General features: G+C 46.5%; 1 protein-coding gene across 1 annotated transcript; it reads left to right on the top strand.

Moving 5' to 3' along the window:
* The first annotated feature begins 39,391 nt into the window (after nt 1-39,391).
* LOC144168325 (uncharacterized) lies at nt 39,392-46,486 on the top strand. Its single transcript, XM_077697332.1, has 2 exons — nt 39,392-40,088; nt 46,389-46,486. Exons 1-2 carry the CDS (start codon nt 39,392-39,394, stop codon nt 46,484-46,486), a joined length of 795 nt encoding a protein of 264 aa, XP_077553458.1.
* Nucleotides 46,487-72,089: the final 25,603 nt, after the last annotated feature.

Here is a 72,089-nt window from a genome sequence, read left to right as displayed (position 1 = left end):
GGTTGAGGAAATACAGTAAGATAGGGCAGCAGTCTACAACGCCAAAGGAGGCATAGGGGTGTGGTTAGGCTCTTTTCTTTTTCACTACGGTTAATGAAGTAAACATTTTTTTAATATACAGAAGAAAGAAAGAAAGAAAAACACGCGCCCAGAGTGGGGACCGAACCTTCTTCTGTATATTAAAAAAAATGTTTACTTCATTAACCGTAGTGAAAAAGAAAAGAGCCTAAACACACCCCTATGCCTCCTTTGGCGTTGCAGACTGCTGCCGTATCTTTCTGTATATATTTATATATATATATATATATATATATATGGGAAATGAGGGGCTTGTTGAATTAAGAGACAGAAATAAGGGTTGGCAGTCAAGAATAACTCGTAAACAAAAGAAGAGATTCTGGGATCTTATTGAAAAAGATCAAGAATTTTGGAAGACTGAAAGAAAGTGGAGAAAAAAAGGCATGTAGGGTGGGATACGATCCCACGACCTCCAGAATATGCCCTTGGTACGATGATCACTACGCTACCAGCGGGACTGTTTCCCCTCCACTTTCGCGGGTATTTATTTATTTTTGCTGCCCGCACTTGGGGAGGGTAGGCGGAGTGGTAGCCAGCGCCACTCAGACTACTCGGGGTGAGCGACCTTCTTTTGAACCCCCGTGCCGTTACTCGAGTGTCTACGACATGTAGAGAGTGGTCGACCAGCGTTGAACCCTCTTAAGGTACCTATGGAACCAAGACTGCCAGAACAGAGGCCCTCGATCGCTATATATCCAGCGAATGAAAATGGGAAATCATAGGCTCGTTGAATAAAGACAGAAATAAGGGTTGGCAGTCAAGAATGCCTCGGAAAGCAAACGGGAGAATGTCGTATTTTATTGAAACAGAAGAAATATTTTGGAAAACAGAATGGAAGAGGACAAAAACCACCTGCCGGGTCGGATCCGAACCCACGACCTCCAGAATACGCGACTGGTGCGATGACCACTACGCTACCGGCGGGCTGTTTCCCCTCCACTTTCTGCGGGTAGCTATGTTAAGATATTTTTGTTTTCTGTGCTTTCCAGCGCCACTCGGACTACTCGGGGTGAAGGGAACCTTTCTTTGAACCTCCGGGCCGTGACTCGAGTGTTTACGACATGTCGAGAGTGGTCGACAAGCGTTGAACTCCCTTAAGCTACCTATGGCACAAAGGCAGCCAGAACAGAGGCTTTCGCTACGCATGTAGCGAATCATAATGGGAATGAGGGGTTCGTTGAAATAAGACAGAATTAAGGGTTGGCAGTCAAGTAAGCCAAGAAAAGCAAAGGGGAAAATGGGGTAGGTAAGATATATTTTTAAAAATAAAGAAAGTGGGGAAAAAATGTCCACCGGGTGGGATAAGAACCAACGCTGTGCTATCACCCTCAAGCACAGGAAAAAATTACCTCGATATAATTACCTTTTTGTTTAAACAAATATATGGAAAACTGATCTCATGTGCAGAATCGAAAAAGAATCGTTCTATAAACGGTTTTTCTCCTTTTGAATACCCGAACCTTTACTGCATAAAGCTGCAACAGGACAAGTCTGGCGAAGAAAATAACAGTGGAGTTTCCCGGGTGGCTTGTCACTGGTCGGTTCTGCATTTTTTGATTGAGTAAGCAGAAAGGGAGGATTCGTATCAAACATTTCCCTATACCCACACGAATAGATGGCCGGGTAAATACAGTTTTCAACCGGCCTCTTGTCATTCGGGTGAAGATTCTAGCGTAAGCTTATCTGCATGCCCTAAGCCCTACAATAGTTTCTTTATCTTTATCTTAAGCCTGGTTATGTCCACTGCTGGACAAAGGCCACTCCCAAAGATACGCAGCCAAGCCCATGGAGTGCCAGAAGGCCGATAGTGTGATTGTATAATCATTGTGGAGGCTTTTCGCTAATGTACTCAACCAGGGTTGTTAAATCTTTGTCTGATGAGGAAAGGCAGCGTGTGTCCTAGGGAGCCTTACCTAGCCTGGTTGAACGTGTCTAGTGCAGCCTCCCGTGGTACGTGGGGGCGTTATATGCCGGAGCAGGCAGCATTTCGAACCTGGTACAATGCTGCAGAGTCCTAGAAGCGATGGAACTTCTTTATTTGAACAAACTTACACACAGGACCGCCGTCTGAGCCTCAATTTTCGTTCCTTGTTTTCGCGGTCGATCCGGGTTCCAGCATTTGTAGCGTTCTCATGTATGACGCTATACGTACCGAACAAAGAAGAACGTCCTGCTTGCTGGTATTTATTCGACGCTGGTCGTTGTGTTATCTCCGTACGGTGGGTCACAGAGTTGTTGCATAGTTCAAAGGCCATTTTCTCCAGACACGAAAATTATATAATTTAGCGAAAATACTGACCACGATGGCGGGAAACCGAAAATCCAACTGCTCATATTTCGGGTAGGACTTCTGAACAAAGCGCAGCTTGGTGTGTTGTATTAAGCTTCATTGCCTAGACCCAGGTTTTTGTCCGCTTCTGAGCAATAATATTGGTGATACGAAACTCTGAACGAGACTGTGGGTCTATTATACATGAAAAACCCCAACAAAATACGCACAATGAACTGAGAAATCAAATGAACAATGCAAATTGGTGTTAAGCGGTAGATAGAATGACAAATAGCTCCAATAAAAAAATACATATTTCACATTTGTCACTTGCACACTGCAGGCCCAGACCCACCTCAAGTGTGAGGGGTGCTGTCGCAGAAAGCGGCGTTGGGAGTTCTGGGGCCAAATTTTCTGAAAGGAGAGGCTGTCCTTTTGAAATGACGCGGTAGCGCTACGCAAATGCACGCGTTCTCGGGTTGGGGCGCCGCTTCGAGGGCCGGAGGCAGAGCGAAAAGGTGAAGCCGTTCCACTCAATGTGAAAGCTCTAAGAAGTGCAGAGCAGTGATTCCCCATAACGGGCTGTAGCGCCGTCGTCAGCTCACTGCAACCACCAAATGCTATTAAAATATCTCGCCTTAGCAATGGTCACACGCCCCCTGCCTGAAACTTCTGCAGCAGGAGTTCTGTTCGTTTTGTGCTTGCTTTCTTCCGCACGTGCTGGCGTTTTACTGCCACTTTCAGATGCGACTTCATCTCATTCACTTGCTTTGTCCCTCCATACGGCGTTGTTGTTGTCCGTCCACACCCCTCCCCCATTCTCTCCCGCGCGAGCTGCGCTCTCCGCCCGTCACCCCCTCTCCTCTCCCGTAGCGAATACTCTCTCGCGAGGGGCATTGGATTGGATTCGATTGGGTTGGCTTGGCTTGGATTGGCTTGGATTGGATTGGATTTGGATTGGGTTGGATTAAAGTGGATTGTGTTGGATCGTGTTGCGTGATAGCCGCGGAACGTTTCGTCATAGCCGCGGTCGTTCCAGCACCGGCGTTCCAATTTCGGGCACGTGCACAGACTTGATCTTCGCTGCAAATTGCACGGTGGTCCCGTTACTTCACCATCCACTACCCGTACACTTCAGCGAACACAAGGCCGTCATCGTTAACGGTACGCCGCGTGTTAAATAAAGAATACATCATACTCGTTCCTCACACGTTTCACGCAATTAGAGAATCAACCCAACAGAAACCAACTGAACCCCCAAGATGCGTCGCATCTCCACAGGGTTCCCCTCGCGGGAAGATGGGGTAATTTTTTCGCTTAAAGCCCCTGACGAGAGCAGCGTGGCAAGGACGCCAGCCGACCTGTGGCACTGTGAGAGCGACACGCAGTATTGCGTGTAGCTTTGCGCTACTTCCACTGTGTACCCCTCATGGGTTTCTCTCCAACCCGAAGAACTAATTCATTTGCATAGCGCTACCGCATGGTTTCAAAACGACGGCCTCTCGTTTTTGAGAATTGTGCGTCTTCTGGTACGCGTGGGGGCCCTCGGCGATACAGCTTGTTCCGAGTTCTCTCTCGTGTCAAGAGCACAGCTCACTTTTATGCGCCGCTAAACTCTCCCGAGAACCGGCGACGGAACAACTTGCTTGCATATGAAAGGGCGTTGGGTTTCCTGTCGTTCAGGGTCTCTGGGACGAGGCACGGGTGCGGATGCTCGACCGCCAAGCGTCACGGCCACGCTCCACGAGCGCTTCTCTTCTCCCTTCTCGGAATGATTGTCTCAAACGCTACGCTGCTGTCAGCTCGTAATTTGCCGGCGCCCGGCGGGAGGTCGTGTTCTTAGCGCGAGCGCTGGCGCGAGGGCTGGTGTGTATTAACGTCCAACGCATCTCGCTCATGTCGACTTGTGGGTTTCCTTTTCGTTGTTTCGAATTGTGTTTAGTCTTTTAATGCTCAGCATTCTTGGCCGAGCCAGGACCCACATTCAGGACCCATTCTTGACCCATATCCAGAACCATGTGACGCCCTGTATTTTCCTAAAAATGCAGATTTGGCGGAAATAACTGCTTTAATTGTTATATTAGCGTAATAGATGGTCGGACACAATATAAAAAAACAAAAAATACCCAAATACAAGAATAAATATCTCATAATAATGATACGACAAATTAAAAAAACAGGCATCTTGTACATCTCCCCTTAGAACTGAAGAATAAACAAAAAAAATCAGTACAAGAACAATAAAAATACTAATAAATATATCGAAAATGTCGAACCATGTCGACAAAAACGGAGATTTGGACGAAGTAAAACTTTTCATCGTTATAACAGAATAAATGGAGGTAATTGGTGGGATGAAATTTTGTAAGACCAAAATATAAGAAAAATAGACAAATGAAATTTTGCGAAAAGGAACACACAAAATCAAAAACATGCATTTTGTAAACCTCCCACAGAACAGAAGGCTAAATAAAGAAGTGTACAAAAAGACGTTGTAAGTACGTGTAAAAAGCAGCGTAAACGGACCAACACTGCAGTTCATCTAACGCGATCGCAAAAAAAAACAGATAGGCAAGTAAAGGCACTTCGTCGCTGTAAATGGTGCAAAGTTAAATCACTGGCGTCAAGAAACAAAAGAAAACTTAAAAATCATAAAATAATCCAAAGTCTTTGGCTACTCATAGCAATAGATGGCTCTAAAGAACTCACACTCTAGAGGAGCAGCCAAAGAATTCTGAGCATTAGCAACAACCCTCAAAATTTCTGCAAACTTTCCAGTTCCTCGCGTGACGCTTTATCGTGTATTGTGGTGGATGGGCGCGGGTGCACGTTCAAAATATCGCTACAAAACAGCTTAACTTCACTTTGGTTCTTATTTGCGTTAAATTGTGACGGCCTAACGTCTTGGAAACATAACACGGTTGCAAATGATTGATTTTTAATAAGAGTATCTATTTGGAATCGTCTGAGTGTTCAAAGCAGACGCTACGCGGCTAGCGCAACTCTGATTTGGATACACTATTTTTTAGGCTTATTACAAGCAATCCCGTCTCACCGACCCAGTGATGTGGTGTCGTTAATGGTGTGTTGTGGTGAACGTGTGCCGTGGGGTCAGAATCAAACGCCAACGCAAGCTTAAGGAGCGTGACCTTTTATTCCTTCAGCTACACGTTGGAATCATATGTCCTTCCCCTCTAAACCGAGCAATGGTGTAAGAGCGGCCCTACAATGAAGTAGGCATTCGTAAAAGTGGCATTCCTCAGTAAAACAGGTATCCGTATTCTGTCCACACAAAGTACTCGGGCAAAATAAGGTAGCGAAAATGTTTGCTTGTAAACTGTTATTTTATTTTAGCTATTATTTGGAGACTAGGCTCCTCTTTGTGCCCTTGAAGCATGGCTGCCGGGAAACAGCTTAATATTGGTTTGCGTTTTGATGGTGACCATTGATGCTCCAAAATTTATCCCAGTGGGCGGATGGGTTTACCTTAGAGCAATGAAATGAATTCACATCGGTATTTGTTTCAGATCGGCACACCTATATGTTGAGAAAAAACAGTAAGGAGGATGTAACGTGCATTACTTTTGGTAAAGGCAGCGGTAATCCTTTACTTTTATGGGGTGGTTACTTCCAGCCGTATCACGCTTCATGCTGTTGAAGCCAAACACTCACGTTTAGGTCACATTTTCAGGCAACTACAACACAGTATGCTATGGGCCGATTCAGGCTTTGAAACACGGCAACAAAAAACAGAACATAGCTGTAAATTCTTTCGATACAACCTCCTTTGCTAAGAATACGGGGCGCTGACTACAGCACTCAGCAAGGTAGGATGTAACGCATGTTGACCATTTTAAAACTTTTGCCGTTGTTTCCCGCCTGCGTGGGAGTACGGGGCACACCTCGTGGATTTTCGCGTGCCACGATTGCAATATTTCTTGCTCCGCAAGTAGTTTATTGTCTTGGGCGTTCTGTCAGTCTCGGGCTAGTCCGACGTGCGTCGGGTTGACCCACGTCTGCGCTTTGACGGCGGGCGCCCTTAAATGCAAGCAGAAGAGCACCAATGCCACCCCCTTAAGCTGTCGCTTGGTTCGTGGTGCCGTTTGTGACTCCCCAACTTTCTCACCTTAGCTTGCGTCGCGACCGCTTATGCAGGCGTGTGCTAACAGCCACCCGATGTAGGCCTGGGAAGACAGTGGCGTTGCCAGAAGTATTTGTGGGGAGGTGTACTGCATAATCAGTAAAAAATAAAAAAATAGTCTGCGGCCACACAATATGATTTTTGTTTTCTTATCTTATTGGACTTTTTCCATTTGAAATTATAAGGTGTGTAAAAAGCTTGTAGAATTCGGCACTTCAAAAGGCCACTTTTAAACTCACCTGCGCGACTTTTTAACACCCCCCTCCCCTGGATACGCTCTTCGTAGACACTCATGGCTGTTTGATCCAGGGGCTGGGTGTACAGTTTAGTGTTGTTTCGTACCGTGGTTGTCCACGTAATGATCATGTGTGCCATGAAAGTTACCGCTTTCCCTTTGAGTGATTGGCGTACTCGAGGCGGAAGCTGACCATGTCAAGCGGCTTGCCTCGCTTGAAACTGTACTGGGCAAACCATCCGCAGTTGGTGCCGTACGGTAGTTGTAAGAGTAGGAATACCACCACCATTATATTGTAAAGCTACTATTCTAATGGTATTCGAGTGGGCCTACAATGTTGCCCAACGTCAGACCGCTCTTGCCCGGGAATTTGCGGCCGCTTCGTAGAGGGCTGAAAGAATGTGCATTTGGTTAGCCGACGTTTGCTCACGAGTTTTGCGCATTGTAGGTCTCGCTGCAAGTTGGTTTGGCTGGCGAGAATTTGTTGGGTGTATAGAATACACCGCAAACTTCGCGCTCTATCCTGTCTAGCCACATGGGGCTTGCTGGTGTAATAAGCACTTTCATTTGCAAAGAATGCCACGGACAATACCTACTTTTTTCATTTGTTCAGCAAGCAGAGGCGCAACTGAAATATTTATCACCAATGTTTTGTAGTAACGGTTGCCAAATATTACCTTCTGTAAAGTTGTTTCACGAAACCCCCTCGTAATGCGATGAAAAACGTGTTTTAACTGCGTGGAATTGTTTCAACGCACCCATTGCGCAAAGTTGCCGGGGACGTGACAAAACATATGCGGTGTGGATAAAAAATAAAAATAACAAATAAATTGATTCAGGTCTTTTGGTTGAACGAAAAACAACAAATGAAATATTGATTTTCACTTTGCTAGGCGCGAATACATGCCATAGCGCACGCAGGAACTGTTTCTCTCTGAAGGACAGACGGAGTATCTCACGCTAGCCATCCGTTGCAAGTTTGTAAATACCCTCCTATATGGCGTGCGTTAACGCTTTATCAGTAGGTGCATCGCATAAAAGCTTAGCTCCACCTTTGATAAAGGGAGGCCCACGGTTTTGATTGCCTTTGAGCAAATGCAACAACTTTGCGCGTGCACCTAGCTATGTTGTTAGGCATAGAGGTATTTTCTGCTCCCCGCGTTCTCCTGCTTCTGGCTCTTCAAAGGAAGCTAGTTACCGAGGGAAAAGGTGGACACAGCTTGGAAAGCGACTAGATAGCGCGAAGATTCATCATCCGTTAAACACCCCTGAGAACTTTTTTACGACATCCCGGGGAATACTTTGGCGTAGCTGTTGCTCACAGTTAGCTTTTAAAGATGATAATCGTTCTCCCGCTACTGAGACGCGAGTACATTCGTCTGTATGTCTGTCCCTATCCTCCCAGCCAAAAGTTAACAAATTGATGAACAAGAGCTTTCTTTAGGAAAATCATTTCTAAACTTTTAAATCTGGAGGCAATGTTTATACTTGTCAACATTGTTAAGAAAAAAAAAACATTAGGCATATTTGCAGCAAGAAATCAACACACGCGAGAATGTTGCGCTGGGGTTTTGAATAAAAATACAGGCTTCTTGATTTTTGTGGTAACAAAAAATAGGCGTTGAGACAAACTGTTTCGACGGCATAATAAAAAACGAGCTTGCTCCGCTACATCGCGGCAGTGTTCTAAACTCAAATGTAGGAAAACATAGCTGCCTATCTGCTCCTTTCGTTGCAAATGTGGACGAAAGACGATAGCCGACTGGCGCCCCTGCCAAGTAAATGACTCCCTTCCTTTCCCGCTCACCTCTCGTGCTGTTCTTTTCCCGTCTTGTTCCTCCCAAGATAACACCATAGATAGAGGTTTGTTAAAGATAATTTAAATTTACCGAGTTCCAGTGCTCCAAGTCGGGCGTTTCGATGCCACCCTGCCGTAAGGCGGAGACGCGCGTCAATCGAGGGACCCTACTACAACGTTTATCGAACCCCGTTGCCCTACTCCCCGAGCGTTTTAAGCGGAACGTGTAACCTACCTAGTGGAACTTCTCGTTGCTGTTGCCGTTTGATTTTTTAAATACCGCGAAGAGCTGTACGAGTGCGGATAACCGCAGGCGACGGTTTTCTTCAGTTGATCTAGTATTCCATTTGCTATCGCAAGACCTAAGCATCCATAATTTTTTTATAAAGGAACACTGCAAATATCACTTTACATTTCTTTTATGCCTTATATTTGCATAACGTCTTGTTTTTGTTCAACAATGTTGACAACTATAAACACTGACACCGGACTCAGACGTTTAGAATTTCCTGTGGGTATATAAGACTATTGCGCAGCTTCTGTTTCGCTTTGGGTGAGGGGCTGAATCGAGTCACAGACAGACGTACATACAGACAGACATAATGGCCGACCAAAACTTCTTCGTTTCAGTAGCCTAAGCAAAACTATCCTCCTGAAACGTTGTGGTACATGACGGAAGCTGTGGAATGCGGCAATTTTTAATTGCTTTGAGCAACCCTCCACTGTGTTTATCATGGCAGGAGCCAAACGGGAGGGAACGAGATGAAGGCGTGAGCGGCAAAGAGACCATAGCATACGTTGGCATGGGCGACTGAGGATTATTATCTTTTGACGGAATTTGGAGAGCAGTGGGCAGATATGAGGACAGTTTTTTGTCTGCTCCAGAAGTTCTAGCGCCAGGTTTTGGCCTAAGTTCCAGCGTTCGAAGCGCTGTAATAATGTTAATTTGCCTGACAGCAATGCTAGTTGTTGCATGTTTGATAATAGATTGGGACCAAGGTAGGAACAAATACGCCAGTAAACAGTGTATTTGTTTCTTTGGAAGCTGAAGCACTTTTGTAGGTACGAAACACACTTTAGTACTTTCTTTCGGGTAGAAGGCTTTAGCAAAGCGAAGATTCAGGGTTCTCGCTGATGGAGCCTGTAACGAGAAAACGCACTGCAGGAACACCACCTTTCTCTCACGATGATGGCGAATGATTGGGTCTGAAGTGAAAGAAAAAAAAGAAAAAAATTGCAGCATCTTCCCGTGGGGAACCCTGATGAGGATGCGAAGCGTCATGGCGGTTCCGTGTGGTTCCATTGTGTTTCCGTTATGTTGAGTGATCTGGTTTTTACTAGCGCCAGAGGGAATTCCGCGTCCGGATTCACACCGGTGGCAAAGGCACACAAGTGTTGTTGTGTTACGGTTAGTAGGCGGTGGTTCTCGAGGCGCCGAAACTCGTCCATCATGTTGTTGTCGATGTTGTCTTTGTGGTAGAATCGGTAGTCTCCGTCAGCTTTGGTGAGGTAAAGGTTGTTGACATTGGTGCACCGGCTGAGAGCAATGTACACGCCCTCCTCTTCGCAACTTTGTCTTCTCGTTCTTCTTCTTCTTCGGCGGTTCCCCTACGGGAAGATGACGACGGTGGTTGAACGCGAACCTATCTCGTGATGGATTCTTTGGTTGGCCAATCCCTAGGGTCATCCTGCCACAATCAGCATCAGAGGCGCTGCAGACGGGGCTGGTTGAGCCGCAAGGTGCGTGGCGCTTCCCGCCACAGCTTTCCCACGGGAAATTCAGCATCCCCCTCTAAAGTTTTCAGTTCGTCGTTTCCGTTGACGTTCAGCTTCGCGTGCCTTCGTTGTATCAGTAGCTTCTTGACGTAGTTTGAATGAGTCAAGGACATAAGGCGCGTTCGTAGCACTCGCTCCTGTCCCGGATATGTAGCTTAGTGGGAAGAGCACCGCGTACCTGCCGTTGCGGCGAGAGAGTCGTGGGATCGAAACCGGGCGCCGCTAACTATTTCTTTTTTTATAGTGTAGTATCGCGGAGCTGTGGGTGTAAGAAGGAGAGTTGCGCATGCGCAGTGAGCGTGTGGACGGCGCCGCCATCAACGACGCAGGACTAGGCGAGCCTAAGAAATGCTCCGCATTTAAAACGCTTCAGTGGTTGGAATTGAAACTGGGCCTCTCCCGTAATGTAGCCGGCGTCTATGCGATTTCTACCTTTCGACATGGTTGAAAGTCAGTCCAACCTCCGACGCCAACCAAAGAATCCGCCAGGAGAAAGCCTTGCGTTAAACCATCGCTTCGTTGAACGGAGGGATGCATGCTTTCATTAGTGAAGTAGGAAGCTAGGCATCTCATAACTTTGTAAGTCACATGGCAAAACATCACAAGTCTGCCTTTTCAAACGTATGCGAAGGGAAACTGGCAGTTGCTCAACGTAATAGTGATAGAGGTCTAATGCCATGCGGACCATGCTTTTTGACCTCATGTTCCCCACTTATTTCGCAGGAACATTTTCACGCAGTGCAGAACAAGGCGACGCCCTTGTAGAAAGTAGCGTTTGTCGAAGCGAGCTTGTGCTCGCAGAGAATTTAAAGAGAATAAAAGACGTCAGAGCGAATAATGATGTGCAATGCACAGACGAACGTTGGCGAATAAAGTGACGTGGCGTTTCCACGGCGGGCAGATATTTCTCGCCGTTATTCTTTCAGCAAACACTGCAGAAGGTCGAGACCACTAGCGATCTACGAAGAACACACCAGTCTAGCGACGTCAGGGCGAACCACTGTTCCCAGCAGATAAGATAGTCTTTGCGGGTTACAAAAGAAAGGAACGGAAAGAAGCGCTTCGCTTTGAATAGAGATAAGGCAGCTGGGCGACACCAGACGCTGGCAACAAAACATATAAGTGAACAGAACAGAAGGCATAACAAAAGGCATAAGCTTCGTTTGAAAAGCCTCGGAGAATTCTTGCATCGTGAGGACCAACACACGGCATGGTCTGGCTACGGCCCACGCGAAGTAGTGGCATGCTGTCACGTTATCTATGGGCCCTGGTCCAAAAAAGCGATTTGGCCCGTCTTGCGGTTTCACATTAAAGGTGGCCTGGGTGCCCGGGCACGAAGGATTGCCCCGAGAGCATCATCTATGCCACGTGTCCCGCATAGGGCAATGCCAACGCTGACCGATGGGATAGTAAACGTGATTTACACAATCGTGAAGCCGTTCCCCTGGCTCAGTAGATTTTTTAAATGCAGAGCATTTCAGTAACTCACGATGTCACCCGCGTTGACGTCCGTAGTCCGCACCGTCGTTGTCCGCACCCCCTGCAAGGGGCACCTTGAGCAATCTTGGTGACGGTGTTGGCGACACCGCGGACCCCGAGCCCCCATACATAAGCTGGATCCAACCGTGGTGATGTGTTTTAAGGTGAAGTGTAGAAACCTCAAACGGTGGCCGTCGGAGCCCAGGTCAACCTCCGGCGGATGGGCTCCCTGTCTGTCTACCAGGCAGGGAGCTCCAGGACCTCTTTGGCTACCAGGGTAAGGTCAAAGAAGAAAGTACCCCCGTCTCCCTGCTTTTATACTATGCCATATGGTATCTTCAAACCCCCCCCCCAACCGTGATCGGCCCCCTAAAAGGGGCCGCACCGAAGTATCTTTTCCTTCTTTGCCTTCTATCTGGCTCCCAAAGCCAGATGACTACCCTCGTTTTTTGATCATTGAATCTGTGGACAAATCGAAGCCGGTTTCATCTCAATCTGTATTTCTTGTTTCTAAATACCTTGAAGGTATCATCGGCAAAACATATGACGCCAAAAAGCTCAGAACTGGTGAAGTGCTAGTTAAAGTTAAAACTTAGCAGCAATCCACAATCCTCCTGAAACAAACCCGCATGGCAGATCTGGAGATCAGGGTCACACCCCACCGCGGCCTCAACAGTTGTCAAGGTGTGATCTCTGAGGCAGATCTCCTAACCGAGACAGAGACTGATCTGCTCGAAGGCCTAAAAGACCAAGGCGTGACAGCAGTAAGGCGCATCGTCATCAGGAGAGACAACAAAGAAATAGCCACCAAACATCTGATCCTGACTTTCGACCACTGCACACTGCCCGAGCATGTTAACGCAGGTTTCATCCATTGTTCTGTCTGGCCGTACATCCCGAACCCGCGGCGCTGTTTCAAGTGCCAGAGGTTCGGGCATGGTACCAACTCCTGTCGAGGCAGAACAACATGTGCCAGATGCGCCCAGCACGATCATCTCTCCAACAACTGCACTGCAACCAACTTCACCTGCCCGAATTGCCAGGGTCCACACGCAGCATACTCTCGCGCTTGTGAAAAGTTTCATGTTGAAAAAAAAATCATTAACCTTAAGATAACCGAAAACATCGCCTTCCCAGAGGCGCGAAAGAGGTTCGCCTCCTCCCCTCTGGGCAGGTACGTCGACGCAGCTCGCCGGGGGGCGGAGCGGCGTTTGGTTTCGGCGGGGACCCAGTACCGCGAGTCGTACTTGGTCCCGCCCCCGCCCCCCCCTAGGTTGCCTATGGCAGCCCAACCCGCCTCCGCACCGCTCGCTCACCCAGCAGCGGCTGTGGTGGCAACAACGTATGTTGGGGATGCCGATGCATCCACTGCTTCCTCTCCACCGGCCCAAAGCACACGCAAGGGCACGGGGGAGATGGACACGGAGGAAGTCGCAGCGACCCCCTCCCCCACCTCACTGCCTGTGCATTCTGGGGTGCTCCCCACGCCTTCGGCACTGGCAGCGCAGGCAAAGAACACCCGGAAGGGTACCACGTCAAGGGGGCCCAGTCCGCTGGGCACCCCCTTGCCTTCAGATGACGACATGGACGTCGAGCCCTTCCGGCTTTCATCGCAACGAAAGGAACGGGCTGCGACGTCCAGGTCGGTGAAGGCCAGAAAACAAATTCCAAGAGTCCAAGCCCCGAAAGACCCTACATAAATAATCACACTCCAGTTGCTCTGAACATATAATAATGGGAAGAGAAAATATTGTTCAATAGAACTGCAGAGGCCTTCTGAATAATCTTGACGACGTGTATGAGATTCTACATGCCAATCAGCCAAATGTAATGTGTGTTCAGGAAACACACCTAAATTCCAAGAACACAAATTTCTTGAATAGTTACCTGGTCTACAGAAAGGACAGGGTTGGCTGCACACACTCTTCTGGCGGTGTGGCCATAATCGCCCGCAAATCTTTAGCATTGCACCCTCTCACCTTGAACACTATCCTTGAGGCTGTAGCCATCCGCACAATAATATTTAATAGGTTGATAACGGTATGCTCCATTTACATCCCTCCTGATCTGGCACTTTCGAGCTCTGACTTTGAGGCGCTGGTCGACCAGCTGCCCGAACCATACATCCTTACGGGCGACCTTAATGCTCACAACTCTCTTTGGGGCTCTTCTCGCACGGTTGCCCGAGGTCGCCTGATAGAGAAATTCCTTACATCTTCAGGAGCATGCCTTTTCAACAATAAACAGCCTACATACCATAACATAGGCCACAACACATACTGCACATAATTGGTTCTGCAATTCTCTTTCCATGTCTTGAGTGGGGTGTGGGCACGGACCCATACGGTAGTGACCATTTCCCCACTTCATTAACGTATATAGGTAATGGCCCGAGCAGTCCATCTTCCCATAAAAGGTTTAATGAAGCAAGAGCTAACTGGAATACATTTACAGAGACATCTAAACTACACTACACATCCATAGGACACCTACACGTCGAAGAAGCTACCCAACTGCTCACGGCGCACATCCTCGACGCCGCCGAAAAGTCCATTCCCCACGCCTCTGTTGCCCCGCGCAACCAGCGGAGTCCGGGGTTGAATAAGGACTGTAGGCGGGCGCGAGAGGCCCAGAACAAGGCGTGGGGTATCCTTCGTGGGTACCCCACGTCGGGTAACCTCATTTTGTTCAAACGGGCCAAGGCGTTAGGAAAACGTGTGCGCCGTGAGGCAAAACGAGAGAGTTGGGGTTCCTTCATAACATCAATAAACTCATACACAGACACACGGAAAGTATGGACGAGAATACGCAAACTGAAAGGACAACGAGCACACAGCCTGCCTCTGGTCAGTACAACAGGGGACACACTGGAAGACCAGGCTGACACACTCGCACAACACATCCAACACGTGTCCAGTTCAGCACACTACACGAACACTTTCCTGAAACATAAAGCCTCTTGTGAAAAGAAGTCCCTACACGACAACAAGAAATCCCAGACTTCTTACAACTCCCTGTTTTCACTACATGAGCTGAGGGCTGCTCTGAGCACGTGTAAACCCTCAGCTCCAGGCCCAGACAACATTACATATACAATGATACAACACCTACCCGCAGACACACTTGAAACACTTCTACATCTATATAATAAAATATGGCTTTCGGGGCACATTCCACACTCTTGGAGGGAGGCCATTGTAGTGGCTTTTTTGAAGGAGGGAAAGGACCCGTCGTCCCCTTCAAGTTACCGTCCAATAGCCCTGACGAGCTGCCTTTGCAAGCTCTTCGAGAAGATGATCAATCGCAGGCTCGTGTACTTCCTCGAGTACAATGGTCTTCTCGAGAGCTGTCAGGCAGTCTTTAGGGTGGGACGATCGACAAACGATCAACTGGTTGCACTTGACTCATACATCAAGGATGCCTTCGTGCATAAGCAGTACTGTTTAACTGTCTTTTTCGACCTCGAGAAGGCCTACGACACCGCTTGGCGTTATGGGATCCTTAGTGACCTGCGGTCATTCGGTGTTTCGGGTAATATGTTGAACACCCTTGTTAGTTATTTGTCAGAGAGAACGTTCAGAGTAGGATTTGGTTGTGCACTTTCAAAGATTCACGTCCAAGAAAATGGCGTGCCGCAAGGTGGCGTGTTGAGTTGCACTCTCTTCATAGTAAAGATGAACTCTCTTGGAAAGGCACTGCCACCAACAATCTCTTATTCTATGTATGTAGACGTGCAAATATCTTTTAAATCATGTAATATGTCAATATGCGAACGTCAAGTCCAGCTTGGTGTCAAGAAGCTTGCCGGCTGGGCAGACAAGAATGGGTTTAAATTGAATCCTGAAAAAAGCTCCTGCGTAGTGTTCTCCAGGAAGCGCGGGGTCCGTCCGGACCCAGACATTACTCTTAATGGCGTGTCGCTTCCTGTGAACAAGGAGCACAAGTTCTTAGGTGTTGTGTTTGACCAAAAACTCACATTCATTCCACACATCAAGGAACTTAAACATAAATGTCTGAAAACAATGAATATACTTAAGGTTCTCTCCCATCAATCGTATGGTTCCGACAAAGAACTCCTGCTACGGCTCTATACTGCTTTGGTTGGGTCTCGTTTAGACTATGGCAGTGTGGTATATGGGTCGGCGTCTAAAACAGCGTTGCGAATGCTTGACCCAGTGCTACACGTGGGGCTACGGCTTGCGTCGGGTGCTTTTCGCACTAGCCCTGTTGAGAGTCTGTATGCCGAGTGTAATAAGTGGAGCCTTGAGAACCAACGGAAGTACTTGGACTTACTTTATGCTTTTAATTTTCATCCCTGAATAACCATCCTTTTTATCCTGTCTTTAACGACACATCCACATCTGTGCTTTTTGTAAATCGCCCATCCGTTCCTCTGCCCGTTTCACTTAGAGTGAGAGAGCGAGCCTCGGATCTGAGCGCTTCGTTTTTAGATGTGTACAGATGATCCTTTTCAGACATTTTACCTCCATGGAAAGTTCGTCCAGTGTCCTCCGACCTTTCTTTTATGAAACTTGACAAAAATCGGGTACCGCGAGCTGCAATACTGCAGCACTTTCTGTCTCTGCAGTTTAAATACCCACTTGCAGAATTTTACAGTGACGCGTCTAAAACCTCCACTATGGTCTCCTGCGCTGCTCATGGTCCGAATTTTAGTGCAGCCAGAACCATGAGCGTCCACACAACAATTTTTTCAGCAGAAGCATATGGAATTTTATTGATTGTACGACACATACTTGACAATCAAATTCCGAAGTCTATCATCTACACAGATTCCTTGAGTGTTGTTCGCGCACAGTCATCGCATACACCCCCCCAAAAACCACATAGTTAATCTTGTATTTAACACTATCATGTCTGTGTATGTGCAGAAGCATCAGCTGCTCCCTACTGGGTCCCGGGACACGTTGGGATCGCTGGGAACGAGTTGGCAGACGAGAGGGCCGCTGCTGCTGCACTCAGGAACACTGTAGACATAACAACCGTACCATATACAGACCTCCTCAAGCCCTACATAAGACAACACCTGCGCAGAACATGGCAAACACACTGGGACGAACAGACAGACAACAAACTACATGTAATAAAGCCACACTTGGGACGGTACACAGCTGACTCACACAACAGACACACGGAAGCCGCCTTGGGTAGTCTGCGGATAGGGCACACCCATACGACGCACTCGTATCTGCTGACGGGATCTTCTAGACCCCAGTGCAGCAGTTGCGGAGAGGCCGTATTCGTAGTGCACATACTAATCACATGCAAGGCACTTCACACAACACGACACAAACACATCATAGAACTCTACAGACGACATATTCCCCTACATCCATCATTGTTTCTAGGTGACGATGCCATGGTTTCCATGAAACGTGTGTTTCATGGTCAAGTTTTTAAACCTCATTTCATTTCACGCATAATCAAATCTGGCCGTATAAACCAGCCATCAGCATTTTCTTTAATTGATTTTACTGTGTTCGGTTTACACTTTTTTATACCTACCTTTGTATGGTAATCACTTCTCTTCATTAAATAACGTCTTCTCTGGCGCTCTTTGCCATCGTTGGCCTTGCGCCATTAAACACTAAACATCATCATCATCGTTGTCCGCACCCCTCCCTACAATATAAAAAAATACTATCCGGCGCCCGGTTTCGATCCCTCGACCCTGTGGGCGGAACGCAATGTACATGGTGCTCTACCCACTGCGCCACAACGCCGACACAGAATGGGACGCTACGAACACGCCTTATATCGTTGACTCATTCAAATTACTGCTGACGAGCGCTCTCTCGTCAGCAGTTGCCACAAGTGCAACAACATTAACGTAACGCAAACAACTTAACGTCGTGCGCCCCCAGAAATGCTCTGCATTTGATCGTGCCCCTCGCGAGGGGGATGTTTCACTGCGTCTTCTCTGGGTCGCGGGACCCGTGGCGCCATCTGGCGGAGGCGCGGCACAATTAGTAGCACTTTGAAAAGATGAAGCGCCAGCCAGCTGTGTGTGTGCGTGCCGCACTTGTACAAATGGCGAGTGCATTGGCTGTCCACAGAGCAAAGCATTCGTGCAAGTAAGCCGTTGCAGTCAGTCATTTCTTCCTCAATTTTTTTTGTTTCGATGCCAAAATCAACAAAATTTTTAAATATCACAGGCATTGAAAGAGTATTAAAACAAAACAACGCATTTGCTTAGCACCCATGCACACCAATTCACTCTGTATTACTGATATTTGCTTTGCGAAGCTCTTACTACAGTAGCCTCGCAAAAATTCAAACTCGAACGGACCACATGATTTGGTTTCAATTATCACAAGTTCTCATAAATATGACTCTGAGGAACATAACAGATTGTGTAGTAAAAAAACATAACATATAGTTAATAATAAAATATTCAAGCACATGCTGAAGTGCTATTTTCATTTTGAAAAACGTTCCGAGTTCGCGTGTACTTTTCGCACATGCCCTGCCTTCGTTCCCTATTTCTTTCTTTTTAAATCCAAACAGGGTTATAGGCACGCAATGTTTCGTTATGCCCTATGCATGCAGATAATCGGCTTTATTCATGACTGTTGGTATTATAAGGGTGGAAATGTATAGCCAGAAGCGCCAAATTCAGCAGATATTTTGCGGCAAGGAGGAGCAAAAAGTACGGCATAAACAAACTTACTTATTCGAGCAGTTTGAGTTAAGCGGCTTTGAAGTACGCTTAAAACATAGCGGGCCAATCATAATTTCTGAATTTGTTTGAATTACCCGAACGTTTGAACAATCGGAGTTTGAATTATTGCGAGTGTACTGTATATGTGTGTTGTTCTTTAAATTTCTGCCTTTAAGGCTTCGTGCCGTCCATACAATAAAATAGGCGATCTTGTTTTGTGTAGCAGCAACCCGGTATGACCGTTTGTCAAAGTGCTTGCACCGTCCTATTAAATTGGTGTGATTTAGTTTTGTACATTTACACGCACGTTGCATTCAGGTCGTAGCCTTCCACAGTTTTAAGGTTTTTCGGCTGACGGAATGGACGGCCGGAGCAAGGGATACGTCTGAACTTTGGTGAGGTTGAACTGTGGCGTCAAGAAACTGCGACGTGGAAGAGATTGAGAACAAAGTGTACCACGATTCTTACTGTGCAGGCGTCTCGGTAACTTGCATCGCAAAAAGCATGCTTTTCACTCACATGTGGCACATTTTCCCAACCAATCCGCTTTGATTCTTCTTTAACGAGCTCAGAGTGGGTTTCGCAGCGAAAAGGCTGCCTTCAACGGGATCCACAGTGCGGGAAATCCCATTGGAGTTGAGTGTAAAAGGATTACCAGCGTAACCTCTACAGAAAATTCTATCTCAGTTTAAGGTAAACTGGGCTCACAACGACGGCTAGAATTTTATTCTTTGCAAGTTGCGTCTTCTGCGATTTCATATTTTAGGCATAAAAGGTTCATAGTAGAGTTTTACCTACCCTTAGTGCCTGTTTTGAACATCGTAGGTTGTGTTGTTTTATTTAAGACAAATGTCGGTGAGAGAGTAGGTTTGATGGTTTTGAGCTTTGTTTTTCCTTCATTCGAATATTGGGAGGGGAAAGGTGAGTTGTTTTGATGCCACTTGCTGGCTTCGCTAGACGGCTACCTGGATGTCGAGAAATGCTTTTGTCCTGGTGCAGCCTTTCTTCCCAGTCCGTTTACGTCGGGAACATGGTTTTAGTGAAGGTGTGGGTGGTGTTGGTACTTATATTGAGAGCGCAGTAGAGGCAATCGCAGTTGCAAGAACACACAAGAGATTGTACATTAGAAGAACAAAAGAACAGGGATGGGCGATAGCAGTGAAAAAAATGACGGAACGCTATTGCGGAACGAGCAATGAATATGAAAATTACCCTACCTTCCCGCGAGGGGAACCCTGTGGAGATGAGACGCATCCTGGGGGTTCACTTGGTGTTTCCGTTGGGTTGATTCTCTAATTCCGTGAAACGTGTGAGGAACGCGTATGATGTATTCTTTGTTTCATTGGCCGGTGTTGGAACGACCGCGGCTATGACGCAACACAACCCAACACAATCCACTTTAATCCAATCCAATCCAAATCCAATCCAAGCCCCAAGCCAAGCCAACCCAATCGAATACAATCCAATGCCCCTCGAGAGAGTCTGTTCGCTATCGGAGAGGAGAGGGGGTGGGCGGCGGAGAGCGCAGCTCGCGCGGCGAAGACAATGGGGGAGGGGTATGGACGGACAACAACAACGCCGTATGGAGGGACAAGGCGAGTAAATGAGATGCAGTCGCATCTAAAACCGTAGGACTCTATTGCAAGGGAACAGAACATCCTACGGTGTGGGTCGCGATAGGCTACCTGTTACGCTCGTTGAAGTGCCCCTGTATTCCTCTTGGCAGTGCCTTCCAAGAGGATGCGCACCCGCAGATCTACCCAGCGAGAGCAGTCAGGAAGCGGTACCCAGGTTACCATAACCCTGTAACAGCGATAGCAGCTTGGCGCATGGGAACTCCGTCCGCACCTCGTGCACCCACGGGAGGAGCGCCGGGCGAGATGCCTGGCCTAGATTTCCGTCCTTGAGCCAACCCACAAAGGTCCCATGTTCCGGCGCCTACTTGAACTGTTGCCCGCTTTGAGGGTTCACCTTTTCTTGGCGCTGGCGTCAGTATATGCTGCCTTGCAGCTATACAAACCTTCGGGTCATGGTTCATGCGGTACATGCATGCTCCCGAACCTATTTTGTTCGCGCTCTCTGGAGCGCATACCGCGTTGTGGATTTTCCCATCCTCTCTGGCGCATTCCTCGCCATTAGTCGTCGTCAAATTTTTGCCACATCGGCTGCATCATTACAGTTATAAAGTGGTTCATTTCTTTCACATCCGCATCAATCCCACCTCACCTGAGTGTTTTCTTGTAAGATAGGATTGAAGAAATTCTTGTGCGCAGGTAACTAAACATTCTAAGTAGTCCTTCTCCGAACATGTGTTATTGTTAAGACAGCGGCAGGTCGGAAGATGCACAGATTGCACCACAGGCTTAAGGGAATCCTAGTAACAATGACAGGCATAGTCACCCAATGATCCAAAGGTCCACCTGCCTTCGAAAACTTGAAGGCAAAAGATAACAGTTCGGTGCATTCAGCGGGTTTGTTACCTAGACATCACTCAAGAGGAAATTTGGACGCGTTGAGTCTTGCGCAAATGCACGAGTTTGTTTTTTGAAAGCAAGAAAGGCTCTATAGTGTGTGTAAAAATTCTGTACAACAATTGAACGTACGATCGCACAGCCATACGAATATTTATGTATAATCACACTTTCTCTCATCAAGTGAGCCAATAAATTTTATTGCTTTTTCCCTTTCATGAGCTGGGATTTCCTTCCCCTGGATTTTTTCACTTGTCCTTGTCTAAGCCCAAGTCGCGTTATTCGCTTAGAGGCGGTAGACGCGCCGTAAAGACGTGCAATGGTACTTTTGGGCGCTGAATTGTGACCCGTGCTTTTAGTATGCCACAACATTTCACTGCACGAAATCTCTCCACACTCTGAAATATCTACAGACTTTGCCCTTGTTCTCGATATTACACCCCTTGTTGCTTAAACTATACGTGGGTAAGAACAACTCGTTCTGTAAAAGTATTCAGTAGCTCGGGCACGTGCCTACGGCGAAGTACGCACAATATCCCACCCGCTCACGCACGCAAAAAGGGGCGTGCTGCTCGGGCGCGTAATTGAATTCTGGTCTTTGAATCTCCTGGCGGGCTCCTCTTAATTTAATTACCGAGTCCTTCCAACTGCGTGGTTCTTTTGTGACCAGCCATTTCCCCGTTCGCGTCAGCGGTGCCCCCTCCAATCAGTCAACCTTGGTTCAGACTAAGGGGCGCCTGCACGCTTGGAATTTGGAGCGGTGAACGACAGCGGACTCAAATAGAAAAGCACGATTGAGACACCTTTGAAACATTCCATTCATCGTATTTTGTTGAACTGGTCTCAGCCTGCCGAGTAAATTCGATTCACTCTTAGTTTTTTCCGCAATTTCTCAAACTCCTTGTTATGGAGAGTCGGTGGTCGGACGAAAAGAAAAATAAGGTTCGCGGGAGTGCATACCACATCGTCGACACGGTCTATCAAGAATAAAAATGGGACTTTGTTAGCGCCGCATGACACCCATCTGTGGATAGTTATTTCGCTCAGCGAAGGGAGGGGGGTTCCTTAAGGCCTGCAACTAGCTCTAATCCGAAAACTTCATTTGGCCCAAGTTTGATAGTGCGAGTTTTGGAGAAATGCATTAAGCGAAAACTTTTAGCCCGCTTGTTGCTAGGCCGCGGAGATTTTTAATTTGGTGCAACGAGAAAGATATCACCAAATGGGCCTTTTATTGAATGGCGTAAACATCACATTGTTATAGACGATGGGCTCACACCAATTAACATTAAACAATGGGAATTTTATCTTGTTGCAGTAAAGAAATAAAAGGAAGGAAAGAAAACCCAACTACACTGCTTGGTTTAACACTTCACTTGTTAGACTTTTTTCGGTGTTCATCGGCTCAATCATCTCGTGTTTCTATTTATACCGGGAAGTGGTGGCCACTTCAATGGGGCAACAGATCATTTTGATTATATCTGCAATTTGCGAAGCTCTGTACGCAAGCGCGAGAACCACAGTAAAAACGACAGGACAGGGCTCTTACCCCAAGGCTAAATTACGGCTTGACTCGCACACGGCGGGACGTGCGTACGGCAAATGTACCGTCAGTATGCAACTGGAGCATGACTGGTACCTTGCGGTATTATTTATAAGCACCGGAATGAAGAGTTGGCGGTGTCGTTTACACAATAATTCATAAAAAATGTCCCAACAGTGTGTACAAATAAATTGTATTAGGTGATATAGCTAGTAGCACAATTGTCAACAGCAGCGAAACATCTAACTCAAGTAAAACATTTACAAGATATATACGGATAAAAAAACGAAGCAAACCTTTCTCAATTATCAGCGTATTCTGTAATATGCGGATTTATATATGCCCAGCTCAGGCAACCTTGCCGAGTATTACGCACATACAGCCAGCGTGCCAACTAATGTAATGTCTTGTAGAATGTCGTGTAGAGTGAAGTGGAATGATTGAAAATGTCGTGTAACCGACTTCAGCGGTGGAATTCTCAATAACACCTGCGGTAATTATAAAATAGCCCATTTTGGGCTTGCAGATGCCTGTTTTTTAAGTACGGAGTTCTGTGGGCGGGCGAGCAATAGTAACAGTGACAGAAAGGGTCCCATGAGTGAGATCCGGGGCGGAGGTGATGGTCCTAGCTTACTGTGATTTCTGCGCAGTTCCGCCCGCTCACCGTACTCTCGACAACCGGAAAACCAGACGTTGCACGCTCCAGGCCCGCAATTTTTCAATTACACCAGCTGTTTTAGAGTATTCGGCTCGTCGGAGGAATTCATACACTAAATAAATCACTGCTTCTTGAACACGTGAGTCAGCGCCATTACATTGCAAACCGAACACCAAGGAAGGCATTTTTGCAAAATAATGCGATCCTTGAAATCGTGGCCTGTCCCTTTGACACATTGGGCATTTTCCTGAATAGTAAAGGATTAGTCATCGCCCGAAGTTGTATAATAATTGGAGGGAGGCTGCAGCGGATTAGGTAAAATTATGTGGGGTTAACTGTTTACAGAAATCCCCTGTAAAATTTTAATAACGATCTCCCTCTTCACTCCGAACGGAGTAACTAGAGTTAACTTCGGTTTGTTTAAATCTGTACCACCCACAATTCGGGACCTGAGGTCATTGACATCAAGCAGCCCAATGAAAAGTGGTCGTCCCCTCCTCCAAGATATAGTTTGTATTTCCTTATATACGTCATTATTTACAGAGAAAACCACTGAAGGCTCCCAACAGCGCCATGGTTACGTCACAAATTATCTATGTTAAAGTAGAACACGCACAAAGCGTTTTTTCCTGACATGTAGAATGGAAATTTTAATTCACGGCACCACGTGAATTTAATCGTAAGCACAACTCCGGAAAAAAAGCCATTGCAATGGCTGGGACACTCCGCATACGCAGTGAATTACCACGGCGGACTGACATCGAATAGAGGGGTAAAGTAGTAATTTTCTGCAATAGACTTAGCAAGGAGTACTGTTGGGCTAGTTGGTAGGGCATCATTAAAATACTATAGCGCAAAGAACGGGAACGAAGACAAGAAAGATGACGGGACGAGCGCTCGTCCCGTCGTCTTTATTGTCTTCGTTCCCGTTCTTTGCGCTATAGTATTCTAATGCAATAGACGCCGTGCGTCGCTACCTAGGCCCCTCGGGTAATTACCAGAACCCTGAATTCACCCACAAAACGCAATCCTTGGTGAACAATCGCAAGCCTCAGTAGATGCTTTTGGTCGCAAAACACTAGCATCCTCCTACGCAATAAATCAACGTATGCCTCTTGGAACCCTTCCTTGCAAGGAATGTTTAAAGTATATTTGCTGGCAACTCGGCCATTTCATATACCACAAAGCTAGAAGAAAATAAAATCAGATTTCCTCCGTCCAACGCCGAGAATGGCTAAAAAGTGAAGCTTTCTTCCTTGCGAAAATCAAACAGCGAAGTGCCAAAGTCAAGACGCGGCAATCAGACGTCGCCAAGGATCAAAATTTAAAACACGTGACATTCAAAGTACGAGCGTCAACAATAAATATGCAAATTGCTTGTTAGCGGAAGTCCGAACGCCGACGACAGCAAATGAATCCGTCGCGGTAAAGCTGCAAAGTTCTGCAAAGTTAACAAACTCGCCATCCATTTCGGAGAGAATTCAAGAAACACTCATAGTAGCGCGGTTATTACTATCAGTCAACACGTTTGTTTCGTTTGTGTGATAATGCTGATAATGCTACAGTTGTTCTGCTCCACACTTTTTCCTGGCGGTTTAATGTGGCACTCACGGCTCCATTGCTTTTTTTTACTGACAGATCAGGTTATAGTTTATTTGAGCAATTTGGTACTTCTATCATAGAATCCAGATTTAAATAACGCTTTCAATTATTCAAAACTCTGCGACGAGATGTTTAATAAACTTGTTGGTGGGCTAGTTGGTTCATAATTCTAAAATATGTTTACCACAAATACCAAAGACGGTATAGAAGAAAAGAGGCAGGACAGGAGCGGGTTGTTTGTATGGGGGACCACAACTACAACAACTGTACAAACATGCTTAGAAAAAGTCTGCAGAAATTAAGATAATTAGCTACCAATGCGTAGCATTCCCATGCCACCTGTCTGCAGTGCGACGTCTTTACAGCCACATGTGGCTATGTGAAGCGAAAGACCTTGAAATGTTTTATTCTTTTTAGCTATTGTTTTATTTCTTTACACAGTGGTGTAAATGTATACATTATAGCGATAAAGTGATTAGTTCACTAAAATTATCTTTTTTAACCAAGATGCAAAGCCTACCGCAGAGTTGGACCGTTTGCACAATTTTGATTTGTGTTACCAGTGCTCTGTTTCGGGCCTTCCTTGTTTACACTTAGTTTCGGGAGGAGATGTATACTATGAATATTTTAAATTTTGGCAGATCGTTTTTGGGGAAATTTTATTTTTGACATTTTCTTATTTTTCGGGACTTCAGAATTCAGTTTGTCCAATTATCTGCCTTGACGCTGTTACAACGTTCTAAGGTGTTACGTCTGCCAAATCTGCAGCACTTCTTGCGGAAATGCAGGGCGTTACACAGTTGATCATTTTTGCACATTTTTAGTCGTATTCTGAACGTCTTTTTGGGGTGTTTTTTTCCCTTTATTCACCGGTTCTTGGGGGAGATGTAAGAGATGCAAATGGTTATTATTTTTTCGCCTCATTTTTAGTATATTTTTACTTGTTTTTGGTTTTTAAAAAATTTGGCCTGAAAATTATGTCAATTTAGGTCATTATAACGACTAAAGGTGTTGCTTTCACGAAATCTGCATTTTTGTGCAATTGCAGGACGTCACATGGTCCTTGCTGTGGGAACATTCGGCAAAGAATACTAGGTACTAAAAAATTGCGCATATATTTAGGTAAGCAAATATAGTACACTAATTTGAAGACAAGTACATTATTTGGCAAATATTCCATTCTTTGTGCTGACCAAATCTACCACATGAAGGTTCTGGACACCGTGTATAAACAGAAGAACCACAATCATGTAAACAATAATTTGTACATCTCTTATCTCACAAATATAATGCGAGGAGCTCCAAATGTAAGAACGAATTATGGCTAGCAATCTCTTCCGGGCCAGTCAATAAACTATCAAATAAAACGGAAGAGAACCTATACTTCAACGCGAATGGACCTGCGTTGAAAAAGCAAGTAAAAAAATATTAATAAAAGATAATATCTGAATTACTGATTTGTAATTAAAAATTCTGAAGTATCTGTGGATACGTTCCTCTGAAAGAACAGATTAAAATAACACTCAGAAAATAAATTACACTACACAATTGTGATGCAGTTTGCAATCGATCTTGCTGAAAATGTGTCAATGACAATGTTTGTGTGCGCACTTCCATTCTTGCCTGCATTTGGGGACGAATGCTTTCTATAATACATAGGAAATATGAAATATCTATACTGTTTTTATTCTGCTCAAGTTTGTGGGAATCACTTTGTTGCTGACACTGTGAATCGGGTAGCTGAAATCTCTGTGACGTGATATGCGGCTATGGCGGCAGCGTCTCCTTTGGCAAAAAAAATGAAATTGCAATAAAAATACTACAGATTTGGCTTCAGTTCAATAAAATTCGGTAGTTGCTTTAGGAAGACCGTTTGAAGCTGTGATTTATCTCTTTTTTCTCATTTATTGTGGCGCCACACAAGAGGCATCAACAACAATTGTCGAACGACGTCACTTGAATTCACACTCGCGGCTCTACAAAGAGTGAAACGAGAGATTCTGCAAGCCGTTACTTGGAATTCGCGGGGGCGGCGTCCCAAACGCAGCAGCAGCGTCAGCCACGGCCGCTCGAGAGCGGTGGACGCCGCCGCTGTAGCCCTGCCGTGCGTCGGCAGAAAGAAAACGTAAAGGAGCTGCTTTTGGAGGGTGAGACAGCGGAACCTACCCATCCTGCAGTGCTAGCTCGGGGCTGCACCACCGCGCGACAGAACCGCAGACACCGAATCTATTCGGCATGCGAGCTTAGTGATTCCCTATTATACCGATTTAAACTGGTGAATTTAGTAAGTTTGAGGATTGCGAGAAAGCTCATGGAGCATTTATAATCGCTATTTATCAGGACAAGTGGCTCCTTCAGCTTTTTGTAATACCTCTTGAAACACAACCGAATGGGTTTTCCTCAATTTAGAAAACGGAGTCCCATTCATGCAAAGCAGTGCGGAAAGGTAGCGTTTCTGTAGCGGCCAGATGTCTGCATGTGGTATCTACATTTTGTTTTTTTTTCACCCTTCAAACCAATCCTTCAGGTCTTTTTTACTGTACGACCACTTAATTCTGTCGGGTCCGGGTTACCCCGGAGTTGCTGTCGAACACGTTAATCAAGCCGTGAGAAGGAAGCTTGCAATGAACGCGAAGCTGCGCCAAAACAGTTCCTAAACAACTGCCGCTAAAGCAGACGACAAAGCCGTACCGTCGCCGCGCTCGCCGACCAGCAGGCACCTCCGCGCGGGTAACGCTGGGCAAATTCCCCGCGCCATCTACAGTGTGCTCCATGAGTGAAGTCCTCCGCACCCCCCCTAAACAAACAAACAAACAACAGCTGAATATACCCGAATATAACTGCACCCCCTCTTCTCCCCCCTTCTCCCCCCCCCCGCACCCCGCCGCCTCCGCCGCGTTGAGATTGTATCGTCCCGCTCGCCGATTAAAAGAACCGTTGGCTGGTAGAGGTCGGAAGCTTTGATTTGAAATGTAACGCGGCGAAATGGTAGGGGTGGCGGGACCTAGCTGTGTACATGCTTTTCGAATTTTTATGTATTGGTTTTATTTAGTGCATACTACTGGGTAATATTAAACCTAAGTAGGGGGCACAAAAAGATAGAAGGAAAGGAAAAACATAAACAATTCACCTATACAATGGGTAATTAATATCTTTTTGGAAGCGTACGTGAAAAGATATAATATTTGCATGCGTCAGTAGCAGCAAAATATAGGGGAAGGCATTCGGATATTGGTGTCTAATATACCGGGCTGATAACCGGAACGCAAACGCAGATGGGGCTATGGACAGTTTGCCATGGCTGAGCGGCGAAAGGAAATCAATGCAAAAACACTTCCTCCTGGTTTGACGGCTAGGATATTTCTAGCCAACGCTTATTGTGAGGGATAACTTGGGCGTGAGTATTTGGAATAAATGAGCGTGACAGGTTATCTTTGAACTCTTTCAAGTTTACTGATGTTATTAGTGTGCAGGTCCAAATCTCTGTAGCCACATTCAAGCTTTGGCGTAACGATAGTCAAGTAAATTGAGAGTTTACTTGAGCATGTTTCCCGCCGATTTTCAGCATTGCTAAGTAACTGCTGCTTCTACGGGTGGTTATTAGTATCCACAACACACTCACTAGTGTCACAAGGGAGCCTGATTTTACACTTTAGAGTCACTTTAGGCCTTCTGTTATACCTAAAAGATATCACAACGGTAAGGAAATTTTGAGGGTGACAGAGAAATGAAATTTGTTTTTATAAACTAAAAATATTGCTGGAGCTGAATTTTTCTAGCAAGAATATCATAGGGAACTGCTACCTCAGACACGCAAAAGTTGGGGAAGTATAATCTTGGAAAAGTGACACATTTGGATATAGCAAGGATGTATTGTTTGTGGCTATATTACTGTTTACGGAGGTGTCATTATACTTTTGGTTATTAAAAGATTTTCTTGGCAAACCAAGATCGATGTTGAATGGTTTTTATCTTCAGCATCAGTGATAAAAGTTTCCGATGTTTCACATCATTCTGCTCGTACTTGAATAATAAAAAAAAAGAATGGCGGGATCTTTTCATGTTTATGTATTCATTTTTTGGTTGTTCGTTCTCCCGTAGTGTAATAGATAGCTGTTTCCGTAAAAAAAGCTTTGAGTGAGGCAGGCGTCAGTGCCGTTCAAAATAACGCTACGGGTACGTAACTAGTTTTCAAATAGAGGTCGGGTGGAGAAGACTGGGAATACAAGACTTCCCCACGCAAAAACTCCTTCTGAAGCCGGTTCTTTCAGCAGTGTATGCGCTGGCATTGTTCCATCCTACGCAGGCTGTCGCATCTTGACTAGAACAATGCCCTTCTACCTGTTGAACCGTAAAATAAATCACACCGACCTGCTCATGCCAACACGAAGGCTTTGTTCCCTTAGCCTTTCGCACTGCCCACCCACGCGGCTACCACTCACATTACACACAATGCGGTAAACGAGTAAAGCACCATTCTTCTGCACCATTGGGACACAGGGGCACCGAACACTAGACCCACGCCTGGGCGTCCGCCTGAGGGCTTCTCATGAAAGGCTGTTTGCCACACGTTGGAATATAACCTAGCAGAAGCACACAAAGGTTCAAACAGTACGGTATATGCCTCTGCATTGTTTGGCTTTCTCCTTACGTCTTCTGGAAAGTGAAGGCACCCCGAATAGCTTGCGTGCCAGACATTCTGACCATGCCGGGGAGAAAAAAAAAGGTTTGTAGAGTCACCGGATTTTACGTTAGAGTAACAATAAGATGTTTTAGGCCCACAGAAGTTGCCGGAGCAGTGGGCTATTTTGCGAGAGCGCCGCTATCTTTAGAGAAAAGTTCTTGGGTCAGTAGCAGATGCACGGACGCCGAGCGTGGCTTCCTTCGAGACATTACAAAAACGGATGTGGTTCTCAACAGTCAACAAAAACCAGCATTTATTTTGTTAGGCATTGTGGTACGCCTAATGCCAACATAGAAAATGAGGTGCATACGTTTTGAACTTTTTAATCCGGTTACGCAATTCGCCTTTTTTTGCATCGACTCTTCCACCGGAAATGGAATGTGCATAAAGTTGTTGGAAAGAGGGCATATAATAAACAAAGGCCAATATCGTTGCCCTTCTTGCTTTACGTAACCGCCGACCTAGCTACAAAGCCACGCGCGGAAGTATTACGACAACGCTAGCAAAAACACGAACCTGAACTTTTTTAGGAACTCGAAATAGAACTGCCTTGATTTCAGCAATCTAGCTGCGAAATTGAATACTTGCTAATCAGCGTTTGTGGCGTAAGCCCTCTCCTCGCCCACGCCGCTCATTAATAATAACAGCATTAGTATGCAGCCTATGCGTAAATCCCACAAATGTATGTACGGCTACTCCAAGAAAAGTGGTTTTCGGTCGCTAGTTTTATGCTTGTAGAAACAAGCTTTTGATAATTACAACTTAGGCTGAGATTCACTAATTTGGTTTCCTGTTCACACTACCTAGAGTGCCCTTAGATTTCCAGCAGGTGTACGAGCCCAGGGAAAATTACGCCGCCATTCAGCGCCCAACCTATGTCCTAGTTTGCAAGTAATCAGAAGCACTTTGTTAGCCCATTTATGTATGTTTTACTCAGTAACGTTTCTCTTTCTGCAAACCCCACCCTTGTGAGTTTGCAGTGAGAGAACTATCAGTTGCATGGCGAAGTGAGTACTTATTAATACAGCTGCTTTACTAAAATCATGAGCAGGAGTGCAGCAGGGCTCAGCCAGCGCTTCATTAAAACAATTACCTCGTATCGTACAAACAATGAATGCGCGTACTTATCGACGTGGTCTGTAGTAGGAATTATGGGCATGCGCAGCAAAAAGCAGTTATGAGAACATTAGTGGTTAGAACTTTAGAACATTAGTAGGTTTAGTTGTGCTTTGTGATCACGCGGACATGTGAAAAGTGTGCAATGTGTTGTGCAATGTGTATGTGTACGTGTATGTTGTTGCTGTATGTCCGTGTACGTGTATGTCCGGTGCTGTTGTCTATTGCGTGTATTGTGCGTTGGCGTAGCATTCAATGAAGTGTATGTCGCTGTGTTGTCTTATGTTTCTTCTTCATCTGTGCCCGCCAACGTGCGGCGTCTGTAATGTTGCCTATATTCAGGGTGATCAAAGTTGAGGCGACAGGTTTTTTTTTTAATTACTCGGTTGGCTGCACGGGAACACTACAGCTACAATGAGGTTGTGCGCCAAGGAGGACACAGAATGAGGTGCTAACTTGATATCGGAGGCGTAATTAACTGAAATTGAATGAATAACTTTTTATTGGCTGTAGTAGGCAGGCATGTTTGTAGTGAAAAGTTAGACGCAGTGGTGTGTCTGCGCAGTTTCATTTGGCAGAATTCTTCTAGCGCATACGTACTCCGAGATATCAAACTTCGAAGTTTAATTGCCGTTCGCATGATTACGCATACTTGACAGTGAAGGCCGGCGCAAAGCTCCTCCCTTTTGTATGGTGTACGGTGTTTAGTTTGACAACGAGGTGCAGGCATAGGCAACAGTGATAACTGGCACCCTTTCAGTCTTGGCTCGCCTTATTGCAATCTGCACTACTCGGAACCGCTATCAAACCACAGACCCAAGGGGAGGAACTTTGCGCCGGTCCTCACTGTCTTGCATGAGTAATCATTCGAACGGCAATTAAAGTTTGCAGTTCGATATGTCGGAATGCAGATGCGTTAGAAGAATTCTTCGAAGTGGAACTGCGTAGAGGCACGATTGCGTCTAACTTCTCAATACAAATATGCCTTTAGTGTTAATTTTCAGTTTTGGTTAACTGCGCCACCGACATCAATAGTTACCGCCTGATTTTGTGTCCCCCTGGGCGCATAACCTCAATGTAGAGAGGGTCTTCATGTAAAGCCCAGCGCCTAATTTAAAAAAAAAAAACCTGCTGCCCTAACTTTTATCACCCTGTAAATGTGAGCCACAAAGAAAACGAGTTGATGTAAGCTCCCAGTAATAGTGATGCTTAGTAGCCGCCCCTCGATCTCCCCGCTTTTTTTTCGTCATCTATCAGTATTTTTAAGCGTTTACGGTTTGCTTTACTTCGAGAACGCTAGAGGGCGAGCCGTGTCTTCTCCTAGCTCAAACGGATGCGACAGATCCGTTTTTCGTGCCGCCTGCACCGCCTTTGCGCTGAGATTCACGATTGCAGACTATCTGCGTTTTGATGCATCGGTTGTAGCAAAGTAAAGCGACTAACATCAACTAATTGTTCTCAAGTGGCCGCATTGGATACTTGTGATATCGTGTGTCGGTGAGCGGCTGGGTTACAAGCCTTCGGGAAATAAAGGCGGCATTTCGAATGCAATCGTTTCTCCTCTGTTTACAGGGGTGCGTTCGCGCTAAACGCGAAGGCGGCGCGCCTAGCCGTACGAATGCAAGAAGTCGTGCATATACGATTGGCACCAGGGCTTGCTAACCGCAGTTATGGTGCTAGGTAGGTTGTGTCTTTGTTATTTTAACGCATTTTAAGCGCACACAACTACAGTTGCCTACCTATTTGTACTGCCTTGATTCTCAAACCGATCAGCTCGCAAGTCCTTTCTCGCAAACATGCCTTGCTCGGGTAGCGCTGCCAGGGGAGGAATGCTCCTCCATTAACTCTAGAGATAGGGAAATCTTTCCCCCAGGGGTTGAAACGTGGTCTTCCCTCTCAAAGGGAGAATCTTTCTATATCGAAGGGGGTGATATATGATACATTACTCTTTCACCCTTAAGGGAGAAACTACCACACCCTTTTTCCTGTAGTGTACAATCGCCCCACCACCCACTTGAGAATAACATACGAGAAAAACGACGTAATGCTTTCTTTCTAGTTACCCGTAGAAAAACTCGTACGGACTCAGGTAAGAGCTTATGACAATCCGGCAACTCCAAACGGGTTTTCCATTATGTCATGACAGTATTGTTCCACATGGGAATGCTGCTTAATCTTATCGGTATGCTGCACCATGTTCCACAACAACAATACACGAATAAAGAGGGACAAAAACTCAGGGAAATCTCGAATACACAGTAACTGTTACACCGCCCACGAAAAAAAATTAACCATGACAGCTTCGTGACACGAAAAGGCCTAAAATTCATTGGTAAAGATGGCATACATAGACAACAGTTTAAAACAACACTAATGCTCCCGATTTTACCTTCCGCCAACCTCAACGTTTGCGTAAGTATCCCCATAATCCAAGCCGTGACGAGCTCAGAATATCCTGTCGCGAGAAGGCTATTTTCACCAAAAACACCGCCACCCCCAGCACTGCATCGGAACACCGGGCAAAGGAGGAATTTCTTTCTTCTTCAGAAAATTCTTCCTCGGCTTATTGTCGTTTTAGAAAGACGGCCCTACGCTGGGAGGTACGAGTTAGCCAGAACTATTATTACCTCCGAAGAACTCGATATACCTGCCAGCAAAAAGCACACCCTGAACAAACAGGGTAACACGTCACAAATTAACAAAAGTGGCAGTGCAGCTTCTGAACGGAACGGTATAAGAAACTTTCTTCTCTCTTGCAACATACCTCTCAGATCTTACAGTCGGGCCCACACAGCTCCGTATGCTACACTGGTAGCGACGGAAGGCCGAGCGTCACGTCCCCTCTACGCAAAGGTGGAACACCCCTCCTGCTTCAGAAACAGGAAAAAATAGGGCTTCATTTCTCAACAGCGAGGGTAGGTGGGTTAGCTCGTGTTTGTTTTAGAAAGAGATAGAACGGCAGCGTTGAGAGGGAGTGTTCTGGTCTTCGCCGTTTGTTTTTCTTACTGTGCATGTTTTACGCACTCGGCAATAGCCGAGTGTACCGCACTCAGCCAACGGGAAGGAAAATAAAAATGCACACACAAGCTTTCGTCGCCGCGAAAGCTGAACAAGCGTCAATTCGGCGATGCTGCCTGTGATCTTGTAGTCTGTTGGCGCCAATCCCTCGCACGATCCGCACACGCGCAAGAAAAAGCGCCGCTAGTAATTGGTGAGGTATCAATCGCCAGCCCAGAACTTTAATTTTACACCGCTAGGATGCATGATCTGGCTCTACTGTAGTTCCGCAAACGCCTGGTTCTGGCCTGTATAGGTTTTCAAAAAGGACAGCGCGTATTGGCGCTCGTCAGTGAGCGACTGTTTATTTAGGCGCACGCCTACTCCACGCTGATGAAAAGTAAATCTGAGTCTTTTGTATTAGAGTTTTTCGATGTTCTTTGAGTCCTAGGAGCCACAAGTCGAATTCTATGGCTTGTACCTTCCGACGCAGTAAAGCAATGATAAAACGAATTAGGTAACCAGGCAAGAGCATACAGGCAACATGGCACGTACGCAGGGGTTATCAAGAAAAAATGGAACGCCGGGTTACATGTATATCTCGACAGTCCTGGGCCCCAGGCCAATCCCCAAGTATGCCCACATGAAACCGCCAACCCTACGGTTTTGCAACAAAGCTGTGTATGGCTACAGGTTGGAGTGTTTTCCTGCAGTGTCCACAAAAGCTTAGTGGGCACTCTGTCTACGCACTAATCATGTGCATGTAATCATCCACGCTAAACCACAATCATGAGAACCCGTGTGTCTTTGAAGAGCAAACCGTTTCATAGCGCGAGGCGTTCGAGTGGGATTGTTTGTTTGTTTGTTTGTTTACTTGCTTGCTTTCTTGTTTGTTATAGGTGGCTGCATCCGAAGAAGGCCGTCCAAAGTTAGCTAAATGGCGTCCGCCGGAGCGCAAATGGCAACTGTGCCGATCCAGCACGCTGTAACGGCGCCACACCGTTGGCGTGGCTGTCACCCCTTGTTGCGCAATAGTACAGCCACGTGCAAAGTTAAAGGCTGTGATCACTTCCTGACTGCAATTTCAGTAGCCGGGAAAATATCTATTCTCGTCCCGAGTTTGCACTTGTCTTCAAAATTCTATGTCATCTCAACTTTGCTGACCATCCAACGTCACAAAAAAGGTTTTGCCAAGCCTTCGCCGTTCGATCCAGCTGAACATTGGTGCCCTTCGAGTCAACAGAGCGAGAAAGCTTCATGTGATTTATTAGGAGCAGCCTATATGGTGGACCATGGTGGCAAGTTGGGCGAGTCGGTCAGCATTCACTGGCAGTAATGAAAAAAAACAGCGCTTGTATTACGAGGACATGATGAGAGACAAACGCGTCGCTGTGTTTGTAGCCGATATTGCTTCTGTGTTTTATGGCGTGGTACTTTTTAAAGCGACAATTTTCTTAGTGCGACCGATGGTGTTCTGTCAAGAAACTGATGCACTACCCCGTAAACCCGTTCGTCGACCAAAAAGCTTTGATGATATCTCCGGACACAAGGCGCGTACGTGAGCCCGGGCTTCCATCGTGTCAAAACGCTTAGTTGAAAATGGCGAAAAAGTGACGCTTCCATGCAAGACAATACCAACATCGTTTATGAAGAAAGAGTACAATTCTATACCTTTATCTCATAAACCACGTATCGGTATAAATTTCGATCGTTCGTAAATGCGTTTTTTTAGTGCGCCCAAAAACATCGCATAGGTTAGTTCGTTTTTTGCGATTTGGGTCTTTGATGGTTTGACAATCGATTGGATGCACTTTCAGCGAAGGTTGCGTGCACTTTCTGCTTATGCGTGTCTTTAAATTGTCTTTAGTAAGGCATGGTAAAAGTTTAGTTTGTGTGGCGAAGTTTGTGTGTATTTTTATGATCTAGAACAGAACTAACAAAGGCACCACTTGTCTTTGAAACACAAGGCGTTAGAAAAACATCGTCCAGGTGTTTGTGCTACTATCAGAAGGTTATCACGAAGTCAGATTGTGGTGTATACGTGATTTCGTCCTGGCGCTTGTGTCAAGACGTAGTTAGGTCCTCCAGCTTTGATCCAGGTTTGAGTGCCTCGATGTGCATGTAGAGTAGGCAAATGATTATTCGGCCCCAATTTCAGTTTGAAAACATTATATAGACAGTAAGCTGGCACGCTTTATTGCTTAAATATGCATTTTGGTGCCATTAATTATGCCGGGAACACCATGCACAAAATAAGAGGGTATGTTTGTATGTATGTGTGCTTCTTAAGGATGGCCGCCTGTCAGCGCTCAGGGTCGCTAAAATTTAATGCCAAGTTTCACCTGATTTTTGTCTCACCTTTATCTCGTGAGGTAAATAACCTTCAAGACAGTCTTTCTTGCGGTAAAGTGGACTAGAAGGCCTCTAACAACGCGCATTATACGTAAAGTACACAGCGCAAACACGCAGGGAAATCCATCAGCTTTCACGTCGTTAAAATTACGCAACCTATTCGTGGCTGAAACCTCACGTCGCTTTTTTATATCTCCAGATGCAGCCTATTTTCTGTTCGAAGCCATATCTGTGGCATGCGATATATTCAGCAAAAAGCAAAAGCAGCGAAACGAAGCAACTGCCATCAAAATGTATTGTTCAGTCAATTACAGGCTTGCCTTTTGACGTGTCTCAGTTCTTGATGTGCAACCGGTTCAGAAATCGTCCAGGCGCACGAAAATGTGGTGGGCTGCTTCGCTGCCAGGGTACGCATCACACAACGGCCAGGAGAAAGGAAGAGGTCTGGCGGATATCGTTATCTAAAGCGCATCTTCCACTTGGCTTCGTGGAAGACTTCCTTTCCGGGCTGCGCTGGCCCCACGGAACGTTCCCGAGAACAACCCCCGTTATCGGTAAGAATGGACACGCACGGCCACCTTCTCTGCAGGCAGGAAGCAGAAGAAACACTTGTTTTGGCACGGAAGCCCTTAGCGTGCGTTCTGACAGTGAAGGAGCACAGCAGCCTTGGTTTTTGTTCCTTGGAACTCCGGCTGCATCGTGAGCCCGCAGGTATATCACGTGCTCTTTTTGTAAGCACGTACTGAGAGGCCTCCAATTCTTTCTTGCAGATACGTGCTTTATCTCTGCACAGGTTCTTGGTTTCGCTAACAACAACACCCCATTTTATCATCATGTGTCATGCACTCGTGAAATTTTTCCATAACGTGCCAACATGAAGTGAAGTGGGCACTTGTTTTTATCGATTTTACATAAGCTGCTCTGGACCCATTGCTGCGCTTTACTAGCGATATTTTACTATTCTCGCGTAACAAACGTATTCGCTTTTTATTTATTTTGTCAGTTTAATCATTTTTCTCATCTTACATATGCACACAATGATGTTTCCACCTATAATGACATGAAAAGTGTGGTTTAGAAGAACAGAAAACGTAAAATAAAACAGCTGGAGGGGCACTGATGAGCAAAGCCAAAATTATGGCCATCTCCAATAACGCGAAAGCTAAGGAGGGGTAAAGTATGCAGGGTATAAGAGTATTCTTAGAAAACAGGAGTTTTTGCCCACGAAGATGAAACAGTTCGGGGTAGATGTATACAACTTGGCTGTAAATTCTGGGGTCTCTGAAGCACGAAGCGTTCTAGCGCGAGGCGTTGGATAACGAGTGTCTCGATGCGTTCTTCTAGTAGGCGTTTATGCCCGCGGAGATTAAACGTTCTAGCTCGAGGCGTTCACAAAAGAAGTGTCCCGCTACGTACTTTTAGTACGCGTTACGTTCTAGTGCGAGGTGTTGAAAAGCGAGTGTCCCGGTGTTTTAGTACCGTGACTACATGAAACGGCGACAGCAGACGCCGACAGCCCGAGCCTCTAATTGGCTTCCGCCTAACATAATTAGGATAGAATGTGAGGTCTGAGCTCCGCTCGTGAAGCAAAGCAATCATTTCGCAACAAAAATGGCTACTAACAATTACTGCTGAAATCAGTACAAACAATAATGAATTAAGATCACATGGCACATTGCTCGGCTCTATCAAGTACGAAAATAAACTGCTTACATTTCATTGTTTATAAGTATACTACAATAACCAGCAAATGATGTGGTGGAGAGATATTTCACTCTCACGACAGCGGCAATTTTGAGAGATGGCACACACGAAGCCATTTTGGATGTATCAGCTTTAGATCGCTGTTCCCTGGTAATGCGTGTAGTGTCAGCTAGTTAGGTAGCCTAATAATATCGTAATTTGATTTGTAGCGGTTAACAAAAAATTGGTTATTCGGTGTATTTGGGAAAGAAACGAATTGCGCAATAACTACGAAATACAATTAATGGGCTAAAAGCACAGCGCTGTGGCCGTTCTATTGTGCTTGTGTTTCGGCCCTTTGGCCTTGCTCTTTTTTTTTTAAGGGAATCTTTCTATGCCTCAGTGATGTCGTTTGATGTCTCTACATAACGTACTGCAACAAAGCCAACTTTGCACAAAGGCTTTCTCAAAACTGGGTTGATAAGCGAAGGCAGATTACCACCTCAAGAAAAAACAATTCCGGGGAAGGGATATAATTTATATCGTTGGCGTCATGAAGCCGACGTATACCGGATAGTGCCATTCCGGTACGGTCAATATTGTATAGATTTGAGATGGGTGCATAGACGTACGAAATTCAACAGGAAATTCCGCCCTTCACCAGTATCAAGCGCCTGTCTAGCAAGAGAAAACGCCTGTGTCGTTCGCTAAGCTTACACCAACTATCCCACGATGGGCCGCCTATGAAAGCAAATCTAGTATTTACTTCAGGGCACTCAAACAAGCTAACGATAACTTCGTTTCTAACGTACCGCTGTCCGTGTTAAAAGAAATGAGAAATGTTTTTCATCGTTATCAATCCTCCCAAACAGATGTTCTCAGCCATGACTGCCCCGGGGACCCCTTTTGGGCTTGCGAAAGTGATGGGGGACCCCACGATGGAGCATGTGTTGATCGGTGTCATAATGTAAAGCAACTTGCCCTGGCAGCTTACGTCGCCCACACACTTATTCAATCCCCGCATTTCATGCTTGATATTAGTGACGATGCGCGTCATAATCTTAACCAATTTTCTGTTTAATACAGCAGTTTTATAATCACCTACATGCCGCCTTTTCTGTGTGTTTCTTTCCTGCTCATAGCGCACGTGTTGTGCAAAAATATATTGTTACGGGTAGCGCAAGTGGGTGCTGGCGCATAGCTCCTTTGGGGGCCATCCCCGACGATGACGAAATAGTGGATGGCACGGCCCCGTGGCTTGAACAATGATGGCCGCTTGTAAATAGATCCCATCGCTCTGTGGCACCATTATGTAAATGTATCGCTCACATCTTCCTTGCTTTGTCTCATTTGCCTTGCTGCCACGTAACAATATTGCCGCGAACCATGCATTCGGTTTCTTTATTTGTGTTTTGCGTTTACCGCCCGGCTGCGCTGGTCTATGTTATCTGTGTGCCAAGGGAAGCACGTGTTCCATTCTTTCTTTCTATGCCGCATGTGTTATCTCTTCTGATAGGGAGAGCGTTCCGAACTAACGTTAACAACCTACAATAATCTTTGTTCTGGATGTAAATCGACGGTTCGAGACACGGAGCAAGATATAGTGGTTCGAGAAACACTCCAGTGTAAAGATAAAAGTCTGCAGAGCAGACGCCGCGGCTTTAATTCGAATCGCCAGAGCTCGAATGCACATGTCACTTTGTTGACTGCTGCTTCGCCGCCTGTGTATTCTTCGAGTTGTTAGAGGAGCACAAGTTCGCTCCAATAAATGTGTTTTCCATGAAGACAACTGTGTCGTTTTTGACTTCGTGACATCTGGTAGGTGCGGGGTAAATGCACCCTACGCCCTCGACAAGGCGACAAGCAAGCCCCACTCGTGCCAGCCGCCGAGAGCAAGGTCTTCAGCCGGAATTTGGACTGCTTCCGGATAAAGTGAAGAAAGAAGACGTCGTGAAAACCACCATGGTCAACGCAGGCACTATGACTACCACTTCAAATCCTGCCCTCGTTCTCCATCAACCAAAGGAACCAGCATCCTTCCATGGGTCACCTTTGGAAGATCCTGAAGACTGGTTGGAGCAAGTCGAAAGGGTCAGGCTGTTTAACCGATGGGAAGACGCGGAGACGCTGAGGCAATTGTTATTCTACCTGCAGGACTCAGCACGTATCTGGTTCAAAAACCATGAGAGCTCTCTAGAGACTTGGAACGATTTCAGAACACAATTTTTAACGACGTTCACCACGGTTGTGCGAAAAGAGCGGGCCGAGGTCTTTCTGCAAACGCGGACACAACACCCTAACGAAAGCGTTGTCGTGTTTGCCGAACAGATGAAGAGGATTTTCAAGCATGCTGATCCTTGCATTCCGGAAGAAAAGAAGTTACGCTTCTTAATGCGTGGTGTGAAGGAGGAACTCTTTGCTGGACTTGTCCGCAATCCACCCAAAACTGTCCCCGAATTCGTGACCGGAGCCAGTGTCATTGAGAAAGCCCTTGAAATGTCCGCTGAGCAGTATGACCGCAGCTTTGTTGGCATGGCCAATTCGAATTTCGTCGAGAGCATGCGCATTCCCGCAGATAGCCTACGGGAGGTTATCCGCGCAATAGTGAGGGAGGAGCTGCGGAAACTCCTCCCAACGCCGCCGCAACCACAAGTCGCTTCCCGTACCGACGTCTTTAGAGAAGAAGTGCAGCAAGCGCTGGAACTTCAATGACGGCAGAAGCACCTCGCGAGCCGCAAGCCATGGCGTACGCGGGTGCTCTCCGTCGCCCTCGGCAACCTGCGCCCTATCGTTAAAAGGCAAGGTACCGTCCCCCCCCCCCCCAAAACGAAGGGACTAACGGAACGTTTGAACAAGACGATTGCGGATATGCTGTCCATGTACGTCGATGTTGAACATAAGACCTTGGACGAAGTGCTCCCATATGTCACGTGTGCGTACAACACGGCTATCCAAGAAACTACGCAGATGACACCGCTCGAGCTTGTCTACGGAAGGCGGCTGACTACGATGCTTGACGCCATGCTTCTGCACGTAGAAGACGACGGCCTCAACGACGACGTCCAAGGATACCTTCAGCGTGCGGAGGAGGCCCGCCAGCTCGCTCGAGTTTCTACAACGGACCAGCAGCTGGTGGAAGCCAGCCTCTACAACCTCCGACGCCGACACACCGAGCCGACAACCCAGGGGATTGTGTGTGGGTTTGGACTCCCATCCGACGACGCGGACTGAGTGAGAAGCTTCCACGACGGTGTTTTGGACCCTACCAGATTCTACGACGTGTTGGCCAACTTACCCACGAAGTGATCCCCAATGGTGATTCTGGCCCTTCACGACGACGCACGCGACCCGAAGTCGTCCACGTGGTTCGCTTAAAACGTTTCTACGCACGATGACGAACTTTTATTTTAAATGCAGAGCATTTCTTAGCCTCGCCTCTTACTGCGTCGGACGGCGTCCACAGCTCCTCGTCCGCAGCAGGTGCGCCTCTCCTCCTTCCCTCCTCTCTCTCAACAGCAGCTGGCACGCGCATGCGTCGTAGTCAGCCCGTTCGCTCCGTCGCGGTCTCGGCGAAACAGGTGCGTGATAGCAGCGCGGTGGGGCGTGGAAGGGCGCGCGCTGCTTGCGCATGCGCGCTCTGCCCCCCCGTACTGCTCTCCCTCTACTGCGCGCGCTGCAAATATAAAGCGGCTAGCGGTCGCTCGTGCTTCAGTCACTGCGTTGCGCCTTCCTTCCTTGGTTGACGCTCGCTCCGCCCTAACGCGACTTTACTCTCCTCTCTCTACCCCAAACCAACACCAACGCAACTACGACCCAACTACCCACCCTAACCCGACTTTACGTGGCGTTAACGACCCCCAATGCTCTGCATTTACTCGTGTTCCCCTCGCGGGAAGGCGCGGGAATTTTTTTTTGTTCGGACTGTCGCTTGTGTTAGCATCGGGTCGATGCACTCTTAGAGGGGGATAGAGGGGGTAATGCCGCGAACGTGCCGCGAACCATGCATTGGGTTTGTTTTATTTGTGTTTTGCTTTTACCGCCCGGCTGCGCCGGTCTCTGTTATCTGTGTTATTTGTGTGCCAAGAGAAGCGGTGTTCCATTCTTTCTTTCTATGCCGCATGTGTTATCTCTTCTGATACGGAGAGCGTTTCGAACTAAAGTGAACAGCCTAGGATAATCTTCTTTATTCTGGATGTAAATCGACGGTTCGAGAAACACTCGCGTCTAAAGATAAAAGCCCGCAGAGCAGACGCCACGGCTTTAATTCGACGCGCCGGAGCTTGAATGCACACGTCACTTTATTGACTGCTGCTTCGCCGCGTGTGTATTCTTTGAGTTGTTAGGGGAGAACAAGTTCGCTCCAATAAACGTGATTTCCTTGAAGATGACTGCGTCGTCTTTGACCGTGACAGTATGTTAAAATATGCGCTGTGCCGAGAAACTTAACGTGCATGTAATGCGGCGAAGCCACCTTTCTGCATTGAGCGAAAGTGCTGTTAAAATCGAGAAAAGAACTGCGCGGGTAAACGTTTTGAGGGAGGCTTTACAGACCCCTAAAATGGTCTCAAGGGCCCCCTGAAGTCCGCGGGCCCATTTGGGAATCTCTGCTCCCAAAGATGATTCCATCTGGTTACAAGACTCACTGGTGACACAGTTCCCATCAATCAGTGTGCAACAGTCCTCAAAAACACATTGGTTGCCAGTTTACAAAAATATGTGATGTTCCACTTCCTACCTCCTCTTGCTACAACCAAATCCTTATGTCACCAATGTTAGTTTACGTCTCTGGCATCATTTGTTTGATCAACAAATTTGCAACCATTCTTCGCCTGGTGATGATTACTCAATAGTAAATATTTAGGAAATACTGCAGGAATAAGCTTCATCATATTAGCCAAATTATTCTAACGATCGCGCGACCCTTTTACACTCCAAACTGAATTTAAAATCGGGAAGGTCGTTCCTATTCATAAATCAGGTAAAAAATGTTCCCCTGCTAATTATCCATCAATTTTCCTCACCAGAACATGATGTGAGATATTATAACACATAATATTCACAAACCTTGAAAGTTTCCTTGAAATTAATTCTTTTTTCACATCAGCTCAGCACGGCTTCCTCAAATCATACACTTGTGATACCCAACTGACTAATAGATTACTCCGTATTTTGGACAACTTATTACAAGCTGATTGCACCTTTTTAAATTATTCTAAAGCTCTGTCATAAACTAGTACTTCACAAATTATGCCAACTGAAACTTCATCATAACGTGCTTAAATGTATTGAACGCTGTCTTACAAATCGGTCACAATTTGTTTATGCTAACGGGTATAATTCTTGTTTCACAGAAATACACTCCGGCGTTCCTAAGGGATCAGTAATTGGGCCTCTCTTTTGTCTAATTTATATTAATGAACTCCCCTGTCACATCAACTCCAGTATTCATTTATTTACTGATGACTGCGTTACTTCTCGTGAGGTAAACAACATAATTGATTCGGTGCAGTCGAAGCTCGTTGTAGCAAACACAGATATAGCGAATTTCGGATATAGCGATCTAAATACGAAATTTGTTTGGTCACGCTTAATTTCAATGACACCTATCATTTTTATAACGAACCCAAAACCTCAAGAGCCGCACGATATCGGCTATAGCGAAGAAATATTTGGTTCCCGCGTGGCCGAAAACTCCACAGCTAGCATATTAAAAGAAAAATTAAAAACAAGTGAGACAAAGCAACCGTTTTTTAGAAGCTTAAGTCCCTTCATTGCGTAGACCCTGTGAAAAACTTCATTCCGTTCAGACTGTTAAAATCCACCAGATGAAGGTTACGTTCTCCTCCAAGTAAATAAGAAAGCCGGCCAGTTTTGCCGAACGAACTTTGTTCTGTAGTAATTTCACGTTCTCACGTTCCGGTCTGTTCTCAGTGCTCATGAGACAGATAAAGACTACCTCGTTTATAGTGGGCTCGAAGCCTCGAACAATGCGATATCTAGGATTTTTTATTGAGCCAGAGTGCCGATTTATTAGAGCCGATTTTAACGTATACGGTTATAACGAATATCAGATATAACGAACTAAATTGCTGCACCGATACTACTTTATGACGAGGTTCGGCTGCACCCTTCAATCAGACCTTAACACTGTTGCTAACTGGTGCCGTACATGGTTAGAGGAATTGAACATTAAGAAATGTAAAGTGATGCGAGTTCCGTAGTGCTTGCAGTCAATTTACTAACTACTTAAACGACATACCTTTTGCATCTACTACCTCGTACAAGTATAAGCAGTCGCACAAGAATTCTCAATCACGGCGCGTATCTGCTCAATATCAGGAGGTGATCGCGCGATCAGCGAACGCACATAGGCGCGCCTGCGACTATGTTGTTGCAAATGATGTTTGAACCTCCTTGGCAAATGCCATTTGGACAAACGGGAGAGTCTTCCGAAAGGTGAGTGGGAGGCATGTGAGAGAGATGACGCCATAGCGATCCTTGCAGCATATCCTCCCCCTCGCTTTTTCTTGACGCTCCGACACGGGTGTTGTGCGGCCTCAGCTTACTGCACTCCCAGACACACTTTCGCCAGGCTTTTTCCACCGACTTTTTTCTTTGTCGTCGCTCGGGCGGTTACGACGCCGACGCCGAACCTAATGGCGCCCGCCAAAGTGCCTGCGCATTAACCCTTTTAGTCACCGTGTCTCCATATGGAGACGCGACTTTCGTCGTCGTTTTTCCTAGTGAAAACAAAAGGAGTGGTGCGGCTAATGTTCGAAACCTACGGAAGTGAAAAGTAGCCCCATGTGATGTGGAATGGTGGAACCGCACTCATAAACATCGTTTCAAAATGGGCGCCACCAAGTTTTGTGGGAGCTCCGGTGTGTTGCCGTCTTAAGTTCTCTTTTACTGCGGCGTAAATCATTTATAACCGCTAAAAACACCTCTTTTATCTGCAGAAATATTATTTCACCTGCTTGTTTGTAAGCTGCCTCAGGATATTTAATATTTTTTATAGAGAAAATCACAACTGAGTAATGTTGTCTCCGTATCAGGACGCGACTCCATTTGCGTAATAAGTATTCTAGACAGACTGAACTTTTTTTTTCCTCTAGAGTCTTGACACTGTAAATCTCAAAGTATAACATTTTTCTGCAGTGAAGATAATAATTCGTTATTTAAAGGGTTAAACACTGCCTTAGCTTGCACCAGTGTTGTACACATTCCTCTAAAACAGGAACGAAAGCTCGTTCGTCGTTCCTTCCCAATTTTGAAACGAGTTCTCGTTACAAGTTCCTTTATAGCTAAATGAACACGTTTCAGTTGCACTCCGAACACTGGATCGTGTCGTTACATTTACTTTTGCATTTGGTTTTTAATTAAAATATACTATCGGAGAATGCTAAGGCGAAATAAAATGAGCAATGTAAGCACACACATAGAAAAACACACACCACTGCCGGAAGCAGAATATCTGGAGACGAAAAGTACACAAAGAAACGCTCCCAGACGACTTTTTTCAGGCAGAACCAGACATACTCCAGACATGTCTAACTGCAACTTTGGTGCTCGTTCATTACAAGTGTAACACACAGGGAACTTACCACCTCGGTCTTCAAATGCGCAGCGAGTATAATGCGATTTAGATGGGCAAACGTTACTCAAATGCACGGACATAATTGAATTTCATGCACAAACAACCGCACGAAAAGAACAATACATAGGCGTTTAATGAATGCTGATTTATTATTACAGTATTAGCGGAGAAAACTCTGCATAATACATATTCGCAACTTAGTGGAGTCCCTTGTTTGAACTCAGCAGGAGCCTCATAATGATGTTGTATTCAGACAGACGAAACGGTTTTTCGTGAGCACTTCATTGGCAATGTTTAAGAGCAGTTCCACCGAAGTTGTTGAGGGTAGTGCCAAGTGGTACTTGAGGAAAAGTTGGTTCAGTCCCTCCGAGTGGTTTATCTACATGTGCCAGTATCCAAACCGGGCTCTCCACGTAAACAGTGGTTGTTTTGTGTATATTTTTTGACGGCCGTTAAAACTCTCTACGGTGCTGTGCGGATAACTTTGACCATTCTGGTTTGCTCTTTAAATTTTTGCACGCGCGAACATCGGAGCCAGTGCGGCGAAATAACTTCGAAGTGTTGCCGGGCTGGATTGAGAATTCATGTTCGCCTTTTTGTCACAGCCTTCTCTGCTGTAACTTTGTCCTCTCCTCTTGGCTACACATTAAACAGTTACACATTAAAAGTTTGGCCTGTGGCTTCTCGTCGTCCGAACGAAGCTACGCACGGCAGCAGCCACCAGCCACGCTTCTACGACTCGGCTCGCCATCGGTCCCGGCTGCAGCACTAGTCGGAGCCGGTCCGTAATAATGCGCTATAGTCGTCGCACTGCTACGATACGAAGGGAAGATGCCGAGAGGACTCCCAGCAAAATAAGAAAACCAATCGCCCCAGCAAATCTGACAAACAGCACGAAGGCGTACGTCCGCTCGGTGTGTGAGGATGCTTACAGTGGTGCATTCGAGCGCCATATCCGTGCAGTGCGGCGATAGAACGCAGGTCAGATTCAGCTTGCAGCTCACAGGAATGGTTGCTGCTGCGCATGAGATCAGATTGCTCCCGCCTCGCTTTAGGCGGCGCCAGAAATATTTCGAGAATCCGAGGCTGAGAATTTGACGCCTTGTTTTTACACGAGATGAGCGCAGCACTAGCGACCGAGGTGTCCATGTACGGACAGCAGAGCAGTCTCTTACAGCACGTTCGGCTGGCTCGGCTGCCTGTAAGGGCGCGTCTGCTATGAATGCGGTGCAGTCCACCTGTGCGAGGTGCCCTTCCGAGCTGGCGTCTTCTACGAGTGCGGATGGCGCATCCGCGTCTGCTCCTGCTCGGCTTTCGCTTTCCTCTCCTAAAGGCGGAGTTTAAGCGCCCTTCAAATTCTTGTGTTCATCATTGTCCAAAAAAGAGGTCGCGGCGGAAGACGAATAAAAGGGGCGCCGAAGCACCTGTCTCATTGGAGTCTGCAGCCGCCGTAGCGGCAGGACTATGCGCACAAGGTGAAGCCAGCCCGCTAGGCTGCGGCCCTCTGAGTGGTTATTCTTCTGCCTTTGACCTTCTAGGAAGCACTTTCCCCGGAAGGACGGGCAAATTGTGCAGCTTATAGGAAGGGAAACACAGAAGCGGCCTATGGCTTTTAGTTGCGAAACCCTTTAGGTGCTGAGGCGGTGGGCGTCTCCTGTCGTAATCGTCGTCGTAATCGTCGTTTTATGTAGTCACGGTTCTACAACACCGGGAAACTCGTTTACGCGACGCTAGATCGTAACGCGTACTAAAAAAATTAAAGCCGTTCCGGTCAATGTGAAAGCAGTCGGAAGTGCAGAGCAGTGATTCGCCATAATGGGTGGTGGTGCCGTTATTCGCCCACTGCTACCACCCAGCACGCTCTTCGCCGCCCTTTCTCACTCCTCTCTCGATGAATATGCAATTCAAATTTCTCGCCTTCGCAGTGCTCGCGCTCCGCCTGCCTGAAACTGCGCAGCTGGAGTTCTGTTCTTTGTCTGCTTACTTTAGTTTCGTATGCTGGAGCTGTTTTGCGTCGTTTCGAACGCGCCACTGTTTTCTTGCGCGGCTGGAGCCTTTCTGCGGCATTTCGAACGCTGCATTGACTCCCTATATCACAAGAAAATGCACCACCCACCCGACGATACTCCACCCTACTGCCCGTATTGCAACGCAGCTACAATAGCAAATCTGACACACTTTATTTGGCACTGCTCTTCTTACCAATCTTTCCGCCCCATCCTGCTGAATTCCCTACCAAATCTAAGCGAGATGCTTCCGCCCCCGCCTCCCCCCGACACTCAGCGACCCCGATTTCAGATCATCCACTCCTGCTTTTGCTTGTGTAGCGTAATATCACACTGCGTAGCACTAGTAACTACACTTCACGCTTGTTTTCGTCCGCACCGCAAACGTATACCTTGCGTTTCTACGTGGCAGTGCGGTTTGGGTTCGTAACTTTCGTTTTGAGAGTAGTCGCGCATCGCCCCTCGTGTCTGTGGTATCGCAAGGTTGATGAGGAGTTCTAGTGCCAGAAAACGAAAAGTGGCTTTTGAAGACAAACGCATAATTTGAAATGCCGTCTCCTCCGCGGAGAAAAAAGAATTTCGCCGCCTAGTATACAGTATCCCACCTGGTACAATAGTGAAATAAAGAGTATCAGGCTCCCAAAAAGGCACCCTTTCAGCGTAAGTTTGGTATAAGGCGCCGAGAAGATTCGAAAGGCAAATGTGATACTTTTGTTTCTCATTACAGGAGTAAGTGACATTGCTACATTGGGGTGCTTGGTAGTGCCTAAGCTGGTTCGAAAGCATGCCAAGCGCCACTCATGCAGTTTTTCGCTGGAAAATAAATCCCTGACAGGTCAGTTCACCTTCACTGAAGCCTACCGTTTTGGCTTCGTTTCTCAATCGTTCCTGCAGCCCCTAACAACCTGCATGTAACGAAAACCTGCATGTAACAAAGTATTGCGAGGTTTTGTCCACCTCGTTTCGTCCAGGTTTAACTGTATTTAAAAGCGTAGGAGGCAATAATTTCACCTTGCCTATTTTCCGACTGAGCAGCCTGCCATAACAACTCTTAGCGAAAACCACAGCCACGGGGATGATACGTCACCGTCACTAAACCGGCTCCAAGCAATCGCCTCCCCACTTAATCAGCTACCGGCGCAGGTACAGAATACTCAACGTATCAACGTAGAGTGAAGAGTCTCGCAACCCAGATCGTAGCTGTCTTAGGCCACCATGTAGTGCACGAAGGGAAGCCATATAATCACCATGTATTAAATGACACGGGTACCGACCTACCCGTCAACCATAATGACCACAACTCCAAGACATAATGCGCACTGTACTATTGTCTTTTTTCAGTGGAATTGTAGGGGATTCAAAAATAAAAAGCGACCCTCAACAGCATATTGCACATTAATAAGAAATCCGAGTCGTAATATTCAACGGTACTTGAATTTACACAGACAACGCAAGAAGGCAGAGACTTGTGCACTTTATTTAAGAAAAATATTGCTGTCATCCACAATCAGTTACTCAATAACACCTATGATTGCATCCTTACGGAGCTGGTTTCGCAAAAACTCAAATGCATGAACAGTCTATTCATACTCAACATTTATTGTCACCCAAAAACAAAGTGCCGGGACTGGCAGACATGTTCCGACAGGCAAAGTGCCTAGCAGGTTCTTATCCATTGATCATAGTGGGTGACTTCAACGCTGCTCTCTCTGAATTGGGATACACGTATGTCACCAAACGGGGCAAAGAACTGTCGGGCATTATAGATGAGAAAAACCTCACTCTCCTCACGGAGCCAAGCGCCCCAACTCGTATAGGCACGACCAAAGCCAGGGATACTAGCGCGGTCCTTACGCTCGTTGCACACGCCCCAACTGCCACCTGGAGCTATACGAGGGATAGCCTCGGAAGTGACTTTGATGACACCACAGAGTAACATCCAAGGGCCTAATTTCCGTAAACTCATCGGGGTAGCAAAAATCACTGTCTGGCAAGCACTACGCTCCCATATAAAACGTAAAACAGAAGAAAAGAAAGAACACACCAGTCACGTGACGACGACCCTTATGGAAGAAATCAGGCACCGCAAGAAGAAAATCAGCCTCTCTGACCGCATTCCAGCTGTCGACCAGCACCTCCTCCATTTGTGGGAGGCTAGGTGCACCTTTTTTGCAGATGGAAGGTGTACATGAACAACAAGAGGCTCCGAACACAAATAGCCTTACTCAATAAAGAGGCTGCTGGATACGCGGCGGACATCTGTAGACAGAACTGGCTTTGAATGTGCGATGATCTTCAAGCAAGCCTATCTACATACAAGGCGTAGAACATCCTCCGATACCTAATTGCACCCACTAAAATTCGTAGTGAAACACGAAAGACGATGCACGCCATCATTCGCCAATTGCTTGGCTCGCAAAACATCTTTTACGGGAACTATAGGCAAGATATTTCCGCCTACAGACAGGGTGCAGCTGTGAGAGTACGGGGTACGTACTAATGCAGATCTCGATAGCCTAATAACATCAACCGAAGTGCGGTGGTTTTTGTTCAAGCACCGCCAGAACACGTCCCCTGGTATGAAACGAGTGTCGTACAAGGCCCTAACAAACCAGGACGACGGCTTCGTGGAAGCCTTGGCCCCCTACATGAACGAGTGTAGGGCGAAGGGAGTGGTGCCACCGGCCTGAAAAGAAGCAGAGGTTTGTCTGCTGCTAAAATCTGGCAAAACACCTTGCACAGATACCCTTCGCTCCATCTCTCTCACTTCTTGCATCGGAAAGCTTATGGAACACGTCGTCCTTAACCGTTTACGAAGGTTTCTGGAAACAACGGACCAAACGCCACCCTCAATGTTCGGTTTCCACCCACACCTCTCAGCTCAGGACGTGCTACTGCAGCTGAATAGAGACATATTTGAGGCAGCCAGTCGCAGCACACCCAAAGCGATCCTGGCTTTAGACTTGAAGGGTACGTTCGATAAGTAACACAGGAAGCCTTTCTCACAAATCACGGCGCCCTAGGTTGCGGAGAAAAGACATACTCCTACGTGAGACTTTTCTGTCAGATAGGACTATCATCCTTAAAATTGGCGACATCCAGTGACCCCCATACAAAGCGGCTGTTTTGGTACACCACAAGGGATACAGCCATCACCCCTACTCTTCAACACAGCCATGCTAGGCTTTCGCAGACGTTTAGTCAAAATTCCCAACATTAAGCACGCCCTGTAAACGGACGATATAGCGAACTTGATTGCCAAGAGTTCTCCTTGCGTAAGGTGAAAGAGCGTACAAACGGCAGCGAATGAGGCCCACACATATGCCGGCCGATGTGGTTTATTTTGTGCCCCGCAAAGGTCAGAGCTCCTCATTGTACAAAAATGCCGCCAAGACCCTTCTTATAACATGAAATATGGCTTGATGGTGTAGTCATCAAACCGACATCCTCAATCAAGCTATTACGAATGATGTACCAGAAAAACGGCAAGAACACCCTCCTCTACAAGAGGCTTCAAGAAAACAAGTCTGAAATTGTCCGGTTGCTTCGTAGGATTGCGAACAGGAGCCATGGATTAAAAAAAAATAGAATATTTCGTATGCGCTGTAAATGCATGGAGTGCGAAGGTCACTACAATAATTTTTGATGTACACCGGAGCCATTTAGGCATCCACGGTGGCCTACTACGGGAACATGTTGCAGGGCTACCGTGATCCTCCGCGGCTTCCATTCTGTTGCCGTAGCTACAGGGAGCAACGTGTAAAGCAGGGAGATAGACCTCCAAAAAATTGCCTTGAAAAAGAAGGGTGGTGCACCAAACAAGAAACAGTTGAACAAGCACTGCTAGGATTTCTAAGGGGAGAAAGGAAGTGTAAGGATAAGGATACCCGTGAACTCGCGTGACTAAGCGGCGAATCGTGGCACATGCACAGGAGTGCCAAGAAGCCTACGGCATAAATGCAACGCTCAAAGAAATGACAGTGTTACATTGCCGGATTCGTCCAAGAACCACCCTCTTTTATATTGTGGTAGCCTGGTGAACGAGTGGCTTGCAGGGCAGATGCCTCTGTTCCGAAGGTGAAGAGCCAAATATTGGAAGGGCACGAGGTACAGGTAGAGAAGGGAAGAGAGGATCGAGGAGAAATTTAAATGAAAAAAGCAAACATCCCCCTCGCGAGGGGCACGATCAAATGCAGAGCATTTCCGCGGGGGGCACGCCTGCAAGTCGTATGGATTACCTATTGGTTGTTGTGGTTGTAATTGTTGTCTTCCAGTGTAGACATTGTCGATGAAGTCCATGGTGAAACGTGCCGTGAACCCCCTGCCGCGGCTAGGACGCAACGTGGAGCGGCTATGACGCAACACAATCCAACACAATCCACTTTAATCCAATCCAATCCAAATCCAAACCAAGCCAAGCCAAGCCAATCCAAGCCAATCCAATCCAATGCCCCTCGCGAGAGAGTGTTATAGCACCGAAATCTCGCCACCACACGAACGCGTGATGTTGACGTCACTATCAGGCCACAGATGTTAGCGACCGGAGCGCGCGCGAACGACATATGTGGTTTAAGCGCGAACCGCGCGAACGACATATGTGGTTCAAGCGCGAACCGACCGCGGCGAGAGAGCGCGATGCGAGCGCCCCCACCTGTTCTTGTGCGCGAGCCGACTGTTGCTCAGCGCGAACCCAACGCGGCGAGAGAGGGTGTTGCGCACGTCCCCACCTGTTGTGCGCCCGAACCGAACGCGGCGAGAGAGGGTGTTGCCAGCGGAGAGAAGGGGAGGAGAACGCGGGGGAGAGGGCGCACCTGTGGCCGACGGTTGAATGAGTCAAGGATATAAGGCGCGTCCGTAACCTTCCATTCTGTGTCGGCTTTGTGGCGCAGTGGTTAGAGCGCCATGTACATTGCGTTTCACCCGCAGAGTCGTGGGATGGAAACCTGGCGCCGGCAAGTATTATTTTTTTATACAGTGTAGGGGGAGCGATGCGGACTACGGACGTCAACGCGGGTGACATCGTGAGTTACTGAATTGTTCTGCATTTAAAAAATCATGGTCTGTCTCGTGCAAGCATTCGTAGTCTGCAGAATCGTTTACGCGTCTCCTTGTGCGGTTTTGCAGGCACCTGAGTGCGACAAGCTAGACGCGTTTCTTATAAACGCTTGCAAACAAGCCCTGGCACTTTCTATGAGCACATTTATGGTTCCTCTCACGGCTTTGGACGTTGACAACACCATCGAAGAGCTCATAGAGGCCCACCTAAAGGCCCAGAAGGTAAAACTCTGGGCAAGCTCAAAGGGAAGGAAAGCGGTAGCTAAGCTTGGGTACACGGCGCCGCACATCAATGAAAACGCAGTGGACCGCCCGCCTACATAAGGACTAGAATTCTTGTCCGACCAATAGCCTGGAATATGTCCTCTCAACATCATGAGGGAAGACGCATAGCAAGAGTCATTGCGTTAGAAAACCACGTCGTCGATACAGACGCTGCGGAATGCAGGAGGTACGGGGTAAGATCGGTGGTCATTACCTCCGGAACCGACCAATTTTGAAGTCTGACGCTTCTGTCGTCTAGCACCCGGCAGGCTGAAGAGAAGGCCAGCGTCATTGCGGCCTTCCAGACAAAGGCGAAAGTAATTATTACGGAGAGTCAAACGCCTGCCGAGCATACCAAACAGGTAGGATTTCAAAACAAGAGCTTCGGGTTCTCCTCCAACGACCCCCCAGAGGCAAGTCAAAATCACGTGGACCCCGGCCCCCTCTGCTCTTCGAGGCAACCATACGGCACATTTCCTGGCCCGAGAACTCGCCCACCTAGCACCGCACGAAGAGTCGGAGCGGAACTGGCAACCATTTCTCAAATACGCGGACATAACATTACCGACTAGCAAGACAACTGTATCCACCAGTCACCAATCAGGCCACGAAAGAACAGAAAGTCATCCTGACAGAACTGCAGACTAATACCTATTCACACTCAACATGACTACACGCCATCCTTCCTACTGTTTATGATCCCCTATGTATTCACTGTCATGCCCCAGGCGCTCTCTACCATATTGTCTGGGATTGTTAACTTAGATCTTCCCCCTATCTCCAATTCCTCACGCGAGCTGTGGGAGAGTACGCTGGCCCGCTCCTACCCAGAAACGCAGCGTTTGCCAGCGGAAAGGGGAAAGACAGCCGGCCGTACGAGCGGAGTCTTCGATTGAAGACCCCGACCACAAATATGCTACTTGGCCTGCGATTAATGTTTACCTCTCTCTTGTAAAAATTCATGCAACCCAACAACAGCCGTTTCTGATTGCTTGTTGCTTGTGTCTATATTCTGTAAGGCACCAAATATTGAAATTTGCTCCCCTTCAAGCAGTTGCAGGGGGTGCTGTATGACCGCGTTGTTCCGTTTAAACTTCGAAACATTTATCGTGCAGGATGGGTTTTGAGCCACAACGTACTGCCTGCGGGAGGGCGCCGGGGTGCACATTTATTTATTTATTTATTTACACAGTACCCACAGCACCTGAGGCATTACAGTGGGGGGGGGGGGGGTAGTACAACTTAGATCAGAAAAACTAGAAACATTGAACTTAGTTATTAAATAATATTATGGCCGTGGTACAAATGTTGGTGGGAGTGAAAATATAACAAAATGCTTTTTGAAGTAACTTAGGTGTAGTTACAATAAATAGTTGAAAAAAGCAAACAAGCTCAAATAAAAGACCACCAGAATCCAAATATGCAGCTAGGGTCAAACTGTATTTATTTATTCTTATTTATGATACCCTCAGAGTCAAAAGCATTACAGAGGAAAGACGGGGGTAGGATACAAGTAAATGAGCAAGGAAAGATAAATTCCAATATTACCTAAATATATGAATATTGCTAAATCACTGAGAACAATACTCACAAATATAACAATCAAAGACGTTAACGAGCTCCTATTTACACAATTGTAGCTAAAAACTTTGGAACTGTTCGTTATCAGCAATAGATACAGCACCAGTAGGCAGGCGATTCCATTGGGCAAGAAAGAGTGAAAGATTTGCTGGGTGTCAAATGCAAATGTCAATTCCAACTTTGTGGCTCTGGTTGATACGATGCGATCGATAATGGGGCGTAGCGACAAACTGGTCATGCAGAACATGGGGATGATACAGTTTGTGAAAAAGAGTGAGTCAGGAAATTTGACGGCGTGTCAACAGGGATAGGAGGGATAGGTTATATTTCATGGAAGTAATAGTGGCTCTTCGATTGTAGTTCGACAGAATAAAGCTAACTGAGTTATATTGAAGACTTTGTAGGGCATTTATAAGTTAATCCTGACTTGGGTCTCATACCGAGAATGCGTATTCCAGTTTGAAACGTTTAGTGTTTTGTGCAGCATTCGTTTAAGTTGCGATGGCGCCTTATAAAAAGTACGACGTAAGTAACCTAACATGCTGTTCGCTTTGCCAATTACGTATTCAATATGAAGGTTCCAGGTTAAGTTAGTGGCACCGTGGATGCCAAGGTATTTATAAGTGGTAACCGAATCTAATTGGAGACTGTTAAGTTAAAATGGTGAAGGGACGGTCTTGGTGTGGGATATACGCATCACTTTACGTTTTTTAATGTTCAGTTCCATTAACCAGGCTTTGAACCAGTTAGCATAAGCATTAAGGTCAGGCTGACATATGGTGGTGTCAATTTCACTAATTATTTAATGAAAAACAGCACAGTCGTCTGCAAATAGAAAAACATTGGAGTTTAAAAGAGTGGCCAAGTTGTTGACATAAATAAGAAACAATAGCGGCCCAAGAACCGATCCTTGTGGAACACCTGAGGGAACGTGACTAAAACCAGAACAACACAAATTAGCAATAACAAATGAGAACGATCGGTATAGAAAATTCTATCCATTTTAACAAGGTATCATCCCAATTTAAGCCTTTTAGTTTATGAAGCAGCATACTATGTGAAACCTTGTAAAATTTCTTTGAAAACTCTGAGAAAATGCAACCGGCATGAGATGATCGATCTAAGATTTGGTGCAATTTGCCAGTAAAACATATCAGTTGGGTTTCACATGAGTATGACTTACGGAACCCTTGTTGAGCTGCGGAAAGAAATAAGTTAGATTCAATAAAGTTAACCATGTTACTGTAGATGATGTGTTCTAGTATTTTGCAACAGTTACTAGTGAGAGAAATAGGGAGATAAATGAAAGGAGAGTTTTTACTGCCTGATTTAAATTAGGAAGATACCTTCCCTATTTTTCATTGTTTATGAAGCGTACCCGTGTTCAAAGATTGTTGGAATATTTTTGGTAATATAACTGAACAACACCATATAGTGTTTTCCAGAAATTTGGCGTTAATACCATCACAGCCGGGAGATGACGAGTTGTTCATCCCGTCGATAAGCTAATATACACACCAGATACACCTATTCCCACTGGAGGCAAAGATACATAATTCAATGCTTGGATTGGGGGCATTTCATTTGAAGAATCAAAATACTGATAATTGTTTCATTAAGAAGTGCCGCACGGAGACTGGGGACGGATTTGTCTGATGAATCATGCGAGGCAAAAGTGTCATGATGGGGAGGGTTATTGGTCCGCCATTTTTTTTACATTTGAAGCAAGCACCGATAGCAGGACGTTAAATAAAAAAATTATTTCGCCGTTTTAAAAGGTGCAAAATATGCTGCAGTTGAAGCCTTGTACGCATTCCAACGCAAACTGAAAGGTGAACGTTTAGCTACGCAATAAAGACGTTTTAACGCGATAGCGTTATTATGTTCATTTTTCGATTTCCCCGTGGCTCCTAGCCATGGGCTATCAGCCGTGCTCATCAGGCGTCCACGGAAATACGTAACCGGAAATTAGACTGAGGCAGCAAGATTCGAGGCCACCGCTGAATGCGGAATGTGGCGCAACGGTAACACAAGTCTGGAAAGGAGGTCTCATACAACGTCGGATACGAAGGAAAGGACCGGTGTTTTTAGCAGGTGCCTCGTCTGTGCTGTGCAGTTTGCTCTAAGCCAGGTCGTTGGTAGCATGCACGGCAGACATGGTCGCCAGCCGTGTCCGCAACGTACGCCATCACACCAAAGCGTGTTTACACCAGAAAATAAAAAATACAAATTTCCGGTAATTCATGCCCCGAGCTACGGATGGGATACGAGGCACGCCGTAGCGGATGTCTCCGATAGAATTTAGACCACTTTAGTATATTTACGTGTACTGAAATCTCGACACACTAACGTTTTCGTTTCCTGCTTCCACCAGGAAAACGACCGCCACAACCGGGAATTGACCCCGGGTCCTTGGGATCAGTAGCTCAACGGCTTACCCACTGAGCCACATAGGCGTGTGTTACAGCGGGACCTGTGGCGGCACCAACTTTGCGGGACCTCACTGAAGCAGGGGGAACGCCTCTCTCTCACAAATCAATTAGCGCATAGAATATAAGCATAAAATAACTAAAAAAAGAGCCTACTGTATAGCGTCCCATCACAAAGGTTTTCAAAATATTTTGCCATACTTCCACGGGTCCGTCTCCGCTTCAAGCTCGGTTTCCAAACCACAGATGGTGCCACTCGGCCAAGCTAAAAATCAGCCTAAAAATTGGTACGGATGCATCCGAGAGAACAGTGGTGTAAGAAGCTCGGCGTTGCTATAGAGACAAGCGGTAGTGCCAAACTCACAATCGCCAAAAAGGAATATTTTCAAGCAATTGCCCACAAACAAAACACCCAACCGAGAGCAGAGCAAGGAAAACAGAAAAAGAAATGATAACACTCATGCAACCACTGATCATGACGACAATATTGCAGCGCCTACCCTGCCACAAATTTACCCGCACCAAAGAAAATGCAAGGAATACCATCATGAGGGCAGCATATAAGGCAGTCCTGAACCTCTGAATTTTGACCGTGAGAGGAAGTAACAAAAGGTGGACCACCAGGGTAATATAATGGACATGCATACACGGGTCTAGAAGCGGAAGGTCACAATCTCCATGCAGGGAGAAACTAACAATATTCTGAGCCAAGAACAGACTCGGAAAGCGTGGGACAAGAGAAGGTGTAGGTCAATTGGAGATATCCTACAGCCTTCAGTCGTCCTAAATTGGCAGTTGGTTACAATGACGATGAAAATGTCAATTTGTGTCTTCCTAACGCATTTCAAGAAAGCGAAGAAATAACCCTCCTAGCAGCAAGAAAGCGGATGGAAAAACAAAATTGGGAGGGGCCATCGCACCCCCGTGCCGGCAACCTCCTCCCTCCCCTTTGGAAAGAAACTACGGCACCCCTTGCTAGACATGGCTCCGATCCAGCGACCCCGCATAAAAACTCTCTCCTACCAATAAAATGGATCCAACCCTATGCAAGAAGTGGCGATATGGCAGGATCAAGATCATTCGGTGAACGTTCTATCACCAGACCGCAGTATACACCGTCTACGGGATGTACAAAAGCACGAGGCCCCAGATGTAGTAGTTGACTACTCTGGCAATATTTGTGACTGCATGACCCTTCAACAAACAAGGGGAGGTTGGAGCTATTCTCTTGGCAACCCGAATAGCGCAAGTATCAAATAGCAGCGTAACATCATTACAGACTATCAAAGGACATTATACTGTTTTCTGTAGGCAGAACACCTAAGCTCTTCGGTAACATCCACAATACAAACTATTTTTATAATAGAACACAATACACAACACAACGGAAACCGCAATAGAAAAGGTTAACCATCCACAATAAAAAAGTTAACCACGTCACCTGGACACCCGGACCCAACCGACTGATCACAGGGCCACCTACGACTACGTCGTCCTTTGCCCCTGTTTTTTGAGCGCTTTTCTTTCCCACCAAGATGAACACGAAGTCACATACCGTGCCCCTTGTGACCATGACTACGACACTGCCTCCTCGGAAAACATTAAGATCGAATTGTATTGCTATGCCTATCAATATGAACATTACCCGTGCTACCACGAGGTCTCAACGCCGAAGAATCACGAACTGTGTTTACCAAAAACCGACACGAGTATCTGAAAATCTGTGTGAGTTAAGGTGTTCTGTGTGAACATCAGACATTAATTTAAAACTGTGCAAAAATAAGGGAAACATGCACCCTCTTGCACGCTACCTACCCATGCCCAAGTCTATGGTTAGGGGACTACAACTCAAGCAAATACAATATCCCACCTCTCCGGAACACGGGAGGCTGCTTTGACCAGCTCGTTTCCTCAAGATCAGCGGGAGCTGATTGAGGGCAAGGGAAGAAGCTGCTGCATCTGGTGCCGTACACTAAGGTTCCATCTTTGAGCTCCCTGCCACCTACTTACCCTGTTTTCCTACCACAAACATTTCTTCCCGAACAACGGTATTGTTTTCTCTCTCTCTCTCTCTCTCTCTCTCTCTCTCTCTCTCTCTCTCTCTCTCTCTCTCTCTCTCTCTCGCTCACTCGCTCGCTCGCTCGCTCGCTCTCTTCGACAAAGGCAAATCTGTTCATTCCGGCCTAGACATCACAGAAAAAAACACCTTCATACACTCACACTGACGCCTCCTCGCTAAAGCTTACTGACGCCCCGCATCTGCAATATTTCACGCTCATATTTTACGCCACAGAAGAGCAGCGAGCCTTTGTCACTCCTGGGTCACGGCGATTAAAAACTTTCGTTGCTAGTCTTTCTCTTTTCGATGACCTTTAGTGCTGGCGAAACATAGATCGGAAATGCAGCAACTGCATACGAGAACGCTCCGTGGGAATCGAAGTATCGCTATCGCGCCTTACGTCTTAGAATCCATACGTAGATGTCTCTGAGCTTTTTATTCTTGTTCGAGAGCAATTTGATATGAATGTTATACCATGGTGCGTGAGCATGCGGGGTAATTACTGGCCTTGGAATATATTGTTCGATTAGTTCATGTACTTTGTTTTCTAATACGTCCCAGTTGGGTTGTAGTGAGTTATTGTCGAAGTTACTTAGGAAGCCGTCTGTAAACGTATTGAGTTCAGAATTTATTGCGTTGATGTTCGCTCTGCTGTAGTCGAATACAGTCCTGCACTTTTTGCAGCGTTCGGAGACGCTATTTTTATATAAAAATTAAGCAGTAGATGGTCACTAATTCCAGGAAATCAGGGTTAGTTTGAGGTACCGGGTAGAGCTAACGGGGGACGATTAGTATTTCACGTTATCTTAGGGTATTTGAAATCGCCTAAAAGTAAGACGGGTGATGAAGTCAGCCGGGTAGTAATCTCATTGAGGACGTAATGCAGTTCTTTTACAAAATAGGTGGGAGAAGACGGGTATTTATAGCACACGCCAAAAATGCATTGGCCACAGACAACTGTTACTCAGGCCCATATGATTTCTAGATCGCTGCTAAATGATATGCTCGACGAAGGAATTTTGTTAGAAATCGCCAGAAGTACGCCACTACCTTGAGACGAAGTGCGGTCGTATCGATATATGTAAAGTGTGAAGCTTCCTCAAAGATTTCATAGTTTTGTACATCCCGAGACCGCCAAGTTTCCGTGAGTGCGATAATGCGGCGGAGCAAGTATCTATTGCTGATGACAAAGAAGCATGTTTGTAACGACTCTGCATGCATTGTTTAATATGGCAGATAGTTGTGCGAGCGGCCGTCTACTGTTCCTCTCTCACTCCTAGGCGACATTGTTTGTAGTGACGGTGACGTTATCATGTGCCTCAGGGTGTTTACTGGCCTTACGTTCCACGATACTATGCATGATTCGTTGTAAGCGTAACGTTTCTTATAGTGAGCTTGATATAGCTGATAAGAAAGGGAGGGAAACCGGGTTGGCTTTTGCCGAATTCAGTTAGTTTTTCACGGGCAATAGGAGTAGCCGGATAGAAGTCGCCGAACATTGTTAAATTCTTTGGTTTTAACAGATTACGTGCGGCAAATACCTGCTCCTTAGTTTTAAGGTTCAAAACTCCCACCTCCCCTCGCGGGAACCCCTGTGTAGATGCGACGCATAGGCGGAGCGGCGAAGGGTCCGCGTTTTATAGCGCGCATAACGTTGAGGCTACTGCGTAAGCCGGTCCCTGTCGATGACGACGTTGGCGTACTTGTACAGCGGAGTGGACTCTAGGTGTTTGAGCCAAGCGTGCCTGTTGCTTCGCCGGAGAACGGCACACCGGTTACATGCGCAGCGCGCCCGAAGGAGAGGAAACCGCGGAAGAGAGAGTTCTGCACATGCGCCGGCCCCAGCGCGTCTGCGCGGCTATGACGCAACACAATCCAACACAATCCATTTTAATCCAATCCAATCCAAATCCAATCCAATCCAATCCAATTCAAGCCAAGCCAAGCCAAGCCAAGCCAACCCAATCCAAGCCAATCCAATCGAATCCAATCCAATGCCCCTCGCGAGAGAGCGTTCGCTATCGGAGAGGAGAGGGGGTGAGCGGCGGAGAGCGCAGCTGGCGCGGCGAGGAGAATGGGGGAGGGGTGGACAACGGCGACAACGACAACGACGCCGGAGAAACAAGGCGAGTGAATGAGATGCTCTGCATCTAAAAATTTTGAAACAGGGCGGCATTTGTTTGTGGATAGCGTGCCTATACGATTGGCGCGTTTAATTAAGCTTGCGGGTAATGGGTCAATGGTTTTGCTCAACACCTCCGTTAATTTAGCTTCTGTTTGTTTCCAAGTTTACTTACCGTCAGGCAAGCCATAAAAAATCAGGTTATTTCTGCATGAACGATCAAGTTCATGAATACGTGACTGCAAGACATCGGTCTGTACAGCCGGTGATTGAGCAGGCGACATTTCTAGTGCGTCCAGCTTGTTTGAATATCGTATACCTTGGATTCAATGCATTTTGTCCTAATTTGATGCATTTTATGTCGGCTGGTAGATAGGTTTGAAATTTTGAACTGTGAATTGAACGCTTGTGAACGCTTTTTAGCAACTGAAAGAGAGATCCCATTTGCTCGCCTGACTTTTCCGGTAAATATTCTAGATCAAGAAGGGCGTCTCCTACAGTGGTAGCCCCGGGGTCAGGTTCGATGTCGCAGCAACATGGTAACAGCAAAGCCATACAAAGACACTTAGACAAGGTTTCGCGTAAACCTTGTGGGCATCGAAACAGCAATAAGCAACGATCGTCGCTTTTTTCGCATACATTGGCAAGTAACTACACACCTGCATGGTGAAAGTTTGACGATTAGGAGTGGTGCCGAAAGCACTGCTTTCATACCCACTGAAGGGAACGCTGGTGAAATGGCTGCTTATGTCGTTCCTGGGAGATTGTGCAGTTGTCCATTGCGGTGGTCGGCAGTAGTCGAGTTGAGGCGTTGCCAACCAGTGGGGGCAACTACTGAGCAGGCCTGTGCAATTGACATTTTTTTCTAGTAGATCAAGCGAAGTGGCCGTGACGGGCGGGGCGGCGAAGAAGATTTTGTGGCCACACGCAACCGAAAAACATGGCATGAGGAGTGCGTGAACAACCTGCATGGGGAAAGTTGGACAGTTAGGAGCGTCGCCGAAGACGCTGCTCCCATGCCCACTGAGTACAACTACGAGTTTGTGGACAACAGCAAAAACGAGGATGACGTGCGTACCATGGAGCAGGCTTACCTTTATTGCACATTTCAAACCCAACTCAAGGCTTTAAAGGGACCCCGCAATACTTTTATTAATTTCTCCCGAAATCCAAAATGCTTGCAGAATGTAGTGAACCAACACAAACAGTATTAAGATTAGGGGGCGGGATGCACCTCAGCCAAAAAACTGCTTTATACCTCTCATATAACTTACAAGGTCACCCGATGTTTCTAACTTTTTCTGCATTGACGTTTTTTTTAGCGCTATAACTACGTCATTACAACGAATTTGGGCTATTGGCTGACTTTCCTTCAGAAGCAGCAGGGAACGCATTCGATGGTCACTTCTAAAATAAAGCAAGAAAAGTAAAGGAGAAACAGAAGGCTTATCTGCTGTAAAGACCAAATCACGCAGTGCGGCTCCACGCTTGCGATCAGTATAGCTTTCGCAATGCTTCTAGATGCAAAGGAAAAGTGAAAGCGTTTATCGGAAGTGTTGAGGAGTCTCTTTAGGTCTAAGCGAAGCGCCACAAAAATCCTCCCCCTCTGGCGTCGATAAAAGGTATGCCAGTTTGGAATACCGAAAACAGCGCGTCTATTGCCAAAATACGGCAGGTTGATGTGTTTAGTAATAAGACTTCTGAAGTTCTCTAAGCAACAGGGTTGCTTCTTAGTCCAACGGCATGAATTACCCCTGGAATAGTGTGCCTAACACTACTCGCAATTCAGATCTGCGGAAATTCTTTTTGGTTTTGCAATGCGGCTGCGTGCAAGAAGCACATTGAATTTGAAAAGGTAGATGCCCTTTATACAAACGTTGCGCCATGGAACTCAAAATTGACAATTTCAACTAAGTGCGATGCTGCCTGTAACAACTACACCATTGGCAGTTGTTGGCAGTTTCTTTATGGAGAGGGCGCATATGGACCGCCACGCCATACCATTATTCGCCGCAGATATCCAGGCCTTCCTAATGTGCAAATAGAAACAACCACTATTTCTTCACCTTCACTTACCCGCCGCGGTGGCTCAGTGGCTAAGGCGTTGCGCTGCTGAGCACGAGGTCGCGGGTTCGATTCCCGGCCGCGGCGGCCGCTTTGCTGATGGAGGCGAAAAGCAAAAACGCCCGTGTGTACGAGATTTCGGCGCACGTTAAAGATCCCCAGGTGGTCAAAATTAATCCGGAGCCCTCCACTACGGCGCGCCTCATCGCCTGCGTTGCGTCGGCGCGTTAAACCCTTCAATCAATCAATCAATCACCTTTACTTGTACAGACTACGGCTTTGGGCTACCGGAATTACGCATTTGCGTTGTAATCCCTTCTTCACTCGAACACTCCCGACTCGAAAGCATCTTTTTTTTTTCTTCCTCCTTCAGAACTTTTAGGGATTAACGATCTTATCCTTGGCAGAGCTTTCCCTATCGACGGGTGAAGCAACGCTCCTCGCTCTCCGAAAACCCATTCCGCTGTTTGCTTGGCTCGCTGTTCTTCCCGATTTATTTGTGTTCTATGCCAAAAAATTGTTTTTAGGGATCTCGAAAACCGTGGTAAAAGGTCGGCTTTATCACCACTTCTGTCCAAGGTGTGCTTCAGAAATTGAAAACTCGAACTAGGAAAGTGCAGAAAGGTGAGTAAGATGTCTGTAATCGGGATGGCTGTCATGTTGATGGATCCATGACCTCTTGAAAAGGGGCGCCTAGATTAAGCATTTGAGTGCGGAACTGCAGGCCATTATTCATCACGGAGGAGCACTCAACGCTTCCTAGACATATTCAAGCAATTTATTGTGGAGTTTGAGAGGAGAGGAACGCCAGGAGGCCATCTTTCTGTGCTTCTGAATATGCGCAGATGTGCGCATTTGCATTACTGATTCCGTAACAAACATTTGTTTGTTTGGAATGCTGTAGGTTACTTCCATTTTTTACGGAGGAAAACAGCTTCCTTTATGGAGAACATATGCGAGGGCGTTTTCTCTCTAAAATTGGCGCGACCACCTATTTCTGTTTTTCGAGAAGGAGTAGTGCATCCCAGGTTATTCCGAGAGGGACTGTTTTGTTTCGTATTACCTATTCTAAAAATTCATTTAGGCTTTCGTTCGACATCAAGCGTTGTTCAAATTTTGCTGAGCTATTCACTTAATGAAGTTGTAGCTGCAATTGACTGGATATGCTTCAATCATTAGCGCTCTTCTTGGAGATGGGTTTAATTTGCTCTGGGTGATTCCAACAGTATACGCAGTTTCTACACTATCAGAAATCAGTAAGAAACAGAGAACTTCTCGTTTCCCATAACATAAGCACGCCATTCGCTGATTGTATAAGCTGTGGTCTTTTTATCGAAAACAAAAAATGAAAGTTCGCTATTCCCATTTCTATAGTGGCCCCACGTCTGGGGATACTTAAGATATACGTGTTTAACGAGCATCTTTCTTGATGGCTAGCCTTGACACACGTATTTAACCGCAAGCCTCCATGTCAAACCCCCTAGCCAGAGGGAAAAGTGTTCGCCTGGTCCCGCTACAAAACTAACGCTCCTACGGCCGTTCGTAAGCAATGTTAGCAGTCGCCCGGACTACTTGTCTCGTAGCAATGATAGCGTCAAAGCTGTCGACGCTATGTGGTTTCTCTTTTCCATCAGGGGTAAATAAAAACAAGAGCCATCAAGAATAACCTTCGTGGACATAGAATTAGGAGAAGGTTGAAAAAAAAGTATTTCACTATAGCCAAAACACAACCACAGTAAGAAAAAACGGCATCGTTCAAGGTACGAAGCGAGGGCAATAGCAAACAGGTGCTTCTAACACCGATCAGAACATGTCTATGTGGGCGACGCCTGCCGCAGCGGTTCTTGTGGAAAGCGACAACTGTGGCTTCCATCACCAGCAGCTGGTGCCATCCCGATGACAGCGTCGGGGCAGGCACCCCATTAGGTGTTGACGGTCCTGTCGGCGGCAACGGCAAAGGAAAAACAAAGAACGCTCAGGGAACTCATCCACGCTAACCTTTGGGCTGACAGAAAACACGATTCCGCAATTACGACACCCCAGGAAGCAAACCGCGTTTGCCCAGCCGCATAGTACAACCGAATAGATATGAGCGCAATCGATGCGGACAGCCCATGTTCGCAAGAGAGACCACGGTGATTGCCCATGGCTTTCCCGCACACCGGCATGCATTGGTTAGGCAGAGTTTTCGAACACAGCACTTACGTTGAGAAGGTAAAAAGTGATAAACACTGCTTTTCTTGCTGATCATTCCTCACTACGATGTTACCCTCGATGATTTCCGGTGATTGACAGTTACCGGAGGTAAGAACCGTAATGTTGAGAATATGTAGCTGACAACACCAAGTGCGCGGGCGAAGTTTTCATTTACAACCATCTGTTAGCGACTACACTCAAATGCAAATTGGTAGCCACCTGCTTCAAGGGCAAGAAGGTAAAAGGAGAGAACCATGTTTAGTTTAGTTGCATTACAAACGGCTGGAAAGGACATAATATCGCAAGCAAGATGATAAATAAAGGGCAAAATTTTTGATTGATTTATTGATCGATCGGTCGACTGATTGATTGATTGATTGATTGATTGATTGATTGATTGATTGATTGTGAGGTGTAACACGGCTATGTTACACAGGCGATGACACGCGCAGTAGTGAAGGACTCCTGAATAGGTTTGACCAGCTGAGGATCTATAATTTCGCCGAAACCTCGAACATTAGCCTTTTCGCTTTTCGCCTCCACCAAGCACTACTTAAACTGGCCAACACAATACGACTCACAATGTCGATTCGGGAAATTGCCCTGCACATTGAATCACATGGTGTGGGAGGGCCAGCTTAACTCCTCACGTTACGCGATTTCTATCCCCTCGGTCGAGCATTGGGAGGTAGAACAGGCAATTTCAAGCGTTGAAGATCAGCTTTGGCTGATCTACAGGGCTGAGGCAGCTGGACTCGCCAACAGGGTCTTGAACTAGGAAAACTGGCCACTTGGCGCCTTCCATTTATTACAGTATATTCTCTGTCTTTCCATTAAAAAGTGGCGGCCACGGCCGGGAATCGAAACCGCGTCCTTGGGCTCAGCAGCACAAGGCCTTAGCCAATGAGGCACCGTGGCGGGTGGCAACATTTCTGGAATCATTTGAAAAAAAAAAGCTTCTGACGGTACATAAAAGGCCCCGAAATAGATTCTACAGGTGCGGATAATCTCACTCACTCACTCACTCACTCACTCACTCACTCACTCACTCACTCACTCACTCACTCACTCACTCACTCACTCACTCACTCACTCACTCACTCACTCACTCACTCACTCACTCACTCACTCACTCACTCACTCACTCACTCACTCACTCACTCACTCACTCACTCACTCACTCACTCACTCACTCACTCAGTCAATGACTCCTTGTGTTCTTCTAAGCTCGTACTTCTGAAAGTAAGGAATTCGCGAAGCATTTTTTTGAGTTTTACTGAGCCCTGTGAAAACAGCGGCCTGAAGTGCTCTTATTCTGAGACCACTTACCTCCATGACAGCAGTTTTTCTGTCCTAAAGCAATTCACATGTACTAGTGTTCATGGCTTGTCGTGTAAGTGCTGCGAACTAAATTCGTAGTTTAATTAGGTGTTCACCCCAACCAGTTTGTACACCTTACAAAGCTAAGAACTGCAGCCACTACTCCTGCAAATAATTCTGTAGTTTTTATGGTTATATTTAACAATATAGACTTACTGAATTCAAGGTTTGAACGAGTGTTGTTAAGTCATAATGAAAAGCATACAAAACCAGTCGTTTTGTCTCTCCGTGAACCCTTCAAGTAATCTCTTCTCCTTTTTGGGAGCGTTATTGCTCGAACATTGTTTTAACAACTGTTAGTCCAACTGTGGCAAACCTACTGCGCCATAGGATGTGTCTAGCACTCAAGTTGCGACAGTAAATGCCTGCTAGGATATCTTGAACTAAGTTTGCCTAAATGCTCTGTTGGAAATACGCTCAGATAAATACGCTCAGGTAGAAACTCGGAAGAAGCATGGAAAACCCATAGTCGTGCCGCTTACAAAAACAAATTCTCCGCGATATTCCTTCTTTCACGAACGATTTTCGATTGGAATGAACTACCCCTGACGTCACCAGCATTGCAGCGTCCGATGCATTCTTATCAGCTACCACTGCCTGTTTGTACTTAAAGCTTTCTGGTCACGTGTGCAGATTTCAATTCCTCTTATCATGCTTTTTCACTTCGTGTTGTGAACAAAAGTTGGGTTGTATTTCGATACCGCTCTTGTGTTACTCCTATAACCCGAGTATACATGTCCCACGCAAGCCTGTTATGTGGTGATTTCATTTTTGTACCATGAACTGTACCGTCTTTCTGTACCGTGAACTGTATCTTGGTCACCAAGAGGTGGCTGGCAGTATTTAATAAATAAATAAATATTTATTGCATTAGAAAGTTTCGAGTAGACACTTAGATCTACTGCCCTTGATGTGACTACGGCGTCATGGAAATATGTTCTGTTGCACATACTATGAACAATACGGTCTAATTTTATGCTTTTTATACAGCTCCCGCAACTGTTTATCAAGGATGCAAATATCTATGAAGAAAGGTAAGCTCATTTTTACAACCTCCCGAAACCATAGAGTCTAACGACAATGCAAATCCCTGAAGCGAGCGCAAAGCGATGTGCTCCATGACTCAGAAGCCTTCACCTGCACCGCTGCCGTCTACCCCCGTATTCTCAAGACTTTTGGGGTGAAGTGATGCTACCATTAACTGTGACTGAGTCGACAGCTCCCCCGAAGCACGTTCCTTGGGGACTGCGATAGCTGAGACTTTTAACCGCATGAGCATCGTATAAGCAGTTTTGTCTGAGTTGGCAAATACTAGGCCCCACATAAGTGAAAACCAAAACTGCGCTGGACGAAAAGCACGCTGGTGGAATGTGGGCGCAAAATTTGCTGCGGGTGTGGTTATCGACCGCCAATTGTCCTAAGCGGGTGCTAGACACTGTATGACTGCAAACGCGGGTACACGCTATCCTCCGAACGGCTGGGTTATCAGGGGGAGGAGTACGTGGGTCAGCAATAGTCACTCGCAAAGTTTGAAGTTGCGCTTTGAATCCTAACTTAATCAACCGGTGCCCGAATACAGAAGCGTAACGAGTTTTGAAGTGGTTAGCGCGTGAAAGCTCAATATTCGGTTTGAATATAGGCTTCGCAAAGATGAATGTCCAATGCTCTTAGTCATACTAAAGAGAAGAAAAGAATGGCTCCCATTCACGCTGTGAAGGTGGTCGGAAAGCGAATCTTTAAACGACACCCACAACAATTGCCCATGCGACATCACTCAAATTTACTCACGTGGCTCCACAAAGAGTGAAACCGCGGATTCTACCAGCCGTTACCTGGAATTTGCGGGGTGCGGGGGCGGTATCCCGAACGCAGCTGCGTCGGCCACTGCCAGGCTCGAGCGGAGGACGGCGCCGCTTTAGCCCTGCCGTGCGTGAGCAGAAAGAAAATGGAGACGAGCGTCTTTCGAAGGGTGATATAGCGGAACCTAGCAAGCCTGATGTGCAAGCTCTGGGCTACACAACCGCGCGACACAAGCGCAGACACCAAAACAATTCGGCATGGGAGCTTAGTGATTCCCACGTCTACTGATTTAAAGTAGTTAGTTTAGTATGTTTGACACTGGCGAGAAAGCTTATTGAACTTTTATAATCGCTGTTTATGAGAACCACTTGCTCCTCTCCCCTTTTGTAATACTCTTAAAACCCATCCGAGTCGGTATTCACCAATTTAGAAAAAAGAGTCACAAACGTGGCAAGCAGTGCGCAAAAGGTAGGGTTTCTCTGGCGGCCAGATATCTGTAAGTGGTCTCTACATTTTGTTTTCCCGCCCTGCAAACCAATCTTTAACATATCTTTGCTCTACGACCACTTAATTCCGTCGGGGTCAGGTTACCCAGGAGGTGCTGTCGAACAGGTTAATCAAACTGTGCACAGGAAGCGCGCAGTGGAAGCGAGGCTGCGCCAAAACACGTCGAAAACAACATCCGCTAAAGAAGACGACAAAGCCGTTCCGCCGACGCCCTCGTCGGTGTGAGCAGCCCGCGGGGACCGCTAGGTAACCATTCGACGCGCCATCTCCACTGTGCTCGGTGAATATAAACCACCCTCCGCCTCGCGAGCCACATTGGGAGTTTCTTGTTCCGCACGGGAGCAGAAGTATAAATCTTTGGTTTATAAGTTAAGCAAGAGAAAAATGGAACTCGGCCCCATAACTCCGCGATATAGCACGAAGTGGCCAAAGAGTGGGCATGTAGTGGGAAAAGTGGCAACGCGTCTTCGACCACTTTGACCAAGCCTGCCGTATTTCTTGTGCAGATCCTCACCAGCGTTTTTTCCACACACGTGGAAACATGGGAACAAGCCAAGTATTCCATCCCCCTCTACAATACGCCCGGCGAAATATCGAGCGAGCTGGGCATACACAAGATCATCGAGCCAGGCCCAATGCTGATCACCACTACAGCTGACATGTGCCTGACCTACGGGATGACGCCATCAACCAAGGAGCATACATATGAACCCACTTCGGCCTGGATCTTCGGTGGGCAAGACGGCCGAACGTTTGCGACCATGTTGACCAAGCCTGCCGTATTTCTTGTGCACGTCAGTTATTTGCCTGGTTCTAAATGCTACCGTAGCAATAATGTCAACCTTTTGCTGATGCCTTGCCCCCAGAGACGAAAGCGCGCTTGCGACGCGGTTTTGTCCGTTTTTGTTGATTTACAGGGCCTGTGTGGCGACATAGAAGAAACTCCCGGGAATGATACAACTGTTTCCACAGAAGTACAGCCCGATAAAGCAGTATCAGTAGCCGACCAGAATAACCATGATCTTATCCTTACGGTTTTGTCCCGGCATCAAGAAATGCTGAAATCCATGAGTGATTATGGCGCTGTGCAGAAAAACATAACAGACACACTTTCGCAATTCAAGACTAGGCTTGTCTCGTTAGAATCCCGTTTTGAGCGCTTTAACGTTTTTCATGATAAGGTTTGCGCCACCGAAGATCAAATGAACGCAATAAAAAAATTGCACCATCTTCCCGAGGGGAACCATGGGGTGATGCGGAGCGAGTATTGCTGCTCGCTCGGGTACTGCTGCTCGACGTTGTCGTTTCGAAGCGGCTTCTCCTTGTCGTAGTTCAGGTTCCGCTGCTCGACGTTGACGAACCGCCGCTGCTTCATGTTGTCATCGTTCAGCATCCGCCGCTCAACGTTCACGAACCAACGCTGCTTCATGTGGTTGAAGTTCAGGTACTGCTACTCGACGTTGTCGTTTCGAAGCGGCTTCTCGTTGTCGTAGTTCAAGGTCTGCCACTCGCTTCAAACGTTTACGTTCAGCGGCGCGTGCCCTTCGCTTCGCAGCTTTGTCTTGATTGGAAGTAACGTTGCTATGTACGTTTGTGTTGATGCTAGTATGAGGCTGCGTCAGCCCACTCGCAGACGGGGCTGTTGCTTCCATCACAGTGCATCTGAAGTCAACAGAGTCAAGCGGAGTCAACTGACGTCAATCGAAGCAAGCGCTGCACTGACGCGCGCAGCGCGCTACCGCTGCTAATATTCACACTTGAAGGAGAGGAGACTAGAGGAGGAGAGATGCGCAAGCGCCGAGCATGCGCGGTGTGAGTAGAAGCGAACGCTGGCTTTCTACCAGCTGGTAGCTGGTAGAGAGAGAGAGAGAGAGAGACAGCGGAGAGAGTAACGCGCAGCTGTTGGAGAGAGGGAAGGAGGAGAGTTGCGCATGCGCAGTGTGAGTGCGGACACCGACGACGCCGACGCCAACGCGGGACAGGCCACCGCTATAAGATGCTCCGCATCTAAAAGGCACAGCATCTTTAGCCGATAAGGTAGAAGACCTAGAAAATCGTAGCCGCCGCAACAACATTATCATACGTGGCATTCCTGAACCTTCAGACGAAACACTGATTACGCTACGCGAAAGTATACCCGCTAATTTCTTCAGGCGAAAGCTAGGTCTGAGTGTAACTGGAAAAGAAAGGTACCACAGGCTAGGCAGTAATCGCGCTAACAAATCAGGCCCGTAATTATTTAGTTGATGGGCTTCCGAGAGAAGCTACGGATACTAAAAAACTGCACCAAACTTACAGGTTCTACTTTAGAGGTTACTGAACACTACTTTTTGAAGATCCGCCAAACAAGATAAACGTTATGGTACAGCACAGCTAGCGACAGGAAACAAAACGAGAGCGTCAAACTAGTGTTCGATGAGATTCTGGTGGGAAAAAAGCTTTGCGCTTCGAATGATCAAACTAACAATAGAGTCCCTGTTCCGAAGCATCCGCAGACATTACCTCAATGGTAAGGCGATTACCTGAAGCTATTAAATGTTAATTGCTGGAGTGTCGTAAAAAACAACTAGATATCTATTACGTGGTAGCAATTTATGACCGCGACGTTATAGCACTCACAGAAACTTGGCTCCCTGATAGGGTGTCTGATAATAAATTTGTTCCGCCTGCGTACTGTGTGTACAGACAAGGCCGTGATTTGAAGGGTGGGCGCGTCGCCCTACTCTTTAAGAAAAACTTGAAGGTAACGAGAATGTGTCATGTTGCAGGTGTTGAGGCATTATTCAGTAAATTGTTTTGTGAAAGCCTCTACCCAGTAATTGGAGTTGTTAACAGGCCACCGGGGGGGGGGGGGTGATGAGACGGTGTTGAAAGCCTCAAGCGCCACTCTACTGCAATAACATCCTGAACCACAAAACTTGTTTTATGAGGTGATTTCAACTTGAACTTCAATTATAACTGGTCTTCTTTGACCGCCGGTAGCAACAACACTAATAATAATAAAGAGCTCATTAACAGCGCATTTCGTTTTCATTTAACACAACTGGTAAAAGACTATACTCGGGTACAGTGCAATAACAAGTCGATTCTTGACCTTGTGTTTGTTCAGAGCAATATACGAGGTGAAATTGATTGTTAGGTGGAAGATGGAATTTCAGACAATATCGCCGTTGTATAAATTGCAGCTCGATTAAGGCCAAGGAGGTTGTTACATCCACTCGTGTACCTGTTTTCTTGTTCGCAGATGAAGTGTCAATTTTTGATAGATTAGCGGTGACCTATGACGAATTTGTTCTAGTGCTAGCTTCTGCGACGTCAACACGCTATGGTTGAAGTTCAAGAACACCGTCCATGCATGTATTGAGCTGTTTGTGCCATGCAAAAATAAAAAGGTAAATTTCTGCAATCCCTGGATTGCGAGGGATATTATTCACCTCAAGGGGAAAATGAACCGGCTGAGGAAAATACGTA

This window comes from Haemaphysalis longicornis, unplaced genomic scaffold, assembly GCF_048455015.1.
Source record: "Haemaphysalis longicornis isolate Haplotype H1 unplaced genomic scaffold, Haemaphysalis longicornis Haplotype H1 scaffold_2, whole genome shotgun sequence".
Lineage (NCBI taxonomy): Eukaryota > Metazoa > Arthropoda > Arachnida > Ixodida > Ixodidae > Haemaphysalis > Haemaphysalis longicornis.
The sequence above is the reverse complement of the archived record's forward strand: the minus strand, read 5'-3'. Positions and strand labels throughout refer to the sequence as shown.

Coding starts and splice junctions, on each gene's coding strand:
- LOC144168325 (XM_077697332.1), top strand. CDS start 39,392: ATGCACCCTACGCCCTCGACAAGGCGACAAGCAAGCCCCACTCGTGCC. Junction 40,089..46,388: donor GTATGACCGCAGCTTTGTTG/GCATGGCCAATT, acceptor AATGCGGTGCAG/TCCACCTGTGCGAGGTGCCC.